This window comes from Anabrus simplex, chromosome 2 (assembly GCF_040414725.1).
Source record: "Anabrus simplex isolate iqAnaSimp1 chromosome 2, ASM4041472v1, whole genome shotgun sequence".
Taxonomy (NCBI): Eukaryota; Metazoa; Arthropoda; class Insecta; order Orthoptera; family Tettigoniidae; genus Anabrus; species Anabrus simplex.
Genome location: NC_090266.1, coordinates 164225674 through 164297762, shown reverse-complemented (window position 1 = coordinate 164297762; position 72089 = coordinate 164225674). Strand labels below are relative to the sequence as shown.

At 42.6% G+C, this 72089-nt stretch overlaps 1 pseudogene; it reads right to left on the bottom strand.

Moving 5' to 3' along the window:
- Window positions 1–47855: 47855 nt before the first annotated feature.
- On the bottom strand, window positions 47856–47903 carry LOC136865042 (U5 spliceosomal RNA; annotated as a pseudogene).
- Between the last annotated feature and the right edge of the window lie 24186 nt (window positions 47904–72089).

The window sequence follows — 72089 nt, the reverse complement described above, 5'->3', positions numbered from 1 at the left end:
GGCCCGTGCCTTTATTCTCAAAGATTATTATTAAACACGCCTTTACACATTACCAAATTTTAATGTGCTACTTCGACACTTGTACAGATTATTATTATTTTGTCCACTGGCGAACTTCGCGATATTTACAAACAAATCAATGGACTACATTCCGTCCCACAACAATTTAAATCACTTGGCAATCCTACCTCTGGATTATCTTAACAACATGCCTTAATATCTATAAAAGTTCCGATAACGGAAAAACACTTTGGAAGCACTTCTAAATGAATATTAACATTATCTTTACGTGAAACGTGCTCCATATCATATCAAACAACTCAAGCACTTGAATGAACAACCCAACCCTACTATACTCTATTTAATAATCAAAATTATGATGCGTGCTCGATCTAATCATGTACATATTAATTTGTCCCTTTATCTATCTTTGAATTTATACGAGCCGGAAACGGCTCGTTTCACAATCAAGTTAACATGATAAAATAATATGATTTCCTCCCCCTAACGATAGCAATCTACTAATATTTTAAAAGGTTACTCATCTCTGCCATTCTAGTCTGCTAAAACCGGACGAGAAGCATAGGCCCCGTCCAGTCTTTAGCCCTGCATTCCACTGGTATTCATGCCAGCTTGAAGAATTAATCCTTGACCCTTTTCAACTTTACACATTTTGAATAAAAACAAATAAAATAACTGTTGCACTCTGGAATAATTTCCACCCTAAATTCTACTCACAAATTTTACACTCTCGTCCTTGTATCTAGCCCACTTAATGTAGATATACATTCTTCATTCCTTTCCCGGACACTAGGAACATGGGATACCTCGGGATTCCCTTTACAACGTCCCGTGCGCGCACTTGAATTTCCCGTCTCACGTTCGTGTAGCTGACCAGGTATCAGTTTAGAATCGACTGTTTACTAGGTGACATAAACACTCGTGACCGTTCTCATGTAACGCACTTCCTAATCTGTTGGTAGAATCTCACACTCCGTAAGTTATGCTTTACTGAGTCCTGTCTATTTGAAACACTTCATACTAGTATACTGCTCAAGACTGTAATATGAGCTACATCACGTCATGAATCACTGTACTATGTAGCAATATAATACTTCGAACTCTACTCCACGAGTAAGTACACACTCGCACCTCTGGCGTAATCACGGCTCGCACAAAATATCAGAAGTTGTCACGCACCCCTGGCGTGGTGACCGCTCGAACGCTTTGTCAAAAGTAGTTACGCACCACTGGCGTGGTGACCGCCCGAACACTTTGTCAGAAGTAGTTGCCAGTCCTTGTCCACAACCTCATATTTATACTTGTATCCCCTCTCTTCCGAGTTCACCGGAGTTAATCTTGGGACGCGCAATCTCGATATCTTCATACGACACTTTGCGGTTTGGCCCGTGGCTTTAATATATGATCCAATGATGTAATTATGTTCTCAAAGGCTCTATACCAATTCTCAACTATTATCGTTCGCTGGTAATGTATATATTCGCGAATTTAGCTGCCGCATCCCGGCTCGGGATTTCGCGCCCTTTTATGGCTTCCTTTGCCTTCAGCCAATCAACGAATAGCGTCCATGAATTCTCAGAATTACACCATGCAATCTCCCGCAATTATTAACTTTTTATAAGATTTATGATATAGTAAGGCTCCTAAATTTCACCTTATTCTAAATTGATAATTCACTTCCTTCTATCAGTTTAATCCACGGAGTTAGCCTCGCTAGTGCTTCTTACAATACGAAGTTGTCGCCTTGCTTTGGTCAAGTGAATTGTTCCATTGGTCCACCTAAACCACGTGACCGGGAAGGCTCACATTTTTTTCTTCCAGTGCCAACCCCGCGTTCAACTCCCGCTAGTTACATGGAGATACCCCGCCATTATTTCCCAGAAATTTGCACCCGGCTCTCTGCGCTCTTTCCACTACCTAGACTGCCCGGGGCTATGAAAACCTTCCGCAAATAGTCAACAACTCGTGCCTTCCTCTTTCCCCCTCGTCACGATTTCCGAGAATTCTAATTCTGCTCTTCATTGTTTTTGTTAATCTCAATGGAGACAACAGTCTGTGGTATGGTGAAACCTGCCATCTCGGCCTGGCCTGTTCTTACTGTATGTACAGTAAGATACTATTTACTCTGAAAATGAAATATATATTCCTCAATAATTCATCATAATTATACTTGCATGACGCTTATCACACCCCCACCAGGGCGCAATAGAGAAGGCTCATTTCTTTATGTTTTAAGGAGATTCCAAATACCAATGTTCACGCCTGTTACCTTCAGTTCCGAGATATGAGTATCCCTATAAAAATAATTCCCATTTTTCATTTCCTTCCACATCCCCCCCCCGAAATGAATTTTCCGGAAAAAATACGTGTTTGTTTAATAGTAAAAATCTTCTAAATACCAATTATCACGACTCTAACATCTTCAGTTTTTGAGATATGTGACCTCATAAAAGGAATTCAACTCCTTTTCACCCTCGCCTCCCAAGATGATTTCCCCTCAAAACGCGTTTTTCTTTATTTTTAAAGGAGATTTAACCCCCGCCCCTTAAGTGCTTTTTCCGAAAATAAAAACACATGTTTCTTTATTTTTAAAGGAGATTCCAAATGCCAATTTTCACGTCTGTAATATCTTCAATTTTGGGGATACCAGTATCCTGACTAAAAATAATTCAACCCCCTTTCACTCATTTTATCCCCCCCCCCAGTGTTCCTTTCCGAAAACAAAAAATACGAGTTACTTTATTTTTAAAAGAGATTATAAATACCAGTTTTTACGTATGTAATATGTTAAGTTTTTGAGATATACTATAGATTGCTCATTTTAAATATTCACCCCCTTTAACACTTCCCCATAAGTGGATTTTCAGAAAACAAATTATGCGTGTTAATTTGCTTTTACATGAGATTCCACATACCAGTTTTCTTGTCTGTAACATGTAACGTTTTTAAAGAAGATTTCAAATACCTATTTTCATGTCGGTAACATCTTCAGTTTTTGAGATGTAAGTCTCCTCATTGTAGGTGTTCAACCCATTTGCCCCCTTTTTCAACCCTCCTTATGAGATTTTCCAAAAACAAAAAATACATCTTTCTTTATTTTTAAAGGAGATTCCAAATACCAATTTTTACGTCTGTAAACTTTTTTAAGTTTTTGAGATATAGATATCCTCATTTTAAAAATTCACCCACTTTTCACCCCCTTAGCGACGGTATACCCGAAAATTCTCCCTTAGCGAGCACCTACATGTTAATATGAAAGTATCCCCAAAATTTCATTTCTTTATGACAAGTAGTTTTGGCTCGGCGATGATGAATCAGTCAGTCAGTCAGTCAGTCAGTCAGTCAGTCAGGACAAGTTATTTTATATATATAGATATCGATTTTCTTAACGTTAAATTTGGAGCTCAATAGTGGAGCAGGTATATTTTGAGAAGTTACAACTGACGTCCAATAGTGGGACTAATAAATTTAAAGTGGAAATAAAAGAGTTGCATATTGAAGACTCATAATAATTTTCAAATGTTTGTCCTAATAATTTGTTGCCTTTCAATGATTATTTTCCATATGAGGTCATCTTTTTCTCAAACTGGTGAACAACGAAATGTTTTCATTTGTTGAACTTAGGGAAATATTTCTTTTCTGGAGCAGCTTCGTAAAATTCATAGAGGAGCGAACGATGCTATCTCTCTCTTTCATACTACGTCTTACACAATAAGTACACTGCACAATAGTCCGCAATAGCCACAGGCATTGTGTCACAGAGAATGGGAACGATACATATATACATTTTATGTCATGCCTAGAGGAAAAAAAGAATTGGAAGTCATGGATATAAAAGTGTTCATATCGGGCGAGTTGGCCGTGCGACTGTGAGCTTGCCTCCGGGAGATAGTGGGTTCGAATCTCACTGTCGGCAGCCCTACTACATATATTGTAACCGTAAAAGTTTGTTACGATGGCTAGCTGAACACAAGACTCGGCACAGGGGTGATCGATCCTTATCTGACTTGTTACAGAGGAGAGGGAAGAAAGATAAGTATAATGGAATGCTAATTTTTAAAATAAGTTTATTCCTAAAATAAAGTCCGAATTTAACATCACCTCAGCACACCAGTTACAATGAGAACTTCTCCTGGGGTTGAACTGGTCCTGATACATTGCTGGGTCGCAATGTTTGCTCACGGTGCCACCATCTTCCGAGCCGTTCTCGAATATCTGGAAGGTCTCGAATATCTCGGAGGTCTGGATGGTCCAGGAGCACTCGTGGTCTTGGTTGTAACGCAGCACTGGGATATGAAATGGATTCAAAGTAATTTGATCTGCACAAATGGGATTATGGTCAGTAGCGATCTTTAACGAGTCACAAGCTGCCCTTAATTGTCCTCACAGTGGGATTTCACTAATTAATTAGAAGAACACCGTCATTACTGATGGATTAAGTTGAACTCAAAATTAAACTTGTGATGTGTTAATCACGTAAAAAATAAAGTCACTTTGTTAAAGTTAAGTGTAAGAACATTGTCCGAATAACTATGTAGAAAACAAGGTATCCCATTTGACACACAACATCAAAGGAAAAAGAATAAGTTCCATGAATTTAGTCCCGTTCACTATCGAAAATGGCAAAAGAAAACACTGTCCTCCCTGGAACCGTCCTTGGTTCGAAACAAGTCTTATCGGGATAATTAAATAATGTTAAATGCACTAGATCGTTTAAATACTGTACTGAGTTTATGCTCACTTAAGAATCTGGACACTTGTAAAATAGAATCAAAGTTCGACAACACTGTTAAATATGATTAATTATATCAGTCGTTCGTAACATCGACGTACAGTTTGAAAAATGTTCCAACACCTTTGATAGAACAACTATGCACTATGATGCTTCATTACCGTAAATTCAATAACCTGAACAGTCTGAAAATATCAGATCATGTTCCACTACTAGTACAGTTTGTTCAAAATTAAACATAAAAATCATGGACAGTTTTAACGTTTCACTGATGATCACGTTTCAACACTTCCAGTATTCAATATAAAGTTAATCACTTTCCTTCAATTACGAACACCAAATTATATTAGCGTAACATCGTATTGGTGAGGAAATGTAAGTTTCTGTCACACTGTTCTCCTAAATGGTAGAACTCCTCAACTGTTCGTACTTCAACTAAGGCGCAGTTTCTAACACCACACACACGACACTGAAAATATTCTAAGTCTTGTAGTGCGTAATACGCGGACTTAAACTTTCGCAGAGGGTCGAACTGACGACTTCGTACATAATGACCGCAGAATACCCAACAGCCGGCCGTCCGATCTCGGCTGTGGTACAAGGTGAACTGGCTTGACAAGCGAGATTCCTGCCTTTTTATTCAATATCCCCAAGAAATTGTAATGGCTAATATCTTCCGTAATTTTAAACAGATCTCCTTGAAACTTGGGAGTCATGATTATAAAAAAAAGAAACTACACAGTGATGTAGTTCATTTCCTCATATCTTAATTCATTTAGAAGAAATTAATAATGGAAAGGAATCGAACATTCCGTCGTCTGACGTAATACAACCTTGATCAAGTTCTCCAGCTGTGACGTCGTACTTCCCCGCTGCTCGCAGGATAAGGGCTGGTTTACACGGGTAGAGTAGCGAGGCGATTAGAGTAGATAGTAGAGTAGCCACGTTACTCTACCACTGCCTGGTAGAGTTGACACTTGTATCGTTCATACGGGAGTAGAGTCATACAGTAGAGTAGAGTAGTAGCACCATGTCAAGACGCAAGCACATCGTAACGAAGAGATTAAAGATATTTGCAAACATATTAATGCAAGAGGTTAGTGAAGCATTAGAAGAAGCAAATGAGGGAAGAAGGGAATGGGTAAGAGACTGGCTTAGGAGAGATACACTCCGGGCATCAACATTAATTCAGAGAGAACTTGCGACAGAGTATAAAGAAGAATACAGAAAGTGTATGAGATCGAAGCCTGATAACTTTCAGACACTGTTAGATGCTATAACACCGCAAATTCAAAGACACAACACAGTGATGAGAAATGCAATAACACCGAGATTTAAGCCTGAGGTGACTCTGAAGTTCTTGGCCAATGATAATAGCCATCAGTACACTGTAAATCACGCTGGCGTAGGCCTAATTTGTAGTAGCTCCTTTGCCATAAATACCCCAATTACTGATCTATTTATATAATTCGTTTGTTCGTTGCTTGTACGGCCCAGGTGTAGAGATTAAGTTTCAAGACCTGACATTGTACTGTAAACAATAATTATTTTGGATATTCCAAACAAAATATGAAAATTATTCTACTTGTTGTGGACATTACTGTTACATTGCTTAAAATTAATGGCATTGTCAAGTGATACGAGGTAGAAGATCCCTATGTATGTTAATATGATTATAGTACACAGTCCTGCATAATTGTCTAACTTAAACACGTCGAGACACATGATGAACACGCTGTGTAACACTAAAACTTGAGAAACTGTCATCTAAAGGGACAATCCAGCTGACACTTGTTTATATTTGTTGTTGCATCTTCGAAACTATTATAGGTTTAGGTATTTTTAAAATCCTTCTTCCATCGAAATGAGGGAGGTCTGTTCTCCATTATAGGACAATACACCTGCATTTGTTTGACCTCCAAAGGTGCACCTCCCCTTAATATCACTGAGCTATAATGTTACGTTGTGGCTTTTAATATCCTTCTTTCTTTATTAATCTGCTCACCCTCCAGGGTTGATTTTCCGTCGGACTCAGTGAGAGACCCACCTCTACCGCCTCAAGGGCAGTGTCCTGGAGCATGAGACATTGGATCGGGGGATACAACTGGTGAGGATGACCAGTACCTCGCTCAGGCGGTGTCACCTGCTATGCTGAACAGGGGCCCTGGTGGGGGATGTGAAGATTGGAAGGGATAGACAAGGAAGAGGCCGTGGCCTTAAATTAGGTACCATCTCGGCATTTGCGTGGAGGAGAAGCGGGAAACCACGGAAAACCACTTCCAGGATGGCTGAGGTGGGAATCGAACCCACCTCTACTGAGTGGACCCCGTTCCAGCCCTCGTACTACTTTTCAAATTTCGTGGCAGTGTCGGGAATCGAACCCGGGCCTCCAGGCGTGTGAGCTAATCACACTAACCACACCACAGAGGCGGACGGCTTTCAGTATTACCTTGCAAATTATACTTTACTAAATCACTTAAGAGAGGGAGTGTAGATGTCGGCGGCACCACCTCCAGACTTCTTGGATTTACGAATTTTCGTCAGTTCTTGGTTGTAGGTACATCGTATTTAAAAAAAAATTCTGTTTAACTTCCACAAAACCAAAACCCTCTTTACCCATTTTCGTAATCAAGTCCTCTTCCGCCGCCCGTCTCATATTTTAGTTTCGGTAAATAATGCTGTTTATGTTCCATAAACATTCTTTTTTCAGTGTCAGTCCTACAAATTTGCATGTTTCTTCTTCCGTACACTTCATTTTGCCACCAAATAAACGCACAAAAATGATCAGTTTACTCAGCGGAATACCGTCAGTACACACATGGAATAGGCGAATGACGCGCCAACTGAAAAATCGAGCGTCCTCGGCCTTCTCCGCCAGCTCTCGGAGCTCGGTTCCGGTGGAGGGGGAAGGATAGTGGTAGAGTTACTTTACCACAGAGAATCTACTCTACTGCGTACTAGCTACTCTACTCCACTTGCTACTATCCCAGTCGTTTACACGATACTAGTAGCTCTACTATCCACTCGCCTCGCTACTCTACCCGTGTAAACCAGCCTTAAGCGTGCTCTTCGGGTAGCATAACTCCACACCCATTGGGGATTTTAATTTAGAACCGCGTTACGGGTATAATATGTAGTTCAGTTTTACATTACAGAAGTAGATGTTCAGCTCTTCTCCGATTCGTGGTGCTCCTTTAGCTAATCCATGGACATACCCGTTGTCCTACACTAGTTATAAGACGTTGATCTAGGTGAAAACGGAAATGGTCACATATTTACGTAAGTAATGTGATCGTATTTACACGTCAAGTCTGTTTCAACACTTGAAACAGAACCTGAGTTACTGAGAACAGGCGGCGTGTGTTCTGCGATAACACTAGGCCACACACTGAAGGGAATTTTGAAGATGGACGAGAGCAATTGCAATGAAACTTGGAATAATAATCAATTAATAGTAGCGGCGCTAAGAAGCAATCGTTGAAAATGGCCCTCTCGTTTCCTGATAAGGAATGTTACAAATTTATTTCGTAGTACAAGATTGTATATTATCACATTGAACAGCAACGAGGATAATAAAAACAATAATAAGGCGCGCGCACGAAAGAAATGCATGTTCCAGGCAGAGTAACCAAAATACGCTGACCGTCACAATATCACAATATTAAGAAATAATCTCGTTCCTAGGACCAAATAATTAACTACTAATTACAACTCAACCGTCCATCGTGGGCCTACCTAGCTACACTGACTGCCAAGAGTTATAAACAGCCTCGAAACTTCAGTATTTAGATAAGGAGGATGTCTTTGTTATCGCATCTTCGCTGACTATTGGGTTCTCAGAACTGGCTAATTATTTCAAAAGCCTTGTTCATTGTTGTGAGTGGCAGCAAGGGATGGTTATTATTGGAACAGGTTAGGAAACATGCACTCTTTCACAAATAACTACCGTACTCCTATTGACGTAATAAGCTCTGCACTACGACGGCCTAAGTGTGGAACAACCCTCTGTAATTCAAATAATACTATGTTATGTGCTGTAGCTTTATCAAAATGTAAATTCACTCTTCATCTACTGAATAAAGGAACAGTCATGGACCCCTCACAATACATGCCCCCGCCCCCCCCCCCCCCCCGCCGACGGCGGGGTATGCGGGGTCCTTATCGCCACCACTGTCAATTAAGGCACCATAAACATAATGCTGAATGTCATTCTGTAGTATTTCAATATTTACAGATTTTAAAGTAATAATCTCTTTCTTCAGTTTTAAATGAAACATGGTGTATCGAAGGCATCGATTGCAATGAGACTTCGTTGCACACTTGCTGTTGTTACGTAAGGTAAGTTGTCTACAACATGACAGAATGTGTGATTCAGAACAGGAATCCGGCAGTTTCCTCGTTTGTGCTATTATAAGATTACATAATTAGTACGCACGTTCTTACATCGATGACCAAAATTCCATAATCGGTAAACCCATTCTGTACCGGTGACCGCACAAGATTGTCGTTGAAGGAAATGAAAGGGAGTTAAAGTCAATTATTATCTGTTCTTCTGTACTGTGCAACCTTAATGTGAGGATAAATTTATCGCACGTAGTTGAAAGTATCAGACCTGTGCGATTGTTTATAATGTCAGAGAATATTTCCGTTTTTTATCTCATAGGATTGTGCTGCTCAGAACAGAAATTATAAAGCGGGGTTCTTTGGATCAATCCCTTATGAACAGAATTAAGTTAAACTAAAGCGTATTACCAGTGAAAAGAAAATGGATAGTTATTATTTCCTTGTACGTGTGATGTGTTACATAATGAAGCAATCTATGGTCCAAATGAATTGGCCTATTATCAGTTCGCGCAGATTTTCTGCGATCGCCTTAATGAAATGTATCAACTAATTCTTTGCCTTCTGATGAAAGGCGCAAGAGGATAAAGGTTTAAGGCAGTGAGCGGCTTGATCTGTGCTGTGATTGTGAACCGTCAGCGGCCACACGCTCTGGTCGGTGTCTGCGTACTGAGCGCGACGTAAAGAGTAAACACTAATAATAATTTCGTGTGGCTATTTCTAGTCTGCTGCAACCCTTGTAAGGCAGACCCTCCGATGAGTGTATGCAGCATCTGCCATGTGTAGGTAACTGCGTGTTATTGTGGTTGAAGGATAGTGTTATGTGTGTTGTAGGGATGTTGGAGACAGCACAACAACCCAGCCCCCGAGCCATTGGAACTAACCAATGAAGGTTAAAACCCCCGACCCGGCCGGGAATCGAACCCGGGACCCTCCGAACCGAAGGCCAGTACGCTGACCATTCAGCCAACGAGTCGGAAAGAATAAGCGCTGATAAGCTTCAACTGGACAGTGGTGACTGGTGGCACTGACAGAGTGCGTCAATTCTTCTGTGATAATGTACTGTCGGTATAAATTACTCTTAGCTGACTGCAAATTCGTATCCATCACAGTAAGAATGACCATACTTTTATATGAAAACATATCTGTACAATCGTGGCAAATCAATGGAACAGATTATTTTGCATTGTATTTATTTACATACGTATTTATTTTTATCAGATACAGATACGAAGTACTCCATTTTATGCTGACTGTATAACAATGTAAAATACATTGCCCAACAAAAGAATTGAAGGGGCCTCTCTTACGGGTAGAACGGCCACCAGAGTGCATTCGTTTTGTTCGTGTTTAGTGTTCATACCAGACCAGGTAGGGTATATCGTACAAGGGGCGTGGGCAGCGTAAGATGTTAAGTTATCACTAGGGCTCGCTACGGTTCCATGGCTAAATGGTTAGCGTGCTGGCCTTTGGGCACAGGGGTCCCGGGTTCGACTCCCGGCAGGGTCCGGAATTGTAACCATCATTGGTTAATTTCGCTGGCACGGGGGCTAGGTGTATGTGTCGTCTTCATCCATAATTCCATCCTCATCACGACGCGCAGGTTGTCTACGGGAGTCGAAACAAAAAGACCTGCACCTGGCGAGCCGAACATGTCCTCGGACACTCCCGACACTAAAAGCCATACGCCATTTCATTTCACTAGGGCTCGGAAGCTGAAGACCTATAAATTGCCTGAAAAAGACCTGTAAGAACACTTAAAATTACCCAAAACAGAAAGGGCCTAAATCTGGCAAAAAAAGGACATAAAGATGCAATCGAAATTCATTCAAAAAGTTAGTTAGTAATTACATATTTAATGAATATAATATTTTAAAATGGAAAATTCTGGTGGTAGAACGGTGCAAAAATATAAGAGTGAAATACTTTTTCTTTCAAACATTATATATTTTTAGATTAACATAATTTTAAAGAATTCCGTGCTTGTTAAGAAAAGCAATTGCAGAAAGCGGATTCCTGTCAGCGTGAACCACAACGATGCAACAGCAGATGGCGCCGATCGCAATGAACTGTTCAACAGGTATTTCTTCTCAAACTTCTCCCCTCCCTTACAAAACCAACCGCTCCCTCCCGTTGGTACAGCTTCAAACAGAACCCTATCAAGCATAACTACCACACCAAGTGAAGTTCATAACCTTCTTCAAAATCTTCGTACCAACAAACCTACCGGTGCCGACACTATAGGTCCTCTTTTCCTAAAAAATACTGCTAGCACTCTTTGCGTCCCTCTCTCTAAATTATTTAACAGATGTTTTGCAGCGGGCTATTTTCCTATTACCTGGAAACAGGCAAATATTGTTCCACTTCTCAAATCAGGCAACAAATTTAATGTTTCATCTTACCGACCAATCTCTATTCTCCCCACACTATACTTTATCTTTGAAAAAATTATACACCAGCGTCTCCTCGCATTCACTTTGCCGTATATCTCAACCAAGCAGCATGGTTTTCTACCAGGTGGCTCTTGTCTAACAAACCTGGCCACTCTGCATAGCTTTGCATCACACGCCATTGCAGCTAAATCACAGCTGGATATCTGCTACGTAGACATTTCGAAAGCTTTCGATTCTGTTGACCATACTCTGTTGCTCCATAAACTCTCCGAACGATTTAATATACATGGCAGTCTACTGACCCTTCTTGCTGGCTTCCTACATAACCGTTGGCAGAGAGTGGTAATATCAGGCACTTCATCCTCATGGTTACCAGTCACCTCCGGTGTTCCACAAGGCAGTACTCTTGGCCCCTTGCTGTTTTCTTTGTTTATGGACGATCTGCCGTTCGAACTCAACGAATCAGCGAATACCCTACTCTTTGCTGACGACTGCAAGATATTTAGGGAGATCAGGAATCCAGCAGATGCAGCTCTGCTACAGTAATCGCTTAATGCCCTCTCGAACTGGTGCCGTACTTGGAAACTTATCCTCAATCCACAAAAATGCAGCCACATGACCATAACACTGCGTAAATCTCCTCTACCGACATCATATTACCTACTCGACAAGCCAATCACCGTGGTTACGCAACAGCGTGACCTAGGTGTAATATTCGATACAAAATTACAATTTAAGACCCGTATAGAAACATATACAACCAAGGCTATGAAATTACTAGGCATACTCTATCGCTTCACAGAAATTTCTGACCCCGTTGCTCTTCGTCACTTCTTCCTTACGATCGTTCAACCTCTCTTAAACTACTGCTCTCCGATTTGGACAACAGCCGCCCCCTCCAATACCAAGCAGTTAGACAGAGCAGTGTCCTTCTTTGCTGCAATTGTAAGGAACAGAAACCCCAAGCTCAGAAATCTGTCTACGCCGCAGATATTAATGGCAATTAATGTGTCACCGCTGCACATCAGGCGACAGGTAGCTGACCTGAGTTTCCTCCACGAGATCTTAAATGGACATTAACGCTCGGAACATCTTGTTTCTCTCTTCTCTCTCCGCGTTCCTTCCCGCTCCACCAGAATCAAAGACCTTCTCCACATTCCCCACACTCAGCACTCAATACTTCAACGATCTTTCCTAATCCGCCTCCCAACACTCTTTAACAATATTAATAGGAGACAAGAGCTTCATATAGCATCAAATAAAAGTGTATTCGAGAGGTGTGTAAATAGTATCTTAAAGATAAGTTGATGTGAAGGGATTATACCGCCATCTTGACCCACGACGACTTGGCTATGAACATGGACATTCTCATGGTTTTCGATTTGGACAGTTATTTGTAGGATGTGTATCTGATCTTGTTATACACTGACTGACAGTGACACAGTGACAATGCAACACCAAGGAGGAGTGGTTCGAAAGGGATGAAAGTTGGGGAAAAAACACAGACGGCACGGACGAATAATTGATGTTTATTTCAAACCGATATGCAGGTTACACAATGCCCACGGCATCGACTCAGTAGGATGTAGGACCACCGCGAGCGGCGATGCACGCAGAAACACGTCGAGGTACAGAGTCAATAAGAGTGCGGATGGTGTCCTGAGGGATGGGTCTCCATTCTCTGTCAACCATTTGCCACAGTTGGTCGTCCGTACGAGGCTGGGGCAGAGTTTGCAAACGGCGTCCAATGAGATCCCACACGTGTTCGATTGGTGAGAGATCCGGAGAGTACGCTGGCCACGGAAGCATCTGTACACCTCGTAGAGCCTGTTGGGAGATGCGAGCAGTGTGTGGGCGGGCATTATCCTGCTGAAACAGAGCATTGGGCAGCCCCTGAAGATACGGGAGTGCCACCGGCTGCAGCACATGCTGCACGTAGCGGTGGGCATTTAACGTGCCTTGAATACGCACTAGAGGTGACGTGGAATCGTACGCAATAGCGCCCCAAACCATGATGCCGCGTTGTCTAGCGGTAGGGCGCTCCACAATTACTGCCGGATTTGACCTTTCTCCACGCCGACGCCACACTCGTCTGCGGTGACTATCACTGACAGAACAGAAGCGTGACTCATCGGAGAACACGACGTTCCGCCATTCCCTCATCCAAGTCGCTCTAGCCCGGCACCATGCCAGGCGTGCACGTCTATGCTGTGGAGTCAATGGTAGTCTTGTGAGCGGACGCCGGGAGTGCAGGCCTCCTTCAACCAATCGACGGGAAATTGTTCTGGTCGATATTGGAACAGCCAGGGTGTCTTGAACATGCTGAAGAATGGCGGTTGACGTGGCGTGCGGGGCTGCCACCGCTTGGCGGCGGAGGCGGATGCGCCGATCCTCGCGTGCTGACGTCACTCGGGCTGCGCCTGGACCCCTCGCATGTGCCACATGTCCCTGCGCCAACCATCTTCGCCACAGGCGCTGCACCGTGGACACATCCCTATGGGTATCGGCTGCGATTTGACGAAGCGACCAACCTGCCCTTCTCAGCCCGATCACCATACCCCTCGTAAAGTCGTCTGTCTGCTGGAAATGCCTCCGTTGACGGCGGCCTGGCATTCTTAGCTATACACGTGTCCAGTGGCATACGACAACACGTTCTACAATGACTGTCGGCTGAGAAATCACGGTACGAAGTGGGCCATTCGCCAACGCCGTGTCCCATTTATCGTTCGCTACGTGCGCAGCACAGCGGCGCATTTCACATCATGAGCATACCTCAGTGACGTCAGTCTACCCTGCAATTGGCATAAAGTTCTGACCACTCCTTCTTGGTGTTGCATTTGCTCAGTCAGTCAGTGTATTTTGTTATATTTTATTATGAAAGTTTACGTTTGTTAAATTGTCTGTTGACAGTGCAAGTGAAATTTGCTCAGTGTAGCTGTATCTTGTGCTTCGTGAATAAATAAATAAATAAAGAAATGCTATTTTCCACTTCGAGTGAATTAACCCGCAGTGGTCATCCTGGGGAAAGAAATTTTTTTTTTTTTTTTTTTTTTGCTAGTTGCTTTACGTCGCACCGACACAGATAGGTCTTATGGCGACGATGGGACAGGAAAGGGCTAGGAGTGGGAAGGAAGCGGCCGTGGCCTTAATTAAGGTACAGCCCCAGCATTTGCCTGGTGTGAAAATGGGAAACCACGGAAAACCATCTTCAGGGCTGCCGACAGTGGGGTTCGAACCTACTGTCTCCCGAATACTGGATACTGACCGCACTTAAGCGACTGCAGCTATCGAGCTCGGTGGGAAAGGAATTGAAATTAGTGTAACTGAAATCATATTTGTCTTAATTACACTTGGGTTACAGAAATTCGAATTCGGAAACATTACAACAGTTGGCTTTGCAGTATATCAGGTTCTAAGGTGTAAAGGATCGTCGGTTTTCAGACAGCAGGTTGCAAAACATCCAGAAACGTCTCTACACAGCAACGGATGTTAAAGGTTTATACTTGGAGAAGTGAGGTCCTCCACTTCAAAAACACACATCAAAATTTTCTCCTTTCAGTATTTCACTTATCTTGGACATAATTTGGTGCCCCTGAATTTTTCAAGCATTACTTTCAGTTTCATTTCATTTAATTTCATTTCATTTTCATTTCATTTTAACTCTTACTACAGAAAAGGATAGCCCCGTGGCTCAGGCGGCAATGCGCCTGCCTCTCACCGCTGGGTTCCGTGGTTTAAATCCCGGTCACTCCATGTGAAATTTGTGCTGGACAAAGCGGAGACGGGACAGGATTTTCTCCGGGTACTCCGATTTTCCCTGTCATAATTCATTCCAGCAACACTCTCAAATATCATTTCATTCCATCTGTCATTCATTAACCATTGCCCCAGAGAAGTGCGACAGGTTTCGGCAGCCGGCGCAAATGCTATCCTCGCCGTTAGATTGGGGGGTTCATTCTGTGGATTTTCATTTCATTGCAGAAAAAGTTTTTAAGCGGTGATGGATGAACTAATGATAATTCGAATTTAGAAGGGGTAGTACAAACTTAGTCGAAATAAGGTGATGTTGAAAAAAACGCCGTTAAAGACTAAAACACTAAAAAAGGACCTATAAGCAAAAAACGGACAAATAAAGCCCGCCATTTTCTGGCCTAAAATGACTCAGAATGATCATATTGAGCCTCATCTTCGGACACTTGAGAAATTTTTTTTTCTCAACTTCCGAGCCCTAGTGTTGAAAGACAAGGAGATGCCGCGTATTCGTTTGAGACAGCGTTATCTGCACTTGACGGAGTTAGAAAGGGACCTCATTGTGAGTCTCCATTTGGCCGGCTGGACGAATCGTGCAATATCCAGATTTGTGGGTCATTTTGATGTGACAGTGGCCCGATGTTGGACTGTATGGGAACGTGAGGGCAGCCGAACTCGTCGTCAAGGTTCCGGTCGATGACCACCACATCGCCGTATTGTGTACTAAGGACATCGTAACCCCCTTCACATCTGCGCTTACCATCCGAGTAATGCACTTCCTGCAACCTTCTGTGGCATCCTGTACCATTGGTTGGAGACTAGCAGGACAATGTTCGTCCATACAGGGTACGTATCACTGTGAACAGTCTGCGTGAAGTTGAGGTACTCCCGTGGCCAGCAAGATCCCCAGATCTGTCCCCGGTAGAACATGTGTGGCACCAGATAGGACGTCAACTTCGTCTCATCACCGTTATCCAGGATATCATGGACCTTTTACAACAGTTGTGGACTAACTTGCCGCAGGAGAAGATACAACGGCTTTATGACGCTCTTCCCAACACGAATCAGTGCACGCAACCAGGCCAGAATTGGTGCAACGTCGTACTGCCAAGTTCTTTGTAAATTTGACTCAATTTTGTAATGACTGCAATAACATCACATACCCTCTCAACATGTGAAGTTTTATTTCGTTTCCTTCTCCCCTTCTGGGTGTCTCAACTTTTCGTCAGGCAACGTATTAACAGTAAAAAAACAAACAATAACCTTTAAGAAAACTGCACTTAATAGTAACACATTCTTTAGAAATTAAATAACAGGAGTCCGGCTCTGTGGTGTAGTGGTTAGTGTGATTAGCTGCCACCCCCGGAGGCCCGGGTTCGATTCCCGGCTCTGCCACGAAATTTGAAACGTGGTATGAGGGCTGGAACGGGGTCCACTCAGCCTCGGAAGGTCAAGTGAGTAGAGGCGGGTTCGATTCTCACCTCAGCCATCCTGGAAATGGTTTTTAGCGCTTTCCCACTTCTCCTCCAGGCAAATGCTGGGACGGTACCTAACTTACGGCCACGGCCGCTTCCTTCCCTCTTCCTTGCCTGTCCTTTCCAATCTTCCCATCCCCCACCAAGGCCCCTGTTCAGCATAGCAGGCGAGGCCGCCTGGACGAGGTATTGGTCATTCTCCCCAGCTGTATCACTCGACCCAATGTCTCACGCTCCAGGACACTGCCCTTGAGGCGGTAGAGGTCGGATCCCTCGCTGAGTCCGAGGGGAAAACCAACCCTGGTGGGTAAGCAGATTAAGAAAGAAGAAATAACAGGAAAGAAACAAGGGAAAACTAAATATAATCATTTCTATGTCACCACAAATGTACTGGCCAAGTTGTCAATAGAGAATCGAGAGGATACTCCTTAAGTATACGTATTAATAATAATAGTGTTATTGTTTTTGCGTCTCGCTAACTATTTTCTCGCTTTTCGGAGACGCCGAGGCACAGGAAATTTGTCCCGCACGAGTTATTTTACGTGCCAATAAATCTACCGACACGATGCTGACGTATTTGAGCATCTTCAAATACCACAGGACTGTCGGGCTGAGTGGCTCAGACAGGTTCGATCCTGGCTGAGGCCGGTGGTATTTGAAGGTTCTCAAATACGTCACCATCGTGTCGGTAGATTCACTATCACGTAAAAGAACTCCTGCTAGAATAAATTTCAGTAGATCGGCGTTTCCGAAAACCGTACAAGTAGTTAGTGGGACGTAAAGCAAATAAAATTATTATTAATACCACAGGACTGAACCAGATCGAACCTGCAATGCTGGGTTCAGGAGGGCAACGCTCTACCGTCTGAGCTACTCAGACCGGCAGTAGCATACGTTTCATTTTGATTTTGAAGATATAACAGGGAATGACAGGTTTTTCTCCGGGTACTCCGGTTTTCCCTGTCATGTTTCATTCCAGCAACACTCTCCATTATCATTTCATAGCATTTATCAGTCATTAATAATCACCTTGGGAGTGTCCTACTCGTTGGCTGAATGGTCAGCGTACTGGCCTTCGGTTCAGAGGGTCCCAAGTTCGATTCCCGGCCAGGTCGGGGATTTTAACCTTAATTGATTAATTCCGTCCGCCTCTGTGGTGTAGTGGTTAGCGTGATTAGCTGCCACCCCCGGAGGTCCGGGTTCGATTCCCGGCTCTGCCACGAAATTTGAAAAGTGGTACGAGGGCTGGAACGGGGTCCACTCAGTCTCGGGAGGTCAACTGAGTAGAGGTGGGTTCGATTCCCACCTCAGCCATCCTGGAAGTAGTTTTCCGTGGTTTCCCACTTCTCCTCCAGGCAAATGCCGGGATGGTACCTAAGTTAAGGCCACGGCCGCTTCCTTCCCTCTTCCTTGTCTATCTCTTCCAATCTTCCCCATCCCCCGCAAGGCCCCTGTTCAGCATAGCAGGTGAGGCCGCCTGGGGGAGGTACTGGTCATCGTCCCCAGTTGTATCCCCCGACCAAGAGTCTGAAGCTCCAGGACACTGCCCTTGAGGCGGTAGAGGTGGTATCCCTCGCTGAGTCCGAGGGAAAAACCGAACGTGGAGGTTAAACAGATGATGATGATGATGATGATGATGATGATGATGATTAATTCCAAAGGCACGGGGGCTGGGTGTATGTGTCGTCTTCATCATCATTTCATTCTCATCACGACGCGTAGGTCGCCAACGGGAGTCAAATGGAAAGACCTGCACCTGGCGTGCCGAACCCGTCCTGGGATATCCCGGCACTAAAAGCCATACGACATTTCATTTTTACCTTGTTAGTGGCGACCCCATTGTACAAACAGCCTATATCTGTTTCATTCATTACATCCCTGACCCGGACAATGACTGGAAAACAGGCTGTAGGTTTTCATTTTCAACAGGGAATGAAGATGTTAGTTTCCTGCAGGACATTTGCTGTTGTGGGAAGGTCGATAGTGTTAGGCACACACGGATTTTAAGTGGATGAACATGTAACGGGAAGTGACGTAACAAATGTGTGCATTTAAGAGCACCACGAAAAATTCTGTGAAGGAAACTGGAGATCTGTGTACTGTAGGCGTTTAGTCAGGTCAAAAATTTTGAAATATGATAGACTTCGTTTGGTACGGGCTTTCACAATGTTCTCAAAGAATGAGAATGACGGGGGGGAGCTGAAATAAATGACAGGAGGAACATAAGTACAGAAGTACTATTTAACAGCGTTTAAAACTCAAATTTCAGTAAATCTTAACAAAAGCTCAAGAGACCTCGTGGCATGGGATTTTACTTGGTCTTTATGAAAACAGAAATTTAGTTTGTTATCATCAATTATACCAAAATTTTTGACCTTAGTAACAGCGTTACTGTAAGTGGCGTGCCGTTTATTTCATACCTGTGGGAATGCTTACGTTCGTTTAGGCTCATAGACATTTCATCACATTTTATACATTAATCTTCAGTCTCAATCTAGTCACCCAGCCGCGGCACAAGTCCGAATCCTGTTGACTTGTATCACTATCACTGGAATTCACTACGATTTTGAATTTTTTTGATTATCTGCGTGTAATAATATGGAACGTGGGGTACTCTTTATTTCATCCCTGAGAGAGAAAACAGCAGAGATGATAGAATTCCTCTTTGTGGGACGCCTGACGAGATATTCAGCCATGAAGAGACGGAGCTAGGAAGTGCAACTCACTTTTGACGATTTACCGTACTTACAGGAACAAGAGACCGCCTCTGTAGTGTAATGGTTAGTGTGATTAGCTGCCATCCCCGGAGGCCCGGGTACGATTTCCGACTCTGCCACGAAATTTGAAAAGTAGTACGAGGGCTGGAACGGGGTCCACTCAGCCTCAGGAGGTCAACCGAGTAGGGGTGGGTTCGATTACCACCTCAGCCATCCTGGAAGTGGTTTTCCGTGGTTTCCCACTTCTCCTCCAGGCAAATGCCGGGATAATACCTAACTTAAGGTCACGGCTGCTTCCTTCCCTCTTCCTTGTCTATCCCTTCCAATCTTCCCACCCCCCCCCCTCCGCAAGGCCCCTGTTCAGCTTAGCAGGTGAGGACGCCAGGGCGAGGTGCTGGTCATCCTCCCCAGTTGTATCTCCCGACCCAGAGTCTGAAGCTCCAGGATACTGCCCTTGAGGCGGTAGAGGTGGGTTCCCTCGCTGAGTCCGAGGAAAAACCCGACCCTGGAGGGTAAACAGAAGAAGAGAACAAGAGAAGAAGAAGAAGAACTACAGTATGTATGCTTCGGGACAAAACATTACGACCTCACCTCACAGCACTACTCTCCAGCGGCAGCAAGGAGTCTATTAGCGGCTTATAGGATTTGCTGTCCGGCTCCATGGCTAAATGGTTAGCGTGCTGGCCTTTGGTGACAGGGGGCCCGGGTTCGATTCCCGGCAGGGTCAGGAATTTTGACCATAATTGGTTAATTCCTCTGGCGCGGGGACTGGGTGTACGTGCCGTCTCGATCATCATTTCATTCTCATCACGACTCGCAGGTCGCCTAAGGGCATCAACTCAAAAGACCTGCACCAGGCCTCTCTGGAGGCCACACGCCATTATTAAAATTATAGGATTTACTATGTCTACTGTAGACGGAGTTGCCAAATCGTCTACTGCACTCGACACGAAGAAAGGTAAAGACTGAAGAGAGTGTGAGAAGAACTGGTTTGGCAACCCCACCACACGAAACAAGGATCACTTAGAACTCGTTAACTCGGTAGGGCGCACAGTGTGATTGACTACTAGCTTCCACCTCGCTTCCAGGAGATGTGGTCGTCATGTTTTGTCCCCAGGTATATCACTGTGTGTATATCACCATGTGTGTTTGCCGGTAATATTTTTAGAACTTGCTTTACGTCGCACAGACTTAGATAGGTCTTATGGTGACGATGGGATAGGAAAGGCCTAGGAAGTGGCTATGGCCTTAAATAATGCACAGCCCCGGAAAACACGGAAAACCATCTTCAGGGCTGCCGACAATGGGGTTCGAACCCGCTATCTCCCGGATGCAAGCTCACAGCTGCACGTTCCTAACCGCACGGCCAACTTGCCCGATTATGTTTGTCGAAATATGACCCCACTACTCATTCTACTGCGTTCATTCAGTCTGGCCGGCCGTTGCGTAATAACTGCAGCCTCTGCTGGTCGCTGGTTTACGGCAGTAGCTTGCAAACTTGTTCTTACTTCACTTGCGGGCTGGGTACTTGCTTCAACAGGCGGGCTTGACGCGCTTGCCTACAAGCTCGGTAGTGGGTGCAACCTGTCACATAATAAGATTGTTCATGCATATACAGCCGAGTGGAGTTGAAGTGGGGCTCCTCCCGAGGCTTTCCTTCCTGGACACCTTCCTAGGGTGAGTGGGCCTGTGTCAGCTTTTGTATCCCACGAACGCTGGTTCAGACCCAACGGAGGTAGTCGGATCATTGAAGAGTGGAATAAATCTATTCGGCACTCCGTGTCGTACAATTTCGGAGTGTAAAATTCTGTGGTGTCCGCCTCTGTGGTGTAGTGGTTAGCGTGATTAGCTGCCACCCCCCGGAGGCCCGGGTTCGTTTTCCGGCTTTGCCACAACATTTCTTGAGATGTGGTATGAGGGCTGGAACGGCGTCCACTCAGCCTCGTGAGGTCAACTGAGTAGAGGTGGGTTCGATTCCCACCTCATCTATCCTCGAAGTGTTTTTCCGTGGTTTCCCACTTCTCCTCCAGGCAAATGCCCCGATGGTACCTAACATAAGCCCACGACCGCTTCTTTCCCTCTTCTTTGCTTATCCCTTCCAATCTTTCCATCCCACACAAAGGCCCCTGTTCAGCATAGCAGGAGAGGCCGCCTGGACGAGGTACTGGCTCTCCTCCCCAGTTTAATCCCCGACTCAAAGTCTCTCGCTCCAGGACACTGCCCTTATGGCGGTAGAGGTGGAATACCTCGCTGAGTTCGAGGGAAAAACCAACCCTGGAGGTAAACAGATTAAGAAAGAAAGAAAGAAAGAAAGAAAGAAAGAAGGAAGGAAGGAAGGAAGGAAGGAAGGAAGGAAAGAAAGAAAATATATATGGTGACACATTCAGGATTTAGCCGTCAAGAATAATTAAAGCTCAGATCGCCCAATAGAGTTCTAGTTTCTCTGTCAAATGGTAAGAAGTGTGGTCTCCGGAGAGGCCTGGTGCATGTCTTTCAAGTTGACTTCATATTGGCGACCTGCGCGTTTTGATGATTGCGTCTTATCTAAGATGAAATCTAATGCTGAGGATGTCAAAAATACCCGGCCCCCGAGCAATAGGAATTAACTGTTGAAAGTTTAAATTCTCGACCCCACCGGCAATCGAACCCGGGGCTCACTGGACTGAATTCCAGCATGCTAACCATTTATCTATGGAGCCTGTCACGTAGTGGAGTAAAACGAAACGCCGAGCTTATCTGGGGGCGACGTGGTTGTTGAGGCCATCCACCGTAATAGTAGTAATAAGATATAGGTTTACTTTTATAGACTTCAGAGCCACCGAGGTGCCGGAATTTTGTCCTGCAGGATTTCCTTTACGTGCCGGCAAATCTACTGACGTATTTGAGACACTTCAAATACCATAGTACTGAGCAGGGTTCGAACCCAGAAGACCAGTGGTTTTAGAGTCTGAGCAATTCAGCCCAGCCAAGACAATTGAACTAAGTCTAGAAATCTACCCGGTAACTAGTAATTTCCATCCACAGTCAAATAGGGCAAAAGAACGTTATGTAATTTTGCCATCATCATTTATCAGATGAGTGTCTTTACGGTCGTTCTGGTTGATCTCAATTGGATTCGTTTCTTTTCGAATGACGATAGGATTGATGGATGTTTTGTATTCGTGCAATCATTTAACCTCAGACCTTTGGCGGATCATGGTGTTTCATGACTCCAGGAACCCGAAAAAGTCGTTTTCACAACGTAATTTTGATTTAGGACATCGTGTGGGTTCCCTTGGAGGCATTTCAAGGGATGTTTGGGCTCTTTAACTCGTATAAAATGACGTTTCGTTAGTTGTCTCCGTTGACTCTGAGCGAAAATTTCCAGTTGGAGACATTTCCCTATCCTCAATTTTATTTATTTTCTTGGTTCTTGTTGATACTTTTCGTATATTCTCTATATGGGATAAAAACGACCAATCAGACTGAGTCCCTTTTGTAAGTGAATATCTGACTTTATTTGTACATGTGCAACGCAGTGAACTGGGATCTATGATTGAGAAATTTCAATGTCAACTTGCAGTATTTAACTGGAGTGACTGTGAATATTAAGGAAGCTAAACCGAAAGAATCTAAGACTGTCACTGATTGTGAGATCCACATATGAGTAGTTCACGAGTTCTGACGTCTGGTTTCTCTGCTGGCATGTAACGTAACCCACACGGCTATGAAGGTCGTTCTACTCTCTGTTGTACAACACATAAACATGTTTATGAAGTTCTTTCTGTCCATTTGACAGGTTATATGCTGTCACTCCTTTCCCTCCCCTGGTGAGAGGATGACATTAATTGGTGGACGCGGATGTAATATAGCTTATTAAGGTTCATTAGAATATTCAAAAGCTGAGTAAATGAAGTTCACGGCTGAGAATTTATTGTCGTAGCAAGATGACGACAGAAGAACGCCTGCTATGTTATCATTACATCTTGTTATGCATGTTGTATCTGTTGTGAGGTAACACCACTGTTACGAGTCGTGTCACAACTAGGGTCCAAATCTTTATGACCTAAATGCTTCCAAATATTCTATAAAAATCCCTTCAAATTATCCGAAAACGGCCTAAAGCAGTACAGGAATGTTCTAATAAAAATTATTCTGATCCATGATATAGTCCGAAAACAAAACAATATTGACTTTAGGAGTATATCAGTAACGCATATCAGTATATTTTCTTACGAGGTAGTACTTGGTAAAAAATAATTTTAAAAAATCCAGGTAATGATCAATAAAAACCTTCTAAAATTCCTTGGAAATGTTATAAAACAGTAAAAGAATAAACTAATGGAAACTATCACTCTATTTCACATTGACCAAATTCCAAACTAAGTTTATACTTATTTTATGAATAACTGTAATGGAAATCAGTCAATTTTCTTTCTAGTAGAAGACTATTAGTAGGTCATTTAACATTTCAAAAGTGAAATAAATGAGTAACGAAGCCCACCTTAAGTAGCCTTGCAAAACCTCATCATAATCAACCCCGTAAAGTCTCAGCAGTTTTGAAGAAATACGGAGTACAGTAAGTGACTAACTGTTAAATCCTCTACAAAAATATCAGTCCCGAAGTGGTTTCTTTAGATAATTCTAGCGAATTTACAATCTTAGTCTTTTGAATCCCGTATTCAGAATATAATTTATTTTCCATCTCTGCTCCTTGGTATATTTTGCATACGATCTTCAGCATCTCTGACTTATTTAATGGACTTGTCCAACTTCATGCCCTTTTCTTCCTGGTAGGTTATGGCTTTAGTGGAAATTTTGAAATTAATTTAATGCAATTCAAATAACTATAGTCTACTTGCAGGATCAGAACGCCAAGAAGTCCAAATCTGCTGTAGAACAGATCAACATATGATTAGCAGAGATACATAGGGAAACATCTGTGGACAATATAGAGAACCAAACCACATGGAACAGCAGCTCTGATGGGCCTTGGCCTAACAAACGACCGTTGCTCAACCCGAAGAACCGCAAATCATGAGGTGACGCGTGGTCGACGTGAGGAATCCTCTCAGCCATTATGCTTGGCTTTCTTGACCGGGGCCGCCATCTCACTGTCAGATAGCTCTTCAACTGTAATCACATAGGCTGTGTTGGACCTCAAACCAGCCTTCAGATCTAGGTAAAAATCCCTGACCTGGCCGTGAATCGAAACACTTCTTGGCCGCGGAGCCTGCGGACAGTGTACGGAACTGAAATGAAACCTGCCGACAAACTTTTAGAGGTTTTTCAGGGACGTTGGCCTAATATTTGAGCATACGGAACCCATGGCCGCTGGTGACACGCTACTCAGTAACTTTATTTTAAACTTGACTACGCTTGTCTTTCTTTACATGGAATTTGTTTTGTTTTCCGAACGAATCTACCTTTGCATACGTTTACTCGCTGGGGGGAATCTAAACTCGTACGAAGGAAATCGATAATTAGAATGTAACATGTAAACTCGTCCGCGTTCGCAAATAGTGACGTTTAATGACGGTGTGTGCACGTCCGGATGCAAAGGTTTACCGTCCCATTTTATTCAGGCTTAGGTCAAGCACCTTATATATTAAAACTGGCTCGGTTTAAAATGTTTGCTCGTGTCACTTTGTCTTGTAAATTTACAGGCTTTAATAAATGCAAATAAAAAGTACGAGAAGCGATTTTAATAATATGTGCATACGTAACTCTTCATTATAAACTGTTACGACCGAGCTCGATAGCTGCAGTCGCTTAAGTGCGGCCAGTATCCAGTATTCGGGGGATAGTAGGTTCGAACCCCACTGTCGACAGCCCTGAAAATGGTTTTCCGTGGTTTCCCATTTTCACACCAGGCAAATGCTGGGGCTGTACCTTAATTAAAGCCACGGCCGCTTCCTTCCCACTCCTAGCCCTTTCCTGTCCCATCGTCGCCGTAAAACCTATCTGTGTCGGTGCGACGTAAAACAACTAGCAAAAAATATAAACTGTTACGCCGTCCAGCGTTCAGTCTGCAAGCCTCTGTGAACGTACTAACCGCGCCAAAACCCTCTATTTGTAACTAGGTTTGTGGCCTCGTTCAGTTCTATATCTCTTATCTTTAAATTATTACAAACTGAGTCTAACAATCGCCGTCTTGGTCTCCCTCTGCTTCTCTTACCCTCCATAACGTATTCCATTATTCTCCTAGGTAACCTATCCTCCTGCATTCTCCTCACATGACCCCACCACCGGAACCGATTTATGCGAACAGCTTCAACCGTCTAGTTAATTCCTAACTTATCCTTTTTCTCCTCGTAACGAGCACCCTCCCGTCATTATTCCCACCTGTTTGTACAAGAAATCATTCTTGCTATCTTCATGCCTGTTACTTGAGACTTATGAACAAACAGAAAGCAAATGTACATCCGTTGAGAATTATGCCTGATATATCTTGTTTTCGTGAATCGCAGTTTTTTACAAGCTGCATATCCTCCGCCGATACAGCCCGAGAATATTCCTGGTGCGAAAATGTAAAACCACGGAAAACCATCTTCAGAGTGCCGACAGTGGGGTCCGAACCCACTATCTACCGAATACTGGATACTGGCCGCACTTTAGCGACTGCAGCCATCGAGCTCAGCTTTTCACAAATCATCTAAAATGTACGTTTACATACAAAACATAAATTTTTCAGGTTAAGTAATTTTTAGCAATTGGACGTAGATTTAGATTATTTGCGTATGAATAAATTAAGTTTAGCATGGATATATTCACAGTTTTATAATCCATAAGGTCTTTGGATTTGCAGAGTTGCTTCGTCCTGGTAGTTCGTTCTATGTGTACGTGTCCTGGAGTACTTTCAAGCTGGATGCATGTTTCTGTCTGGTAATGATTTAACACATTGATGAAGTCGTAGATGTTAGGATGAGTAGAATTAACATTCATGTTAAAATTCGAATTAAAAGATTCAAATGCATTAGCTGTGTGACGAATGCTGTTCGAGTTAGCCCGAATGCAAGGAGGAAGTCTAGCATCCTTTTATACTTCCGTAGTTCGTTCGTAATCTGTTTACCCTCCAGGGTCGGATTTTCCCTCGGACTCAGCGAGGTATCCCACCTCTACCACCTCAAGGGCAGTGTCCTGGAGCTGCAGACTCTGGGTCTGGGAATACAACTGGGAAGGATGAGCAGTACCTCGCCCAGGGGGCCTCACCTGCTATGCTGAACAGGGGCCTTGTGGGGGATGGGGAGTTTGGAAGGGATAGACAAGGAAGAGGGAAGGAAGCGGCCGTGGCCTTAAGTTAGGTACCATCCCGGCATTTGCCTGTAGGAGAAGTATGAAACCACGGAAAACCACTTCCAGAATGGCTAAGGAGGGAATCGAACCCCCCTCTACTCAGTTGACCTCCCTAGGCTGAGTGGACCCCGTTCCAGCCCTCGTACCACTTTTCAAACTTCGTGTCAGAGCCGGGAATCGAACCCGGGCTTCTGGGGGTGGCAGCTCATCACACTAACCACTACACCGCAGAGGCGGCTGCTTCCGTAGTTATCCAATATAATTCTCTCTTTACAATTGGTTTTACGCCGCACCGACACAGATAGGTCTTATGGCGACGAAGGGATAGGAAAGGGCTAGGAGTGGGAAGGAAGCGGCCATGGCTTTAAATAAGGTACAACCCAGGCATTTGCTTTGCCTGGTGTGAAAATGGTAAACCACGGAAAACCACATTCAGGGCTGCCGACAGTGGGGTTCGGACCCACTATCTCCCGGGTGCAAGCTCACAGCTGCGCGGCCCTAACTGCACGACCAACTCGCCCGGTATCCAATATATAGTCTGAAAATTTTACTACGTTTTTCTACTACTGTTATTACTCATGTGGCCATCAGGAAGGTAGGTTAATGAATTGCATTCGCTTGGCGGACGAGTTTACATGCCCCCGTTTACTCGACGCAGTATCGTTTGATTAATTGCCTCGGTACTCACTGTTGTCAGTAGTCGAGATTGTGAGCTGCAAGGTAATGTAAATATTAAATTTACAGCATGGCGTAACTCATTCCACTATACAGGGTAGGAGAAAAACTCTACGGGCAACCTTCCAGAAGTTGTTCTGGGATGTTGGTCGAAAATTGTGATATATTAAACACAGGGTCAGAGCCGACTCGTTAACCACGGTCAATAAAATAAGACATAAAGAATATATAAATGACCTAAATCTGCGCCCAATTGTTAGAAGTTACTTAATCTGAAAAATGTTTGCTTTGCATGTAAAGATACATTTTGATGTTTCATGGAAACCACACATATCTGGCGTAATTCTCAAGGGATGTATTTGATTTGTTTTCTGTGAAGACCCAGACTGCATAGGATAGAAAAAATGATATTTCATAGACACCCGTGCCATGGTCTTATTAAAAAATGATACGTATATTAGAAAATGCTTTGATTGTTTTCAGTGATTTAATTTTTAGGTTTGATTAGATTAACATACAGCTACGTTAAATGCATCAAAAGTTTCGTCATTTCTCAGTACACATATGTAGTAGATACTGAGTCCGACTTCTTGGCTGAATGGTCAGCGATGAGGCCTTCGGTTTAGAGGGTCCGGGATTTGATTCCCGGCCGGGTTGGGGATTTTAACTACGTCTGGATAATTCCTTCAGTTCTAATTCAGCTCACACTATAAACCACCGCCCGTGACTGGAAAAGAGGAGTGTTTCTTCATTCATGCCCGCATGAATACATTTCAACCATTCAGTCATTAATTCATAATGTCTGTTACAATTTGAGGATAATTCTGTGCAGACTTGTGACATAAATAAATACATGCACTAATTCGAATTATATAGAGTAACCCAAAAGTCCGTTAACATTTGACGAGGCAGTACTTTACGAAATATTGGAGTAGAGAAGTAATAATTGACACACAAGGTTGGCATGACATGGAGTTTTATTGACAACAGCAACGAGTGCACAAACTGGTCAACAGATGGCGCTGGATAGCAACTCGTCAGCGATGCCGCATGAGACCCGTGTGCGTGAGAAGTGGCATGGCCGGTAGATACAGATTGGGTTTCGGCCCAAAAGTGTTCACGGCTAGTCCGTGGTCCAACAGCTCTGCACTCTGACCGGCCAACCGTGCAGAGGAGAGGTGGCCACGGCTTTACCGTGGCTCTACGCCTCTGCATTCGTGAGACGGGACAGGGCTGGACCTCATGGCTGGCCCCGACCGTCCGCTGTCCTAAGGATGGTTTTCCGTGGTCTTCCATTCTCCTCCACTAGGACGAATGCCGGGAAAGTTCCCAGTATAGGCAACGGCCGTCAACAGACTCACCTTCTCCGAACATCTCCTTCACCGAACAAATCTCTCGGCCTGAAAGACGGCGTCACCGTCTAAGAGGCTCGCCTCCCGCTTAATGTGTGTCAGTTACTACCTATCTACCTGCAATATCTCGTGAAGTGTTGCCTGGTCAAATGTGAACGAACATTTGGGTCACCCTGTACATGTTGTCGTCGAGACCTATTAACCTGTATAATACTGTTAACATCTGGCACACAAATAAACGAACTTTTAAAAAGTACAATTTAGATATCAGATATAAATAGGGATTAGGACTTACTGTAGTGTTTAATGTAGTAACAGACAGGCTTGAACTAATTGTAACAAGGAAAATCATGCATGAATCGAAGAACAATTATGATTACAATGAATGTTCGGCTCCACGGCTGGCACGGGGACTGGGTGTATTTGTCGTCTTCATCATCATTTCATCCTCATCACAACGCGCAGGTCGCCTACGGGTGTCAAAACAAAAGACCTGCATCTGGCGAGCCGAACATGTCCTCGGACACTCCCGGCACTAAAAGCCATACGCCATTTCATTTTTTCATTACAATAAATTATTACCCTCGCCCCAGTTCCTGAAGATACGGAAGTAAGTGATAGGAGTATTCTATTCTATAAACCACCACAGAAACACGCAATAGTGAATACACCCCTCCACAATGGGTTCGACCCTACCATCTCCCGAATGCGAGCACATGGAAACACTATTCACACCACGTTACTCACTCCTTATATTATTATATTTTCGACTACGTAGCGCAGATATGAAGCTTAACATTCATCTATTGAGTTGTAGATATAACCTGGCATTTAGAAACACACCTATGGCAGTAGATAAATATGGGTCGCTCTTAGAGCGACAGTTTGCACCACCATCGCCACCACCACTACTCCCACGTCTCTAAAGATCGACTACAGTTAAAGGGCTATTTTTTAAACTTAAACTACCCAGTTCCAGTAAAAATAAAATGGCGTATGGCGTTTAGTGCCGAGTGTTCGAGGACAAGTTCGGCTCGCAAGACGCAGCTCTTTTGATTTGACCCCCGAAGGCGACCTGCGCATCGTGATGAGTATGAAATGATGAAGAAGACGACACATACACCCAGTCCCTGTGCCACCGAAATTAAACAATTATGGTTAAAATTCCCGACAGTAACAGGAATCGAACTCATTATCACTGTGAGCAAAGGCCAGCATGCTAACCATTTAGACATGGAGGCGGATACCCCGTTCCGATCAAACGATATTATTATCGATGTCAGTTTAAAATAATCCACACCTTGTTTCCAGTCATTCGACCAGGTCAGGAATGGAATGAGTGAAGCCCCTATCAAGCGGCGAGGACAGGATTTGTGCCGGCTGCCGAAGCCTGTCGCACTCCTCTGGGGCAATGGTTAATGAATGACAGATGAAATGAAATGATATTGGTGAGTGTTACTGGAATAAACGATGACAGGGTAAACCGGAGTACCCGGAGAAAAACCTGTCCCGCCTCCGCTTTGTCCAGCACAAATCTCACATGGAGTGACCGGGATTTGAACCACGGAACCCAGCTGTGAGAGGCCGGTGCGCTGTCACCTGAGCAACGGAGGCTACTGCTGGTGACAGTTAATACGTTGCAATCCATTCAACGTCTCCATTCGTAAATTGTCCGCCTCCGTAGTGTAGTGCTATTAGCCGCCGCTCTCGGACACCTGAGTGCGATTCCCGATCTGGCAGAGATTTAAAAAGGGCTGGAGGGCTGGTGTGTGATTAAAATGGCACATGAAGCTCACTTCCATTGGGGATGTGCCTGAAAATTGCCTGCATTATCTCGGCTCCATGTCTAAATTGTTAGCGTGCTGGCCTTTGGTCCAAAGGGTCGCGGATTCGATTCCCGGTCGGGTCGGGGATTTTAACCTTCATTGGTTACTTCCGATGACACGGGGACTGAGCGTGTATGCCGTCTTCACATTAGAATTAATCATAGGTAGAGCCTCATCCTCATGGACGCACAGGTCGCCTATACGGCGTCAACTCGAAAGACCTGTACTAGGTCTCCTCGGAGTCCACGCACCATAAAAAGAAAATATTCGTCAATTACTTTTTATACCTTTATTGTGAATCTCTCTTTAAATTATTCCGCTACCTGATTGGTTTAGCATTCATTATCTACGCAGCAGTCGTTAGCCTGTATTCGGGAAATAGCGGGTTGGAATCCCACGCGGGGCTGAGTAGTCCAGACTAGAACGCTGGCGGTCCGATCTGAAATTGGCGGGTTCGATCCTGGCTCAGCCCGGTGGTATTTGAAGCAGTGGCGGTTTCTGGTATAGCGCAATGGAGCAATGAACCTCCAGTTTATATCAAATTTTATTCAACTACTTAATATTCATAACTCCCTTGTCAATCCCGAAGCTCTTGCTTAGCCCATCTATCCGTAATATACTCGTACTGGCTTTCAGTTCATGTGAACTGCGCACGTTCCGTGGCTGGATACTTGTCTGGAATGAACCCCCTTGGAAGGAAATCTCTCCTTCCGTATCTGGGCGAATGGAGAGGTGAGGTGCGGGGGGACATCGGCCGGTACGTAGACAAGACCAGGATATCGCAGAAACAGATATCCATGGTTTACGCATGCGCAATATGCCACTCTCTCTAGTGTTGTCGGGGAGTGTTGGAGCGAGGTCTGTCTAGACTGACCTGCTGTTGGGGTAAGTATGTGCCTGCCATCTGTTGCCCTTACAGGAATTCAACTACGTAGCAGAAAATAGTGTACATAATTAGCGCTAGTGTTGAAGAGCATCATTGCTGCCAACAGTCATTAAACTGCCAAATTCCAATTGATGTCTTTTCCCAAATACATCAATATTTACTAAACATCTGTTCATTTGCCTTCTTTGTAATAATTACTTTTTTGAGAGAAAATTAACTTAAAAATCACCGAGGCAAAGAGTAGCGGGAATATAATACCAAAGAAAACGCTAATTGCCTACCCACAGGAGTTCTTAAAAGTAAGTTACCAACATTGCGAACATACATCCCTAAAGCAAGACCAACTCCAATCCTCAGACCTCAAGGCAGGTTTCGATTAATGGCAAGATGGCGGTGAGCGCGGGCCATAAGTGAAATAAGTGTGATCGTGAATGACAGTTTAAAGTAATCGTTCCGACAGAAGTATTTCGGGTCTACATTTGTGGCTGCATTTAATACCTTTCAATAGTGTCAAGGAAGTATAGGAGTCGTCGGATTCTTTTTTTTTCTGGAAGTTTAATATACTAAGTATAGGTTATTTCTTATTTACACGTGGTCGCGTATAGGTTATGTGTTTGTTTATCTTTGTGTTCGTGTGTAATTGTTAATATTATTAGTGTCGTTTTAGAATGCAATGTACATATTTTAGATTAACATGGATCGATCGTGTTGTGTACCTCTCTGTAAGTCTAATTATGGCAATTCTTCGGGAATTTCTGCCTTCACATTTCGGAAGGATAAAGTCTTAAGATTGTGTTGAGATGCTACAGTCCGAAGAAGAAATGGTGATACACTGTGATGTTGACCAAATGCTCTCATATTTTAGGCAGTTAAACAGAGGTGGCTTGAAGTCCCCATCACCGATCATGGTTTCTATGTGTTGTAAAATATTCATGCTCTTTCAGGTCCTCATAGGTAGTGTTTATGAAGCATAATTTTCAAAATTAGAAAACCAAAGGGATGCAATATTTGCTTTAGGAGTTGGAGCCTTTGAAAGTAGTATTGATGTATGCAAGTGTGGTGTTCCTTTGATCAGAATTATGAAGAAATGTGTGAAAATTCTGGCCAATATCTTTATTAACAATTACACGAAGGTCTTAAATGAAAAGAATATCTTGAAAAGCAGGGTACCGAGAGAAAGACTGATGAAACAACTCTCAGGTAGAAACAGCACATTAGGAAAGAATTGAAACTCAGCAGCAGGTAACTTTAAGGTAATAAATTAATTAATTTTGAGTCATTAAATAATGTTTATTTTTTGGTGTAGAAACTTTCTTTAATTTTTTTTTTATATGCACAGTGTTAGTTTTGTTCGAATGCAATATTTTGGTGAAGGGTGTATAATGATCTAATGGGTATGTTGTGTTAGTGTTATTAAGTTAGGAGGAAAACTGATATTTTTCTGTGCTTGGTGTTATGTTGTTTAGTCTGTAGACCTAATTTGTATGTTGGATGTGTACACTGCTAGTTTGGTTCGACTGCAAAATGTTGGTGAAAGGTGAATAACGAGCTAATGTGTATGTCGTGTTAGTGTTAATAAGTTAGGAGGAAAACATATTTTTTTCTGTGCTTTGTGTTATGTCACTTAGTCCGTAATTTGTTGGTTGCAAGTGTGCACTACTAGTTTTGTTCGACTGCAATATTTTGGTGAAGGGTGAATAATGACCTAATAGGTATGTTGTGTTAGTGTTAAGGGAAGGAAAACTTTTTTTTGGTTGGTGTTATGTTACTTAGCCTAGTCTGTAATTTTCTTGAATATGTGTTTACATTTAAATGAAGTCGTACTTATAACTTACTGTTTGTTGTAAAGCTTTCGAAGTCCGCTCTACGTGACATACTCTCATAGAAAAAACGCAATTTAAATTACCACTGCTATTTTATGTTTCAAATATTGCGTTTTTGATAACCATCGATAAACATTTTCGTACTACAAATTTCTTACGACTCTTATTAGGTTATTCGTCGCCATGTCAGCTTTGGCCTGGTACGGCAGCCATGTTTTTCTTGCATTGTGGTCTGAGTATTGGAGTTGGTCTTGCCTAAAGTTTACTCTGTTTTTCAAGTGTGATGATAGTGTTTACAACAGTTTGCAATAGTTATCATAATTCGTAATATTATTGTACGCTGTGCAAGCGTGTGCGTGTTTTTCTGCACTGTTGTGCCGTTCAGAAACTTAATTTTTAGGACATAAAGAAGTTACAATATTTTCTCCGTGTGTGTATTTTTGTGCACTGTAGTTGCATCCATAATTTTTCTTCCCGGGAAAGGTAAGGAGCTACATAATGAGTTTGAACAGTGATATGATACTTCAGAAGACAAACTTTTCTTCTCTCTCTCTCTCTTGACCGTAAACTTAAGATTAAGATTAAGGATGCCGGACGCCCAATGCCTGATCTTGATATAACGAGGCATCCTAAAAGTAAAAGTAATGAAATCATGCGTAAATTCAGAATGGATTTATACCGTATCAAATAATCGAGTGGATCTGTGGGTGCGAAATTACTAACATGTTGATTTGTTTTCCGTTTTTATGATGAAAGCGAAGGGACTTGGACCAAAGTCGGAGTGGTAGATATAGGATATTTGTCCAAAAATATAATAAAGAAACACAGAAGTTCTAAAACTCATATGCTTGCCCAGTTACAATTCGATCTCCTGGGAAGACACGATAACCGTCAGTAATTTGACTGTGCTTACAGGCAGTCTGTGGAAAGAGACAACGACCAAGTACGGAAAATTCGTTATGTGCTGTGTAAAGTTCTGTGGCGCGTTTGAAATGGCATTGCGTGGGCATGACGAAACAAGTGAATCATCGAATCCTGGCATATTTCGAGGCCTCGTCAATTTTAGTTTTGAAATTGACGTTGCATTAAGAGACCATCTGTCCAAAGCTACTGTTTTCAAAGGCACCTCGAAAGGAAATTCAGAATGATTTGCTTTCGTGCATGTATGAAATCTGTCGTGAGAGAAAAAAGAAATCACCACAGCGCACTTCATTTCGGTAATCGCAGATGAGATCACCGATATATCAACTACAGCACAATTTGTTATCATTCTTCCCAACGGTAAGCCAGTTGAAACATTCTAGGGTTTCCTCTGCCTTCCAGTCATGATGCTAAAACAATAGCAGAGTGTTTAAAATTTTCTTTGAGCGAAGTTGTGGATAATAGAGATAAGTTGATTTCACAAGGTTACGATGGAGCAAATGTAATGAGTGGTCACCACTCAGGGTGCAAGTTCTCATCAGGGAAGATTTTAGGCATGCACATTATGTGCACCGTTATGCCCATTCTCTGAACTTAGTCGTGGCACAGGTGACAGAGGGAGGGGAGCTATTGAGGGGGGATTTTTCCTTCCGTTGAACCCCCAGTGACGAAAGTCACGCGCCGCCACTGATTTGAAGGTACTCGGGTACGACAACCTCGTGTCGGTAGGTTTATCGGCACGTTAAAGAACTCCTAGGAGACCTATCTGTGTCGGTGTGACGTAAAGCCAATTGTAAATAAGAAACTTCTACGAGAAAACAATTCACCTTGGCGACTGCAAACCGTAAAAGTACACTCGTTTACGCTTGTGTCAGTAAGCGGTTACAACATTAGAACAAAAGGATAATTTATTGCGGAAATCTGAACAGTTGAAAACAGTTGAAGAGAGACTCTAGTGCTCTGAGGATCCACCTCTATCTTGCAAACAAGATGTGATTCGAACGGGAAACGAGCGATGCAGATTTCGTGTGGTATCCTGCGACATGAGTGTCCAATTTGCTGCAACTGCTTCTCTAAATCGTTTAAATTCTAAGGCTGCTGAAGTTGGCCCCCGGGAATTCCAGACGTGTTTCATGGGCGATAAATCTGGCGTTCGGGCGGGCCATGGACGTGTGGCAATATCCGTGTGATACCCTTGCTCTATGCGGGCGAGCATTATCCTCCTGAAGTAAACTCCTCTACTCATCCTGAAGTGGTGCATCTCTTTTCAGGAACACTCCGAATGGAGGCGAACTGCATGTAACATTTCAACCACATACCAGCCAGCTTGCTATTTTTAAATCTCTCGCAGTATCGGAAATGGAACCCGAGCTGCCAAGGACAGTAGTTAAAAATGTTAACAGTTACGGTACGGAGGCGGACATAATCCCGCTGAAAAATTCCTCTTGGAAGCCCTGTCATGAAAGGCAACATACGCGCCTGCAGTATGTTCTACACATATCGCTGTGCTGTCACTGCTAGGGCTGTTCGGCTCCACGGCTAAATGGTTAGCGTGCTTGCCTTTGGTCACAGGGGTCCCGGGTTCGATTCCCGGCAGGGTCGGGGATTTTAACCATAATTGGTTAATTTCGCTGGCATCGGGGCAGGGTGTATATGTCGTCTTCATCATCATTTCATCCTCATCACGACGCGCAGGTCGCCTACGGATGTCAGTTCAAAAGACCTGCACCTGGTGAGCCGAACTTGTCCTCGGACACTCCTGACACTAAAAGCCATACGCCATTTTTTTTATTTACTAGGGCTGACAGACTGTCGTGTTGGATGGCTCCCCAGAAACGCACACATCAGTGAGGCGGTGTGTCGTATTATACAGCAAAGGCTAGATTGAGGCGCTCAGCACGCGGCCTTCAGGCACAAACAGTACCGTCGTCGTCCACGAAGAGAACTTACTTCGTCACTAAAGACAACCCTTTTCAGGCCGTACCAGTGCACGACACCACTGTAAATGGAGACTACGCGGGCTTGGTGTCTCTGGCAGACACGTAATGCGAGTCATGAGACTAAATTTCCTACAATCAAGTTCCTGGAAATGGTTTGTGCAGATACAGCAACCTGTAATACTGGTGCCACGTGTGCCTGGATGATGGATATCGTAACAGTTAATTTGCTCGTACTTGTCGGAGGATCTGATGTTTTACCCTGGTGGTCAGTCGAGGGTCTCTGGAGCCCTCGTGCTCACACGCATCCACTTTTCTCAACACACCCTAACAGTCTGATCAGAACGACCTAGGTGATGGGCACTTCGACGATACAAACATCCAATAATGCGTTCCCCTCCACCGACATATAGTCCGAGCGTACAGTAGCTCGGGTCAACACTCCCGAAGGGCCATGGCCTACAGTCCGGCTCCATGACTAAACGGTTAGCGTGCTGGCCTTTGGTCACAGGGGTCCCGGGTTCGATTCCCGGCAGGGTTGTCTTCATCATCATTTCATCCTCATCACGAAGAAAGACCTGCACTTGGCGAGCCGAACATGTCTTCGGACACTCCCGGCACTAAAAGCCATACGCCATTTCATTTCATGGCCTACCAAGTGACCGCCGCTCAGCCAGAAGGATTGCAGATTACGACGTGTCGTGTGGTTGGCACGACGAATCCTCTCGGCCGATATTCTTGGCTTTCTAGACCGCCATATAGTTATTCAATTGTAATCACGTAACAGTCTGATCAGAACGGCCTAGGTGATGGGCACTTCGACTATACGAACATCCAGCCTCGTGCATTCCAATTGTTACCGTGTTTTGGTGGATCAGCAGAGGTGAAAAAAGGTGCGGACTGGAATGGGTGTAACTACAAGTCCGAAAGATGAATTTAAAATTTAAATAAAGGTTATATTTTCAACAGATAACAAGATTTAACATTTTTTCTCTAGGTGATATAACAATGAATATTCAGGTACAATAATAATTATACAAGCGAAAACACAAGTTAAGGGGTCTTAAGAAATCCTAGGCTTCGAGCCCCAATTTGACAATCCTTGAGCTCTCGGCTCACAACCACAAATTACCAAAGGGCAGAAAGCCCCTAATTCCATGGAGCACTTGCTCCCACCTAGTAATGTGAAGCCTCATAGAGGCACCTTTCAAAACACCGAAAAGAGCTGACCCGCTCTCAATCTTTCAAGCCTATTAAAGGCAATACCAGACTTTACGCTTAACTGCCATCAAGGCACAACTTATAATGGAACAGGGGTATCTCTTACCCAATCTACTGGGCCTTCGCAGGAAGGAAAACAAAACGGGTTAAGTTAATGGCCCAAAATACAAAGTTGAATGGAGGCGAGTACTTGCACTCCTACATGAAAACTTGTTAAAACCTATGTGGCGCTAGGCCGATTCCACAGGGGCTATTCCCACACTAGGGAGGTGACTCCTATAAGAAAAATAATTTAACACATTAATGAAGAGAAGAAAATCGGTTATGAAAACGTAGTCACCTCAAATCCAAATTGAAGGGGAGCTCGAGAGGGTAAAGCACTCTCTATGCCCGATTTACAGTTAAAGTAATAAGAAAATGTTTACATAAGCCGGCACTAAGTTACATTTTAGAACAGGTAGGATACTTTGAAAAGGTTTCGAGCCTTCCCCGGGGGTTAAACTGCTGAGCAAGAAAGAAATAAAGATGTTAAAAGGCCATTACCTCTGCTGAAGAGCTGCTACTCGAAGGAAGAGGCGCAACCCGCCCCCTGCTATACTTCCATACACTAAGCTAGATGTTGTTGAAGTGGCGACGAGCCATGAAAATCAGCAGTTTTTAAACCCTCATGGAAGATTCGAGACCTTTCATGAATAATTAAGACACACCCACAGGCGTTTATTGGTTGCCCAATATTTACACATTAAAATTGGAGAAGAAGGACACTATTGGCCCAAAATTAATTAAAGAAATTCGGGATTGGCTAAGTTCAAAACTGGCGGAAAGAAAGATTAATATTGCCAACCCATAGATGAAAGAACAAAATTTAGTAAAGACCAAAACTTCTGAATACAAAATTTCTTCAAGAAAAGTTCCTTCACTTCGCACCAGGGTGCATGATCATAGTTTGTGGTAGAGATATCTGTGAGAGAATGTCCAGACTTTTTGATCAATGAAAAACAAAACAATTCAAAATACACACAGTGACATCTTCTGAGAAACAGTTGAGTTGATTCGGTTTTTAAAGTTCAGAGTTTCTCCAGTAGAGGAGTATTTTAAGGCGGAACATTCAAATGTGCGGCGTATAGGTGTAGCAACCGGTACACCAATAATGCGCTCCCCTCCACCAACATATAGTCCGAGCGTACAGTAGCTCCCCCACCACTCCCCCATTTGGTCAACAGTCCCGAAGGGCCATGGCCTACCAGTCCGGCTCCATGGCTTCTGGCGGTCTAGAAAGCCAAGAATAGCTCCATTTGCTGAGTGGACCTCGAACCAGCCCTCAGATCGAGGTAAAAATCCCTGACCTGGCCGGGAATCGAACCCGGGACCTCCGGGTTACAGTCAGCCGCGCAATCGCTACACCGCTGGGCCGGCTACAACTAGCCTGTGCGAGCACTTATATAGACCACGGGTGACAGTAACTTCATTGCCTCTGGTGACAAGGTCGTTCAATCAATCGAGTCATTACGCTAACCACTTGACTATTTGCTTGATATGCAACGTCATGCCGAGTTTTGCAGGAGAATATCAACTCCTTCACGGTGCACGATATTTTTTTCGCAAGTGTGTGTGGGATGAAAAGCCAATAACATTATTCGAATCCCACTGTCGGTAGATTTCAATACGGTTTTCTGTGATTTTGCATTTACTCATCAGTCACCGGAAACCCATATGCGTTGGTGCGATGCTGAACTCAGAAAATAACTACTACTGTTACTACTACTACTAATTCTTTCGCGTATTGTGAGTTTTAAGTGAGCTCAGAGGGCGTAATTTTCTCCTAGAAGGAGTCTCCTTAGGATGCCAGAGAATCTGACATTCAAGCGCTTTTAAATGTCAAGCAATGTGATACCTAACTGATAAGTTTCGATTTCACAGCCTTGAGAACAGTAGACGAGGGTCCAATGAAATGGGCTGCTCAGTTGGTACTAGCGAATCGGTTATTAAACAAGTACGATATTGACACACACTAGAGGTTCGTGGAGCTGATGGGATCTAACGTGAGGTTCTGACCCTAATAATAATAATAATAATAATAATAATAATAAATGACCGATGACCTACAGCGCTGTCCTTCTGACCCGAACTTGGCAGGTTCGATCCTGGTTCAGTCCTGTGGTATTTGAAGGTGCTCAAAAACGCCAGTCTCGTGTCGATAGATTTACTGGCACATAAAATAAATCCTGCGGGACACATTTCTGGCACCTCGGCGTCTCCCAAAACCGTCAAAAGTAGTTAGTGGGAGGTGAAAGCATTATTATTATTATTATTATTATTATTATTATTATTATTATTATTATTATTATTACCGAGCTCGATAGCTGCAGTCGCTTAATTGCGGCCAGTATCCAGTATTCGGGAGATCGTGGGTTCGAACCCCACTGTCGGCAGCCCTGAAAATGGTTTTCCGTGGTTTCCTATTTTCACACCAGGTAAATGCTGGGGCTGAACCTTAATTAAGGCCACGGCCGCTTCCTTTCCACTCCTAGCCCCTTCCTGCCTCATCGTCGCCATAAGACCTATCTGTGTCGGTGCGACGTAAAGCAAGTAACAAAAAATTATTATTATTATTATTATTATTATTATTATTATTATTATTATTATTATTATTATTATTAATTAGCTCTCAGAGACTTAGAGGCGGATTGTTTTAACGAGGAATATTCTCACAGCTGTAAGCAAATTGAACTCCGTGACACGTTTTATTTCCGATTGCGACAAGCATTCACGCCATTGCACAGGAACTAATCTGAATGTAACATGTAAATATTCACATCGCTGGTGTGAGAGTCCCTTTTCACTCACATATGCAAATCCTCGTCTCCATATCGTCAGTAATAGGGTAATAGCGGCGGTTCATTCCAATCCTACTGCTTTCATTTTGCTGTTTTCCAGCCAACTCAGCTCTACAATACCTCGGAATCATATTTATTCTAAGCGCTTCTGAAGGCATTCAGCTTTGTAGGGAGAAGAAACCGGTTGTCTGAGCGACCACTGGGTCTCCCGTCTCAGCGTCTCTCTTTCTCCCTCTCCATTCTCCTTTCCATCTCTCTCTTGCCACCCGCCGATAGCAAGCATCACCACGTACTAACCTAGAATACCTAATGCAGAGGTCGAGATTCCTGCAGTTGAAACACAGCTATCACTCTTAATGACCAATAATTACTCATTCCAGTATCAAATAACCTGTACTGGACACAAGCCAGTAGTCTGAGAGCGGGTCTTGTCAAAAATGTCTACCTGCCAGATATTTAATACGTCATCTATCTCCCACAGTGCGGACCAGTCTCTGTCTCCGTCTTACCTCATTGTTCCCCAGCAACATTACCTCCTTCAGATCAAAATCATCTTCAGGTAATCTCTCGATCACCATATTATAGATCTTATTTCGTTTTACTATACTTGTTTTTATATCGTTCTTCCTCACAAGGATGTGCTTCACGATAGCAATGGAACGGAAGGTCAACAGTTCAGTCCTGGAATACAACTTTTAGACTTCCATAATTTAAACATTTTATTTAATAATAATAATAATAATAATAATAATAATAATAATAATAATAATAATAATAATAATAATAATAATAATAATAATAATAATAATAATAATAATAATAATAATAATTGCCACTGTGGCATAATGATAAGTGTAATTAGTTGCCATCCGCGGAGGCCCGGGTTCGATTCCAGGCTCTGCCACGACGTTTGAAAACTGGTACGAAGGTGGAACAAGGTGCACTCAGCCTCGAGAGGTCAACTCAGTATAGCTCGCGGGGAGGGGGGGGGGGTTGATTTCCTCCCCACCCTTCCTCGAAGTGGTTTTCCGTAGTTTTCCACTTCTCCTCCAGGCAATTGCCGGAATGCTACCTAACTTAAGACCACGGCCGCTTCCTTCCATCTTCCTTGTCTATCCCATCCATTCTTCCCATACCCCCAAAAGGCCCCTGTTCAGCATAGCAGGTGAGGTCACCTGGGCGAGGTACTAGTCCTCCTTCCCAGTTTCATCACTCGACCCAAAGTCACACGCTCCAGGACACTGCCCTTGAGGCAGTAGAAGTGGCATCCCTCGCTGGCTCCGAGGGAAAAACGAATTATGGAGGGTAAACGGATTAAGAAATAAAGAAAGAAAGAATAAAAATAGTAAATGGCTTTACGTCCCACTAACTACATTTGCGGTTTTCGGAGACGCCGAGGTGCCGGAATTTAGTCCCGCAGGATTTCTTTTACGTGCCAAGTAAATCTACCGACACGAGGCTGACGCATTTGAGCAACTTCAAATACCACCGGACTGAGCCACGATCGAACACATAAATATGCATTATTATTATTATTATTATTATTATTATTATTATTATTATTATTATTATTATTATTAGTGGTAGTAGTAGTAGTAGTAGTAGTAGCAGCAGCAGGAGTGGTAGTATTATGTTAGTTCGATAGGTTATACAAAATAAGTCGTGTTCAGGTTTCTTAAATAAAATAGGCCTATATTTATCACGAAAGAAAGATGAGCATAAGGGGTGGAGAGAGGGATTGGATGGGAAAGATAGTGTCCATGGCATTTGATTATAGAACGGGCCTGTTACTTGATGGTGTTAAAATGTGAAACCTCGGAAACAGATTTTCAAGAGTGATGACATTGGGGTTCGACAGTACTTCGTACTGCTACATGACCAGTACCAAGCTCGGTACTACTGGCATTCTCAAGAATTTGTACCAAGTTGTTTAAAATCTTTCTATTGCTATAAGTGAGATTGGCCTCAAAGAGCACAAAGCTCGCTAATATATTCCCTCATAACAGTACAATAGGAATAATATTACACTTTTTTTTGCTAGTGGCTTTTACGTCGCACCCGCACAGATAGGTCTTATGGCGATGATGGGATAGGTAAGGCCTAGGAGTCGGATGGAAGCGGTCGTGGCCTTAATTAAGGTACAACCCCATCATTTGCCTGGTGTGAAAATGGGAAACAACGGAAAACCAGCTTCAGGGCTGCCGACAGTGGGGTTCGAACCCACTCTCTCCCGGATGCAAGCTCAAAGCCGCGGGTCCCTAACCGCACGGCCAACTCGCCCGGGAACAATATTACTTAGGCTAAGGCTATTGTAAACGTTACGGTACTCCACATTATCTATCTCCTTCGTATATTAATACACATCAGAAGTGGGAATCTTTTACTTCTCATCGATAGTTACTGCTATAGGATACATAGAAGCAATAGGAATGTTGTAAGATAGACTAGCTGATGTTATTGCACTTCTGTTGACATTTACTGAACATTGTATAAAGAGCTGGGACTTCGAAATTTCCGGATATTTGTTGATTTGTCAACACTCTGGCAAAATTCTATAAGCAACGATGCTCAGTAACGCAAAACTAAAACTTATCGGAGGCTTGTGCGGCTGCAACGCAACGAACTCGAACTTCGGATTGACTGAGGTCGGGCCAATAGGAAAGCACGTCTTCGAACCCCGCTCCCCCTCTCATTTCTACTACGTCTCACCCAGCGCTAAGGTATGTTGTATTATTATTTATTGGAAGACAAAATGCAAAGGAGAAAGATAATGTGAAGTAATGTTTAGAGTAGCCTAAGTAATATTATTTCTATTGCACTGTAATTAGGGAACATATTAGCGAGCTTTGTTCACTTTGTGGCCAGACCTCCCCCTTAACTCCACTTCCCTTTAATACGAATCACAAACTGAGAATCTAGGATCATAATCACCATCACACTTAACTAAAATGCGAAATTTTATGAGCTGCCACTCAGTTGTTATGGCGTGATGCTGCAATACATAAACAGGAAAAAAATGAAGTGAGCATGGCATTGGTCATTGCTTCACTTGACCAATATGAAAACCAAGTATCAAGTTAATATTCAAGACCTGTACAGACATAAATACGAATATGTACATAATATAATATTTATAATATACATCATCTCACCTTTCGATGCTACAGCCTTTGAAGAACCTTGATCTCCTTGATTTTATATATGTACTAGCTGTTGCAAATGGCTTCGGTACACACACCTCCATGTTGACCTATCCACATTATGACGATATTAAGTTGGAATACATGATCTAAATGACCCTCTCCCCATAAGACTGATTATCTCCGGTAGCAGCTTGTCTGATTCCTTTCTTTTTTTTTTTTTGCTCTACGTCGCACCGACACAGATAGGTCTTATGGCGACGATGGGACGGGAAAGGCCTAGGAATGGGAACGAAGCGGCCGTGGCCTTAATTAAGGTACAGCCCCAACATTTGCCTGGTGTAAACCACGGAAAACTATCTTCAGGGCTGCTGACAGTGGGGTTCTTACCCACTGTCTCCCGGATGCGAGGTCACAGCTGCGCGCTCCTAACCGCACAGCCAACTCGCCCGGTCTTTCTTTCTTTCTTTCTTTCTTTATCTGTTCACCCTCCAGGGTTGGTTTTTCCTTCGGACTCAGTGAGGGATCTCACCTCTACCAACTCAAGGGCAGTGTCCTGGAGCTTCAGACTCTGGGTTGGGGGATACAACTGGGAAGGATGACCAGTACTTCGTCCAGGCGGCCTCACCTGCTATGCTGAACAGGGGCCTTGCGGGGGGGATGGGAGGATTGGTAGGGATAGACAATGATGAGGGAAGGAAGCGGCCGTGGCCTTAAATTAGGTACTATCCGATATTTGCCTGGAGGAGAAGTGGGAAACCACGGAAAACAACTTCCAGGATGGATGAGGTTGTAATCGAACCCACCTCTACTCAGTTGACCTCCCGAGGCTGAGTGGACCCCGTTCCAGCCCTCGTACCACTTTTCGAATTTCGTGTCAGAGCCGGGAATTGAACCCGGGCCTCCGGGGGTGGCAGCTAATCACACTAACCACTATACCACAGAGGCGGACTGTCTGATTTCTCGGCCACTAAATTGAGATCCCCTCTTTAACTTGCTTTTAATTTGCCACGCAATTCGAGCAATCTATATCTTAGCTAGGCTATAGTATAGCTCAAGTTTGATCTTTTCCTAAGCAGGGTTATGAACCACGACTATGACAATATAGTTTAAAGAGCGTGATGCTGATAAGAAGTAAACAGAAGTGAAAAGATGCGGGGCGCCCAGGTTGCTGACAGACCATGCAATAAGAACTGCACGCCAGTAACGAACATAAAACGCAACGCATCTCCGTACGTGCAATGAAGGCCATTAGAGTGGTGGACGGTAAGGGTTTCTACTGTCCGTAACCTCGGGACTTGTTGCGGAGTAGTTAGCTGTAAGCCCAGCCACCATTGCCCTCAGGAATTAAGCTGGCACTTACGTTTGCTGTAGTTTGAGTGAACTTCAGGGCCATGTGCTCCCCCTAAAGTGGAAATGTCGTTCCTTTAATTTTCGACTTCCTGACGGGAATCGAACCCACGTCTTTTCGGGTGCCTCGGCCAGGCAGCCCCTAACAGGAAGTGCAGCCCAAAAAGTCCGTTGACACAAATTTGCACCTTTGTAGCCTAGTAACAGAGAATAACGCGATGAAAGCTACAATTGAAATAATCCTCGTTAACAGCAGTACGAATACGTGGTCAAAAAGTGAATCAAAGCGTCCGAATGAGCTCAAGATGTGCGGTTTGGCCTCGAACATGGTCATCTCTTCTGTCAAATGAACACGCCTCCAATGGACCGCCTGATCGTTGTTGGAAAATTTCTTTAGTGTTTTCGTGCTGCTATCTTTTAAAACATTCATTCAAAATACCTTCCATGAACAGCCTTTTCATCGTAATTATAATTACTTGCCTAACGAGTGACTTACATTCATAAAGTGTTTCAGGTCTTCGCAATGATCACGTGAACATTTTCTGTTCTACTGTATAAATGATACATAAGAAAACCATTAAAATACTTATTGTGAGATATCTGTTGGAGAAAGACATACGTTACTGTAGATCGTTTTAAGATAAAAAAAGTATTTCCTTAGAGGTCTTCCTCTATCTGCTATTAACTGGGAATGCCAGAACTTTTAAGGGTCTAGGTCAAGTGTCCCTTCCGTTATTGCTCAAATGCATGCGCCTCGTTTGAATTTCCTGTACAGTATATAGTCGTGCATTTAAGACAAGAATGAAACTAACCTTTCTCCGAATTTCATTAAGATTTTCTCCATCAATATCCTAATTACGAAGGAACAAATCCATGGACAGACATCACTCCCACTTACTGTTTTATACAGGGTGAAGCGTAATTCGCGCACTCGGGCGTCGCAGCGCGACTCCTCACATGCCAGCAATAAAAAAATGTCTCTTACAAAGTATCGTCTTGCGAGTAAATCCGGTAGAAAATGGACGTTGAAGAGTAGCAATCTGGCAACACTGTAACCATATGTAGGGTAACTAACGCTGTCAGCACGTTCTCGTCGTGCCGTACGGTTGGTGCAGTGGGTAGAGTTTTTGGTTGGCATGCAGGAGGTCGATGGTTCGATCCTGGGTTGAGGAGCATTTTTTATTTGCTAATTTCCATCTGACATTACCCACTGTAATACAGTAACACACCGTTTCTGAGGTCACATATATCCTACATTTACAACATTTTGTAACGCTGAAACAACAAATACCTGGTTGGACTAATAAGCAATAGACAGCTGAAACAAACAGGTTACACATCTAGTAGATGAAGTGGTGCGAATAAATTCACGCCCTCTACGTGGACAGGGCGCCTTTCAAAGCTGACCAATGAAAACGATTGTTCTTCCATTTCTAGGATCGTAGTATGTAAGTGCAAATGGTTTCTAGAGGACCCACTGCAATCGCTGTTGACGATTAAGATGCCAGATACCACACCGCCTGGACTACATTTCATCATCATCATCATCATCATCATCTGTTTACCCCCCAGCTTCGGTTTTTCCCTCGGACTTAGCGAGGGATCCCACCTCTACCGCCTCAAGGGCAGTGTCCTGGAGCTTCAGACTCTTGGTCGGGGGATACAACTGGGGAGTATGACCAGTACTTCGCCCAGGCGGCCTCACCTGCTATGCTGAACAGGGGCCTGGTGGAGGGATGGGAAGATTGGAAGGGATAGGCAAGGAAGAGGGAAGGAAGCGGCCGTGGCCTTAAGTTAGGTACCATCCCGGCATTCGCCTGGAGGAGAACTGGGAAACCACGGAAAACCACTTCCAGGATGGCTGAGGTGGGAATCGAACCCACCTCTACTCAGTTGACCTCCCGAGGCTGAGTGGACCCCGTTCCAGCCCTCGTACCACTTTTCAAATTTCGTGGCAGAGCCGGGAATCGAACCCGGGCCTCCGGGGGTGGCAGCTAATCACGCTAACCACTACACCACAGAGGCGGACCTGGACTACATTTACGAAATAAAAAACATACGCCTCAGCCCAGGATCGACCACTCGACCTCCTGCATGCTAATCCAAAAAGCTATCCAATGCACCAACTGAACAGTACGACTGCCTCCTGCTGACAGAGGTAGTTACCCTACATGTGGTTACAGTGTTGCCAGATTGTTACTCTTCAACGTCGTTTTTCTGCCGGATATACGCGCAAGACGAAATTTTGTAAGAGACATTTTTTATTGCTGGCATGTGAGGAGTCGCGGTGCGACGCCCTAGTGCGCGAATTACGCTTCACTCTGTATATAGGCCTATAAATATATATTTACATCGAAGAGTTCCGATTCCATGGTCGGGTGAAAGCACAGTCGAAAAGAGTATTAATTGCCCAACTTTCGTTTTAGACATGGTGGATACGGATGTGCGTAGGAAATTAGAAGCTTGCATTGTTGTGTTTCACACTTGAGGATTTACGAGAGTAAGACGATATAATTTCTTACCTCCGCACCCAAACTACGACTATTAAGAAATCACTGTGCCTTAGAATGAATCAATCGTTGAGAACTGGGCAGAACGCCAAGGGTACTTCCGACAATGATTTCTCTAAAGATGTTAAAACTAAGAGATGAAACCAGAGACAACAAAAATAAGCTGAGAAAGAATATTAGTGTATGACGGAGAAGGTGCTGAAACTACTTGCGACAAGGATTTTTTAATTTCTTTTCGCTGATGGTACATTCTACTCCTGTGCCAAATAGCTCGCTCAGTCAGACATAATCCGCATAGGTTTCTGAAAGTGCAAATAAATAAATAAACGTGCACCCGATATTGTACCAAATGCTTCAGATATATACTCCGCAGTAAGCTGGGTTGCCGCTCTTTGCAGGAGCATTCGTATAGCAAGGAAAAAAGAAGAGAAAATAACAGTATGTATGAATATTAATGCACAATTCGTGGCAAAAATTTTTCAATATAGAACTGTTTCTGTCCGACGCACAACGCTAATCTTCTCATTATGCTTTCTTGTACACTTTTAACTTTGCTGGTGTGATAGTTGCTGCTGCTGTAGGAAGTTTATGCAAAAGGTCAAGCCGCTTTGCATACAATTTCTATGGCAGTATCGGGTAATCCAAAGCAACTCGTATTACATCAAGTGTCCCCCTCCACAGAAATCTTTAGTAAAAGGCGAAAGATTTATGCAATTTGAAGCATTTATGTAACAAAGTAATTTATGCTCAGGTGCGCTTTACTCACTAGTTCAGCGTTCCAAACCCTCGCGATGAGCACGGTTATACGGTTGCTAGAAAAGGTGCCAGTGTATACATACCATGTCTAATAATTCTATGAACATTATCATTATTATTAAGTTATGTTCCACAGCTCCGGTATTCTTATGAGGTTCTGCGGAAACAGCTTCACTCACTACATTTACTTCCTCGGAGCCCATTACCGTGTCCTGGTACAGGAAGTGTACCACGCTAGCGTAGTGTCTTCCATGCATTCGATAACATATTGCTATCTGAATGCCACCTGTACAGTTTACGCTCTGAAGCTCTTTGCACCCCGAGTAATGCGCGGGGCTCTCCGTAAATTGAGTTTCTTATTAGTCTGCAGCCCCTGCAATAGTGGACATTTTCTCCGACATTTTTGTTATTGTGAGTTACCATTTCGTCAATCAAAATAAAGCTCCTACAGCTAAGCGGCTAAAATAAACATTCTACTGCGGAGCAAGTATCTGATGCATCCTGTACGCTCACTCGAATAACAGTTTCTATCGGTTGTAAATTTTACATCCCGCTCACACACACTAAATTAATATATCTTAGTTAATGTCAGGTATAAATGTTAACATTCAAATGGACGAGGACTGGGGCAAAAGTCATGGCAACTATTCTTTTTCTTGTAGATATGTGAACGGATCACAAACGTATGTGTGTCGTGTGGAAGTTCTGCAGGCATAGTGTGTATGCAGAACAACAGATGGCCTGAGATAGCTGGTAGTACCGCAGCGAGAGCTGTGAAATCAGTCAGTTGGTGAGTCTCGTGTGAGGTGGAAGTAACCCGCGTTTAGCAGCGCGCTTACATCAAAATAGCCGTTCTCCGATAGAGAAATGCGATGGAATGTCACAGTGAATTAGTGGAAGTCCTTGGGAATAATGCCCTACCATATCGTACGGTAGCACGGTGGGTAGGAAAGTTTCGGCAAGGACGCGTGTCAACCAGTGATGAGCAACGTTCGGGACGACCTGTCAGTGTGCGGACCGACGTGGCACGTGCCGTCATCGAGCAGCTCCTGGATGAAGACAGACTATGGACGCTACTGGAGTTAGAGAGGGTATGTGGTATCGAGGAACGCACCGTCCACAGGATATTGCGTAATGAGCTGCAACTGCGCAAAATCGCATCACGGTGGGTATCGCATGCACTGACGGAAGTTCAAAGGTGGGTGCGCTATGCAATATTCTACGACCACCTTGCACGCTGGCAACAGGACGGCGATCAATTCTTGTCACGAATAATCGCCATCGATGAATTTCGGGCCAGGGCACACGAACCAGAACTGAAACCTCAGTCCGCGGAGTGGCGACATGCTAGATCACCAAGGAGGCAGACGGTCCGTCAGAATCCTTCCCCAGTCAAATTGATGGTGATCCTCGCGTATGACGTCAGGGGTGTCATTGTTTGCCACGTTGTTCCACATGGCAGAACAGTAACCACACAATACTACAGGGACTTCCTGGTGCGACAGGTATGACGTGGCGTTCGGAAGAAACGTCCGGATCTTGTGGACAGTGCAATAATACTGCACGACAATGCAAAACCACATAATGCAGAGTGTGTAGGGCAGCTAATGCAACGTTGAGGATGGGAAGAATTGGAGCACCCACCGTACTCTCCCGACATTTCGCCCTATGACTTTGATCGCATTCGAAAGATTAAAGAACCACTACGTTTTATGCGGTTTGCAGCACGAGAGGACATTGCTAATGCTGTGCGCCAACAGGTGACCCGATTCACACATGGTGCGGCAAATGCTGAGGCAGATGGTATTCAGCGCCTCCCACATGGTTGGCAGCGTGTGGTGTCAGTAGCAGGGGTCTACTTTGAGGGTCTTTAGGCCGAGGTTTGTCATGTCAACTTTATGTGTACTGTGTTGTCATTCTTTTGCACCGGGAAGGCCATATTGCCCTGTATACCACCGTAATAAATTAGTGCGTTACGATATTTCAGTGCTATTCATGGTCCACACATGTAGTTAACACCTTGTCCTTTCGTCTGTATATGTCACATTTTCCAACCGGACTGGTATCTTCAAGAAAAAAAATAGTTGCCATGACTTTTCCCCCAAACCTCGTATCTTAGTCTGGATTTCAAGAGTGCCGTATGTGTCCTCATCTAGAATTATTACTATTATTATTATTATTATTATTATTATTATTATTATTATTATTATTATTATTATTATTATTATTATTATTATTAACGAACACATTGGATTTAGGAAATATCCTTGTAGCAGTGCCTGCTTACAACAGTATACTAACTAAATTATGTAAACATATAAATTACTAACAACATAATGAAAATTAAAATGGGAAGCCTCCGTGGCTCAGGCGGCAGCGCGCCGGTCTCTCGCCGCTGAATACCGTGGTTCAAATCCCGGTCACTCCATGTGAGATTTGTGATGGACAAAGCGGAGGCAGGACAGGTTTTTCTCCGGGTACTTCGGTTTAGTCTGTCGTCTTTCATTCCAGCAACACTCTACATTACCATTTCATCTCATCTGTCAGTCATTTATCATTGCCCCAGAGAAGTGCGACAGGCTTCGGCAGCCGGCACATTTCCTGTCCTCGCCGTTAGATGGGGCTTAATTCATTCCATTCCTGACCCGGTCAGATGACTGTTTCCAGTCATAATATTTACGATGAACATAAATGAAAAATAATTATTACTATAAACTGTATCAAAACAAGAAATGTGATGATAAAAAAGAAGAATAATAAAAATAAATGGATGTAAACAAGAAATAAAAGATATAAAAATTAAGAATTACTCACAAGTATTGTGATTGCTCACTAATTAGAATGAAGCAGAATTAAAATATTCGTGAATTAAAATACTCGATCGTCCGACTATGTGGTCGCACTTTGTACTTACCTGATTAGTGATTATTTACACATATAATTGTTAATGGGCGCCAGCTACAAATAAATGTAACGATAATATAATGAGAATCTTGAATACCTCTAGGGTGTAGGGTAATAAGGTACTTTGACAGCATAACATATGGGTACTGGTAAAAGTACATTGACGTTCGGTTTCCCAACTAAAATTTGAGGTTATCTGATCTACCATCGAAATAAAACAATTAATTTTATTTGATACTAAACAAAATGTATTTTTTAAAATTTGAATTTAAATGGTGACACTTGCTGTGATAATTTGAATAATAATATAAAACTCTGAAATAACGACAGAAGGAAACTCTAGGCATTGTATTTGAAATCCTTTTGACCGGACATTTAAAAGCTGTACAAGAAATTTCTCCCTCAGTGTTTCACTTAACAGTACCTTGAACACTCTGAGTGTTCCTTTGAATTCCTTTGAATTGATATCAGGTGTAGGTATCTCAAACCTAATTTGGTGAAGTATCCTTTTATTTTCACAAACGAGATATAGCATGGCTTAAAAATATAACCACACTTCACAATCAAATTTGCAAGTAATTCACTGATAACTGTTAGTCTGCATTACGACGACTCAATATTCGGCTGTCACCGAACTGACACAAGAACTCGACCGAACACATACACGAAACACACTCCGAACATTTAATCCATTTGGTCACTGACGACTACGTATCCATATCACTGACTGTGATAAGGCTCTACCTCCCAATGACTCACTGACCAACTGTGGCCTCACTCTCCACATGACTGACTATCTCTTTGTTCACCATCCATCTGACTGACCGCTATAGGATACTCCTCCTTATATATAAACTACATGTCACATGGTATAACACCCAATTCATGGTTAAAGCAGTACGTGGCATCACTCACACCCAGCTCCGAAGTGTTACAGATTGCGTTGAAAAAGCCTCAGGCAAACTAGGAACTCCCTAAATTATCTCATGCTCCTAAATGCATACAATGACAGAGCGATGACTCGACAGTTACTGTAACATTATTTCACCATATGCTGCAACGTCTTAAAAATTGTTTCACAAAATAAATACATACCCCATATAAAGCAGCAAATCTCACTCTACATTTTCTTACTGCTAACAAACACACACACACACACATATATATGTATATATATATATATATACATAATAAATTAAATACAATGAAGCAAGCGATACTTAATTAATACATAGTGAAATCTGATCATAGAATTGAATCAACAATAATAATAGTAATAATAATATTACAAATATAATAATAATAATAATAATAATAATAATAATAATAATAATAATACAGAGGAATGTTTGTAACGGGATTTGAACCGTTACAGTAGTAGGCTAGAACATTATAAGTACAGCCAAACACATATGAATTCATATGAAATTCACAGAAAATACTTTCAAATATCCCCTTACATTATTTAGCGTCATATAATTACAACGCATTAACTTTAAGTTTCACTCATAATGTACAAAATGTACATATCATTAAAGTGTACATTACAAGTGGTTAACATAATACACTGACTGACAGAGCAAATGCAACACCAAGAAGGAGTGGTCAGAACTTTATGCCAATTGCAGGGTAGACTGACGTCACTGAGGTATGCTCATGATGTGAAATGCGCCGCTGTGCTGCGCACGTAGCGAACGATAAATGGGACACGGCGTTGGCGAATGGCCCACTTCGTACCGTGATTTCTCAGCCGACAGTCATTGTAGAACGTGTTGTCGTGTGCCACAGGACACGTGTATAGCTAAGAATGCCAGGCCGCGTCAACGGAGGCATTTCCAGCAGACAGACGACTTTACGAGGGGTATGGTGATCGGGCTGAGAAGGGCAGGTTGGTCGCTTCGTCAAATCGCAGCAGATACCCATAGGGATGTGTCCACGGTGCAGCGCCTGTGGCGAAGATGGTTGGCGCAGGGACATGTGGTACGTGCGAGGGGTCCAGGCGCAGCCCGAGTGACGTCAGCACGCGAGGATCGGCGCATCCGCCGCCAAGCGGTGGCAGCCCCGCACGCCACGTCAACCGCCATTCTTCAGCATGTGCAAGACACCCTGGCTGTTCCAATATCGACCAGAACAATTTCCCGTCGATTGGTTGAAGGAGGCCTGCACTCCCGGCGACCGCTGAGAAGTCTACCGTTGACTCCACAGCATAGACGTGCACGCCTGGCATGGTGCCGGGCTAGAGCGACTTGGATGAGGGAATGGCGGAACGTCGTGTTCTCCGATGAGTCACGCTTCTGTTCTGTCAGTGATAGTCACCGCAGACGAGTGTGGCGTCGGCGTGGAGAAAGGTCAAATCCGGCAGTAACTGTGGAGCGCCCTACCGCTAGACAACGCGGCATCATGGTTTGGGGCGCTATTGCGTATGATTCCACGTCACCTCTAGTGCGTATTCAAGGCACGTTAAATGCCCACCGCTACGTGCAGCATGTGCTGCGGCCGGTGGCACTCCCGTACCTTCAGGGGCTGCCCAATGCTCTGTTTCAGCAGAATAATGCCCACCCACACACTGCTCGCATCTCCCAACAGGCTCTACGAGGTGTACAGATGCTTCCGTGGCCAGCGTACACTCCGGATCTCTCACCAATCGAACACGTGTGGGATCTCATTGGACGCCGTTTGCAAACTCTGTCCCAGCCTCGTACGGACGACCAACTGTGGCAAATGGTTGACAGAGAATGGAGAACCATCCCTCAGGACACCATCCGCACTCTTATTGACTCTGTACCTCGACGTGTTTCTGCGTGCATCGCCGCTCGCGGTGGTCCTACATCCTACTGAGTCGATGCCGTGCGCATTGTGTAACCTGCATATCCGTTTGAAATAAACATCAATTATTCGCCCGTGCCGTCTCTGTTTTTCCCCAAACTTTCATCCCTTTCGAACCACTCCTTCTTGGTGTTGCATTTGCTCTGTCAGTCAGTGTAATTACAACGCAATCTCATAGAAATTTACGGAAAGCTTAAATATTTCTAATACCTTAACACTACGATTCATGATTCTCTATTGAGTTCCTGCGTGTGAAAATTCCATCACTTCGGGTCTCCGAAAACCGTGAACAGCAGTTAGTGGGGCTAAGACAATATTCTTATTACTTTTATTTTTATTATTATTCTCTACTTAGTCGAAAATCAAGTTAATTTAATTCTCATTACATAAAAATCACGGAGCGAAATCAAAGAAATAGCTACGTTTGTAGGGGATTGCATATTGAATTTCCTCATAGTAAAGTTCCACAATTAGCTTCGCAACTGTGTTGAACAGTGCACAGTTATAACCAGCCAGCCGCAGGCGTGTGCATATAGAACTACGCCATGTACTGCAGCGCGCTTTAATATTTTAACTGGTAGGTGTTTAAATGATACATGGATTTTGCTCTTGTGTTGTATGAATGTATTGTAGCAATAAAACCAGCAACGCATATAAATCTCCTTTTACTGGGAAGGCTTTTGCGACTTTAATGATGACAATAACTCATTAACAAGACTCATTTAACTGAAGCTACACCTTAGAAGAAATATGTATACGCTATCATTCCAGAGCATCATTTCCTGAACTGTAGTTCGCGTACTCACTGAAGATTTGCGAATTTTTGTAAGGGTTTGGCAAAATTTGTTCCTATTGGTAGACTTAGAGGTAATAATAATAATAATAATAATAATAATAATAATAATAATAATAATAATAATAATAATTTCATGTGGCTACTGCCAGCCTTGTAAGGCAGACTTTCCGACGAGGGTGGATGGGGTCTGCCGTGTATGGGAAATTGCGTATTCTTGTAGTGGAGAATAGTGTTTAAATGGTGTGTGAGTTGCAGGCATGTTGCGGACAGTATAAGAACCCAGTCCCAGAGCCAGCGGAAATAACCTCATAAGTTTAAAATCTCCGGCCTGCTCGCTAATCGAACCCGTGGTCCTCTGAATTGAAGGCGACTATGCTGACCATTCAGCCAAGAAGCCAGACAGGTTTTGAGGTTATTGTATTGTTATTACAATTTATTCCAGGAATAGCAAACTGTAGCTGCAATGACTCCATTTGATTAGACTTTTTTTTTTCAGTTCTTTGTGTTACCGTGTTTTGGTGGTAGTTATGCATGAAAGAAGGTGCTGGGTGGTGAATAGGTCTCAAGCTACTAAAGTGAAATTAATTTTAAAATTTAACAAGGTTATATTTTCTTTGCAAAATTAGGTAACAACAAATAGAACAGGTACTTAGTAGCCGAAACACGATTGAAAAAATAAATTTACATAGGTACCCCATTTGGGGCTTCAAAAGTCAGAACCATAATTCTTGGGCAATCAGCTCAGTTTTACCCCAAACACAATTTTAACAGAGGGGCAGAAAACCCCATTCATACCTAGGAGCCCTTGCTCCAAATTACACTGAAAAGCCTCCTCGAGGCATACAATATACAATTTTCAAAAGAGCCACTCGCTCTCAAATTTAAGCCTCTCCCAGGCCACACCAAACTCCACCTTTAAGCTGTCCTCAAAGGACATATACACAGGGGTAAAATACCCAACCTACTGAGGTCTATTAAATGACAAGAAGGTTAATACATGACCTCTAAAATACAATTTGAGGGGAGGCGAACTTGCACTCCTAATACACTTTGTTTAAGACCTACTTGGCCTTAGGCCGTTAGTGCAAGGGCTAATCCCATACTACAGAGGTGACTTAAGAAAATAACAATTTACATTACATTACGGAAGAATTGGTTGAGAAAATAAGTTCACCTCAAGACAATGTGAGTGGGAGCTCGAGAGGGTTAGCACTCTCTATCCCAGTATGTAGCTTTACTAGAGAATAGAAGAAAAGAGAAGTTACATTTTAGGAAAAGGTTACATAGTGGAACGCTTAGAACCCGCCCCGAAAGTTAAACTGCTGAGCTAGCAAAGAAAGAATTTATTAATCGGCCATTACCTTGTTGTTGACCGCTGCCGAAGAAAGAGGCGCTTCCCGCCCCCTGCTATGTACTTAACACACTGAAAGATGGAACAGAAGTGGCCGAGAGACCCAAAAATCAGCAGTTTAAATACTCTCGCGGAAGTTTCTAGGCGTTAGGGGAATGAAAACACCCTCCCACAAACACTTTATTGGGTAGGACACAGCAACATATTCAAGTTGGGGGAAGATACATCTGATTGGATAGAAATTAATTTAAGAAATTCGGGATTGGTTAGGTTCAACACAAGGGGAAAGAAGGGGTGAATATTGCCAACTTAAACAATGACTGAAAGAAATTTAACAAAGAACAAACTCTTGAAATTAAATTTTCTCCAAAAAACAGTTCTTTCACTTCGCACTAGAGTGCACCGTTGTTGATCTTCAGTAGTGTCCTCTAGAAGAGAAAGTTCACACTTCTAACTACAAGTGAAACAAAAACACATCAAAAATGACACAGTTCAAAAACTCAAACTTTTCCACGTGGTGACATCTTCTGAGAAAGTAGAAAATTAATACCGTCAATAAAGTTCAGACTTCCTCCAGCAGAGGAGTTTCAATTGGCGCACATTTTAAATTAATTGCGTGGAGGTGTACCGCCTGGTACAGACCTCCCCCCCCCCCAAAAGTTCCACCAGGGGTGATATATGAAACCAGGTCCCAGGTTTGATGTAGATATGGAGATTGATTGCCAACAAAAAAAAAATATAAGATTTTCTTAATTTGGTTTGTATCGGTTTCAAAATTTTCTTGTTGCAGGAGAAGTATAGTCTTTAAGTTGTAGAAGTTGAATTCTGAAGATAAACTTTTAATACTTAAAAGTGATGAAGAATTTTGCAATGTCCACCAAATATTGCTTGTTGGTTTCCCAAGTGTAGTCATTGCTTATAGTAACTGTTCATGTAGTTGAGGTTAATGAATTTGGATGGCCAAACCGGCCGTTGCAGCTTGCGTCCAAATGAGGCCGCTCGGACCCCTCAAGTACCCTGAGATACCGCTCGCCCGCACTATGAGGGGAGCAAGGGTGTTGAAGCACGCCGCGCCCGCGGTGAACATATACAGGCTGCGGGCAAGTAGCAGGTTGTGCGCCGCACATCAGCCTTGGCCGGGAGGAGAGCTCCGGCTCGCCGTGCACATGCCGTCCTCGCTGGGGCCGAGGGGGCCCGTCCTCGAACCCAGCCGCGGCACAGCGCCGCGCGGCTGCGGGGGCACTGAAACATAAAACTAGGCGGCAGAATTGTGTTGGACCATCATCATTTTTGAGGGCACAGGCATTATGGAGAGGTTGAGGGGCCAGCGGCGTGCAAATATCCATGGCATTTAATATTATGAAGCCACAGTGTGTGTTGGAGCAGGAAACGGGAGCGTGGTAATGGCCGTGGCAAGGACAGGATGGCAGTTTAACAATCGGGGAGGTTTACAAGAAATGCTTACATATAAAATAAAATATAATAGAAGGAGCAGAATGCCTTAAGAGTGGAATTCAAAAAAAAAAAAAAAAATATAACCATCATATTCCTATCAAATTATATGAAGCAAGTTGACACAAATTTACACCGGTTTCACCTGGGACAGGTGAACCCTAAATATCCTCTCGGTGGCTGGATTGCTTACTAACAATGTAACCGGTGTGAGAAAATCGAGAATGATGCATGGCCCATGAAATCTGGGGGCAAGCTTGCCCGCGGGAACAAAATTTTTGACCATAACCTGGTCACCTACCTTCAAAGGGGTGGGTCTCCGTCCACGATCATACCTTTCCCTAACCTTTTCATGAGACACTTTAAGATTGGCTTTAGCCTTCTTCCAAAGAACTTTAATGTTATCCGGATCTATTGTCTCGGGTAGAATGTCATTCAGAGACCAGAGGTTAGAGAGCGGCGAGTTGGGAACAAACTTGAACATCAAAGAAGCTGGAGTAAACTTGTGAGATTCATGAACCGCCGAATTCAAAGCAAAAGCTATCCAATGCAGGGACGTGTCCCACCTGGAATGATCTTCATGATGATAGGCAATAAGTGCGGACCTGAGATTACGGTTATCCCGTTCAGCCAGAGATGGTTGAGGGTAATAAGCAGAAGTAGTTACATGAGAGATTGATAAGTCAAAACAGAATTTACGAAATAAATTAGATGTAAAAGCCTTAGCATTATCAGATACAATATATTGACACGGACCAAAAGAAGCAAAAATAGAATTTAAGCAGGTAATGGTAGACTGAGCGGTAGCCAGCTTAGTCGGAAATAACCAAGAAAATCTGGTAAAACCATCTACGCACACAAAGATGAACTTGTTAGAATTACCCTTTGACTGGGGGAAGGGTCCTACATAATCGATATACAGGCGTTCCATGGGGCGCGACGCTTGATGCGAAGACAAAAGGCCTACCTTGGTGGACATGGTGGGTTTACTGAGCAAACAAGATTTACAAGCTTTTACAAGTTCACGGATTTCACCGTCCATACCTTTCCAGATGAACATTTCACGAATCTTTTCACGAGTTTTAAAGATACCCAGATGCCCTCCTAGTGGGGTCTCATGATAATACTTGAAGATCATAGGTACCAGAACAGCTGGAACGACAACTTTCATCATCTTGTCATGCCTCGAAGGGCAACATAAAACACCATTCCTCAGAACATAAGGGACAACATGTTCCCCAGAAGAAAGGGTTTCCATTATCGGAGCCAGCGTCGGATCTTCACGTTGGTATTTCTCGATATCCCTAAAAAGCATGGGAGCATCTGTTAGGATGGCATTAACCTCAGATAGCGTGGACTCGGGAGGTGATGAACTGTCGACCTGTTCATGGTTCTCAACGTCGTCTGAAAACATACGGCTGAGTCCATCAGCGACAACATTTTCGGTACCTCGGATATGCCTGACATTGAATTGGAAGGCAGAAATACGGATGGCCCAACGGGCTATACGACCAGTACGACGCGGCCTACCTAAGACCCAGCTTAATGCTTGATTATCAGTCTCCAGGTCGAATTTGACGTGTTCCAGATAGAGACGGAACTTTTCTAAGGCGAATAAGACTGCCAAACCTTCGAGCTCATAGATGGAATACTTGGCTTCTTGAGCCGACAATGTCCTAGACGCATAGGCGATGGGTCGCCTCCCTAGTTCAGTCTCTTGAAGAAGGACTGCAGCTACTGCTGACGACGATGCGTCGGTTTGGACAATGAATTTCTTCGAGAAATCAGGCATAGAAAGGACAGGGGCATTACAAAGCGCTAATTTAAGATCTTCAAAAGCGGCTTGTTGAGAAGGTCCCCACTCGAATTTGATGCCTTTCCTACGAAGGAGGTTTAAGGGCGCCGCTCTATTAGCAAAGTTAGGAATGAACTTTCTGAAGAAATTCACCATACCAATAAACCTGGCGATGCCTTTAATGTCCTTGGGAGGTTTAAAATCACGGATGGCCTGTGTTCTAGAATGATCGACTGCTACCCCATCGGGTGACACAATATGCCCTAGGAATGACATAGAGGGCTTAGCAAAGGCAACCTTGGACAACTTAACAGTTAACCCAGCCTTACGAAGGCGATCGAGAACTTCTCGCAGATGATCTAGATGTTCTTCAAAAGTCTCTGAAAATACGACGACATCATCTAAGTAGTGATATAAGTACTCGAATTTGATGTCGGAGAAGACCCTATCTAGTAGCCTAGTGAGCACAGCTGCCCCCATGGGGAGCCCGAAAGGCACGCGTTTGTATTCGTATAAATTCCAGTCCGTGGCAAACGCTGTAAGGTGTTTAGACTCTTCGGCAAGGGGAATTTGATTATAGGCCTGATTCAAGTCCAAGATAGTGAAGAACTTGGCCTTACGAAACCATGAAAAGCAAGAATGAAGGTCAGGAAGGGGCACAGATTGCAACACCACCTTCCGATTGAGAGCCCTGTAATCAATGACAGGCCTGAAGCCTCCTTGGGGTTTCGGGACTAGAAAAATAGGCGATGAATACGCCGACTTAGAGGGCCTAATAATACCATCCTTCAACATCTGATCGATAATTTCTTTCAGAGCCTTCATTTTAGGTGGAGATAGCCTATAAGGTGGAAAACGGACAGGAATCGAATCCGTGACCTCAATTTTGTATTCAATAAGGTCAGTAACACCAAGAGTATCAGAGAACACCTCTGGAAATGACTGACATAATTTACGAATACTATCAGCCTGCTCCTCAGGTAGATGTCTAAGGTCTAACAACATCTCATCCTGGGTAGGCGAAATAGATGAACATGACACAGAATTACACTTTAACAAGGGAATTTTACAATTGGACGCAAATTTGAATGTGCACGACTTACTCTGAAGATCGAGCACAAGACCAGTGTGAGAAATAAAGTCCGCTCCCAGTATGATGGGGCAAGACAGGTGCTTAGCCACAAACAATTTAATTTTCCATGTAAGTTTAAAAATACGAATTTTGACCAGTACGGAACCTAGAATTTCTAATGGAGATGAATTAGCCGAAACATATTGAACAGGAGAAGAGACATAGTCAGGAAGTTTACAAACCGATTTCAATTTAGAATACCATTCAGCCGAAATAATCGAACAAACACTGCCTGAATCTAAGAGAGCTGTTATAGGCTCGTTATTTAACTCAATCTTAAGAAAAGGAACAGGTGCGGGGGTATCCGCCGCAATCCTAAGACACTCTTTGGGGCATTCAAAAGATGTATTCGAAGACTTATCGTTCCCTGAATTCTCGACCTTTTTGCCAGGGGCTGAGCCTTGGGAAGCAGAATTAGTTGACTCAGCCGCAGCCACTAGTCACTTTTGATTGTTGTTGGAAGTTACACCAGAAGTTGAGCAGGAGGGGGTGCTATTCGAATTGGGACAATTCTTTGCGATATGTGAGAAAGCCCCACATTTAAAACAGCCTTGTGATGAACCCGCTCCATTATTTGCCCTACTAGACTTGATCAGAGGACACTTATTGCGCAGATGGTCAGGCGACCCGCAAGCATAACATTTACGAGGGGTGACTGATCGGCGAGGTGGAGGCCGAGTATTACTAATGGAAGGCGGGGGTTCTTTCGCGACACGCAAAGAATCGGCGTATCTAACTCCTTCCGCTGAGACGGCCAATGCTTCAAGTTCCGAGAAAGTTTGCGGGCACGCCGCGAAACACAAATATGACCTATAGGGAGGTGAAATTCCCTCTACAATAGCCTGTACAATCTGATCTTCAGGAAAATGAAGGGCAAACACCCTAGTATAAAACTTAATGTCCTGTATGAAATCAGCCAAGTTTTCATCCAAGCGCTGTACACGATAATAGTACTTCTGAATAAGGGAGGACCTGGCCCTAGCAGGGATGAAGTTAGCTAGCAAATGGGCATGGAAATCCTCAATAGATGATTGCTCGGCAATGGCTCTTACGATTTTATCAGAGAGAATACCAATAGCATACGGATAGATAATTTGCAAGATTTGACATGGAGAAAGAGAAAAAACAAGGGCATGATCCTGAAATTCCACTAGAAATCTTAAAAATGAAATTACATCACTGGTGGTATTAACGGAAAACTTAGAGATACCTCTGAGCAACATTGCCAATGGATGAGGCAAGCTGCTAAACCCGGGTGACATAGTAGGTAAAGGTTTCAATGGTGAGGAAGTTAATTCAGAACGGATGTTACTCAATGATGCACGACGTTCGGATTCGTTGTCCAATGGGGCAGGGATAGTTTGAGCAGCAACGGTTATTCTATTAACTTCTCCCTTGGGAGGCGCTTCCTCACTACCTGCATTTACTATGGTGGGTTGATCAGATTTGGGAGGAACTTCCCCAGTTAACAATTGAATGACCTTACTAGATAATTCGGAAATATTTTCCAGGAGCGTACTAGCTTCCTTCCTCTGAACATCATTCAGTTTTAGAGACAACAGATCGTTAACCCTATTCGAAAAATGATATAGCCTGCCTTGCACACGCTTAATTTGATTAGGAGACGGATCATTTTCATCAAAAAAACTAACTACAGAAGCTAGCCCAGTAATATTCTCCGTGATCGTGGAAAGAGAGTCGTCAATTTCTTTCTCTCCCAAATTGGGGATGGAAATGGGCAAATCAAGGGACTCTCTAAGCTTGTTAGTGTCTATTGCAACCGTGCCTCCAGATTGCACATTTCTGATATTTAATTCATAGATCAACTCCTCTTTGCGCAAATAGTTAAGAAGGAGAACATCGCGAGGGCCGGCCATGATGACAGACCAATTTTGAAAAGGTCAAAAATTCCAGCAACTGAGAAAATGGTTAGAGTTCGGATCAAAACAATGTGTAGCCGTCAAAAGGGGCTAAATTGAGACCCATTCAACCACGCTCTGCTACCACTTGTTACCGTGTTTTGGTGGTAGTTATGCATGAAAGAAGGTGCTGGGTGGTGAATAGGTCTCAAGCTACTAAAGTGAAATTAATTTTAAAATTTAACAAGGTTATATTTTCTTTGCAAAATTAGGTAACAACAAATAGAACAGGTACTTAGTAGCCGAAACACGATTGAAAAAATAAATTTACATAGGTCCCCCATTTGGGGCTTCAAAAGTCAGAACCATAATTCTTGGGCAATCAGCTCAGTTTTACCCCAAACACAATTTTAACAGAGGGGCAGAAAACCCCATTCATACCTAGGAGCCCTTGCTCCAAATTACACTGAAAAGCCTCCTCGAGGCATACAATATACAATTTTCAAAAGAGCCACTCGCTCTCAAATTTAAGCCTCTCCCAGGCCACACCAAACTCCACCTTTAAGCTGTCCTCAAAGGACATATACACAGGGGTAAAATACCCAACCTACTGAGGTCTATTAAATGACAAGAAGGTTAATACATGACCTCTAAAATACAATTTGAGGGGAGGCGAACTTGCACTCCTAATACACTTTGTTTAAGACCTACTTGGCCTTAGGCCGTTAGTGTAAGGGCTAATCCCATACTACAGAGGTGACTTAAGAAAATAACAATTTACATTACATTACGGAAGAATTGGTTGAGAAAATAAGTTCACCTCAAGACAATGTGAGTGGGAGCTCGAGAGGGTTAGCACTCTCTATCCCAGTATGTAGCTTTACAAGAGAATAGAAGAAAAGAGAAGTTACATTTTAGGAAAAGGTTACATAGTGGAACGCTTAGAACCCGCCCCGAAAGTTAAACTGCTGAGCTAGCAAAGAAAGAATTTATTAATCGGCCATTACCTTGTTGTTGACCGCTGCCGAAGAAAGAGGCGCTTCCCGCCCCCTGCTATGTACTTAACACACTGAAAGATGGAACAGAAGTGGCCGAGAGACCCAAAAATCAGCAGTTTAAATACTCTCGCGGAAGTTTCTAGGCGTTAGGGGAATGAAAACACCCTCCCACAAACACTTTATTGGGTAGGACACAGCAACATATTCAAGTTGGGGGAAGATACATCTGATTGGATAGAAATTAATTTAAGAAATTCGGGATTGGTTAGGTTCAACACAAGGGGAAAGAAGGGGTGAATATTGCCAACGTAAACAATGACTGAAAGAAATTTAACAAAGAACAAACTCTTGAAATTAAATTTTCTCCAAAAAACAGTTCTTTCACTTCGCACTAGAGTGCACCGTTGTTGATCTTCAGTAGTGTCCTCTAGAAGAGAAAGTTCACACTTCTAACTACAAGTGAAACAAAAACACATCAAAAATGACACAGTTCAAAAACTCAAACTTTTCCACGTGGTGACATCTTCTGAGAAAGTAGAAAATTAATACCGTCAATAAAGTTCAGACTTCCTCCAGCAGAGGAGTTTCAATTGGCGCACATTTTAAATTAATTGCGTGGAGGTGTACCGCCTGGTACACTTTGTATTCAAGCATATATTTAGATATTAAGTGACAGGGATGTCCGCCTCTGTGGTGTAGTGGTTTGTGCGATTAACTGCTACCCCCGAGGGACTGGGTTCAATCCTTGGCTCTGCCACGAAATTTGAAAAGTTGTACGAGGGCTGGAACGAGGTCTACTCAGCCTCAGCTTCGGGACGTCAAATGAGTAGAGGTGATTCGATTCTCACCTTAGCCATCCTCGATGTTGTTGTCCGTGGTTTCCCAACTCCCCTCTAGGTAAATGCCGGGATGGTACCTAACTTAAGGCCACGGCCGCTTCATTCCCTTTACTTTGTCTATCCCTTCCAACCTTCCCATCCCCCCACAAGTCCTGTTCAGCATAGCAGGTGAGGCTGCCTGGGTGAGGTACTGAAACCATAATTCTACGATGAAAAGTAATCTATACATATAAAACTAGCAAGATACCCGTGCTTCGCTACGGTATTATACTGAAATTTATAATTGAATGCTTATTGTTTTAGATATATAATCCGCCGAAATTCGCGATCTGACTCGTTTTCTGCGAGAATCCGCCAAAATTCGCGATCTGACTCGTTTTCTAATAGATTACGGCAAGTTTCCTCCCAATTTTCAATCTTTCATTCCAGCAATCGATTTCGTACTTCCCGGGCTAGGTCCAGGTATTCCACCCAGTTAGTTGGGTCCCTAAACCTTTGCCATCTTTTCCTATAAGCATTTTAAATATGGATCAAATCCTTCAGGGGATCTGTCGTGGTGTCGTCTTGGGTGCCTTGGCGGTAGCCTACTGAACCCGCGGCCGGACTGCATTCTTAGTCATTAGCCGTCCAGGACCCGTTTCCAGCGTGGTCCGCACATGTGACGACGGTCCAGAATATTATTATTATTATTATTATTATTATTATTATTATTATTAATATTATTATTATTATTATATGTTCTGGACCCCACAGCAATATGCAAGACCGTTACTTGGCGGTAAATTACATCTGCTGCCATTGTCATTGTTGACAATGTGACCAGCACCATTGTCGCGCGTAGGCAAGTGTGCGGGATTTCTGGCGATACGAATGACATACCTCCGTGTATTATTGACCTTATTATAGAGGTGAACAATTTGACGGCCAATCTCATTTCTATCGTTTATTTCAAATGTGTTTAAAATTTTTATTTATATGCCAGGAGAATCTACTGTAATCTAAGAACGTTCTCCGAAGGAAAAGATGGCTGTTGAAAAAGAACCCAGGAAAGATTAAAAATGATCGGTTTATGATCAGAATAAGTACATCGAAAGTCTACAGCCTGTTTCCTGTCATTCGACAGGATCAGGGATGGAATGAATAAAGCCCCATTTGGCGGCGACAATAGGAATTGTGCCGGCTGCCGAAGCTCCCCTCTGGGGCAATGATCGATGAGTGACAAATGAAATGAAATATTGGACAGTGTTGCTGGAATGAATGATGACAGGGAAAGCCGGAGTATCCGGAGAAAAACCTGTCCCGCCTCCATTTTGTCTAGCACGAATGTCACATGGAGTGACCGGGATTTGAAACACGGAACCCAGCTGTGAGAGGCCGGCGCGCTGCCGCCTGAGCAACGGAGGCTCGTTATAAGTACATTATGAACAGTAAAATCAATTGGTCTCACCTCCTTTTACACCCCACCGCCGTTAAGCTTATTTAACCCCAACCCCAGAAAATTAAAAGAAGGCGTGTTTCTTTATGTTTAAAGGAGATTCCAAATACCAACGTTCACGTTTATTACCTTCAGTTCTAAGATATAAGTATCCCCTTAAAAATAATTCACTTTTTTAACTTCCTTTCACACCCCCCCCCCCCGTCACAAAGTGATATTAAGGCAAAACATACTTGTTCCTTTAATAGTAAAGGATCTTCTAAATACCAATTATCACCATTCTAACCTCTTCAGTTTTTGATTTATGTGTCCTCATGAAAGGAATTCAAATTCCTTTTCACTCCCGCCCCCCCCCAAGATTGTTTCCCCCCCAAAACGCGCTTTTCTTTGTTTTTAAAGGAGATCAAAATACAAATTTTCACGTCTGTAACAACTTTAGTTTTTATTAGATGTATGTATTCTCATACAATTAAGTCAATTAATTTTTTCAATCCTTTAACCCCCCAAACCCCCTTCATTGGATTTTCCGAGAATGCGTGTTTGTTTACTTTTAAAGCATATTCCAAAAATCAAATTTCACATGTGTAACATCTTCATTTTTGAGATATCAGTAGCCTAATTAAAAGAATTCAACACCATTTTCTGTCACCATTACTCACCCCCCACTACCCAAGTGGTATTTCCGAAAACTAAAAAAACACGTTTCTTTATTTTTAATAGAATTAAAAAATTACTATTTTTCACTTCTGTAACATGTTAAGTTTTTGAGATATACTGTAGAAATTCTCATTTTAAATTTTCACCCCTTTTTAGTTCCCCTTAAGTGGAGTTTCCAAAGACAAATCACCTATGTTTCTTTACACTTACAGGAGATTCCAAATATCCACTTTTTACGTCTGTAACATTTTACGCTTCTCAGATATTCTGTAGATTTAGTCCTTCAAAAAATTCACCCCAATTTGCCACTCCTGTTTAACCGCCATTAATTGAATTTTCCAAAAGCAAAAATATACGTGTTTCTTTATTTTTAAAGGAGATCCCATTTACAAATCTTCAGTTCTGTAATATCTTCAGTTTCTGAGATATATGTATCCTCATTAAAGGCATTCAACCCATTATTCACCCTTTTACACCCCTCCTATTGGGATTTAGAGAAAACAAAGAAATACGTGTTCCTTTATTTTTAAGGGAGATTCTAAACACCAATTTTTACATCTCTAAACGTTTAAAGTTTTAAGATATAGACACACTCATTTTAAAAATTCAACCCCTCCTTTTCACCCCCCATTATTTGGATTTTCCAAAAACGAAAAAATACCTGTTTCTTTATTTTTAAAGTAGATCCCAAATACCAATTTTCAGGTCTGTAATATATTCAGTTTCTAAGATATAAGTATTCTCTTTAAAGGCATTCAACCCATTTTTCACCCCTTTTCACCCCTCCTATTGGGATTTTCCGAAAACAAAAAATACGCGTTCCTTTATTTTTAAAGTAGATTCTAAATACCAAATTTTACATCTATAAACTTTAAAAGTTTTGAGATATAGATACACTCATTTTGAAAATTTCATCCCCCTTTTTACCCCCCATTATTTGGATTTTCCTAAAACGAAAAAATACCTGTTTCTTTATTTTTAAAGTAGATCCCAAATACCAATTTTCAGGTCTATAATATATTCAGTTTCTAAGATATAAGTATTCTCTTTAAAGGCATTCAACCAATTTTTCACCCCTTTTCACCCCTCCTGTTGGTATTTTCCGAAAACAAAAAAATACGTGTTCCTTTATTTTTAATGAAGATTCTAAATACCAATTTTTACATCTCTAAACTTTAAATCTTTTGAGATATAGATGCACTCATTTTAAAAGTTACCCCCCGCACCTATTCAGGCTCGCATTAATTGGATTTTCCAAAAACAAAAAAATTAGTGTTTCTTTATTTTCGAAAGCGATCAAAAGTACCAATTTTGAGGTCTGTAATATCTTCAGTTTCTGAGATATTAGTATTCTCTTTACAGGCATTCAACCCATTTTTCACCCCTTTTCACCCCTTCTATTGGGATTTTCCGAAAACAAAAAATACGTTTTTCTTTATTTTTAATGAAGATTCTAAATATCAATTTTTACATCTCTAAACTTTAAAACTTTTGAGATATGGATGCACTCATTTTAAAAATTCACCCCCCCCCTTTCACCCTCGCATTAATTGGATTTTCCAAAAACAAAAAATACGTGTTTCTTTATTTTTGACAGCGATCAAAAGTACCAATTTTGAGGTCTGTAATATCTTCAGTTTCTGAGATATAAGTAGCGGTATCCTGATTAAAGGCATTCAACCCCTTTTTCACCCCTCCTATTGGGATTGTCTGAAAACAAAAAAATACGTGTTTCCTTATTTTTAAAGAAGATTCTAAATACCAATTTTCACATCTGTAAACTTTTAAAGTTTTGAGACATAGACACACTCATTTTAAAATTTCACCCCCCCTTTTCACCCCCTTAGCGAAGGAATATCCAAAAATCCTCTCTTAGCGAGCACCTACATTTTAATATGAATATATCCCCAAAATTTCATTTCTTTATGTCCAGTAGTTTTGGCTCGGCGATGATGAATCAGTCAGTCAGTCAGTCAGTCAGTCAGTCAGTCAGTCAGTCAGTCAGTCAGTCAGTCAGTCAGTCAGTCAGTCAGTCAGGACAAGCTACTTTATATATATAGATAGCTTGTCCTCACTGACTGACTGCCTGATTCATCATCGCCGAGCCAAAACTACTGGACATAACGAAATAAAATTTTGGGGATACATCCACATTAAGATGTAGGTGCTCGCTAAGAGAGGATTTTTGGATATTCCGTTGCTAAGGGGGTGAAAAGGGGGGTGACATTTTAAAATGAGTGTATCTATATCTCAAAACTTTAAAAGTTTACAAATGTACAAATTGGTATTTAGAATCTTCTTCGAAAATAAGGAAACACGTATTTTTTTTTTTCACAAAATCCCAATAGGATACCGGTACTTATATCTCAGAAACTGAAGATATTACAGACCTGAAAATTGGTACTTTTGATCTCTTTTAAAAATTAAAGAAACACGTATTTTTTGTTTTTGGAACATCCAATTAATGGGAGGGGGAATATGGGGGTGAATTTTTAAAATGAGTGTATCTATATCTCAAAACTTTGAAAGTTCACAGATGTGAAAACTGGTATTTAGAATCTTCATTAAAAATAAAGAAACACGTATTTTTTGTTTTCAGAATATCCCAATAGGAGGGGTGGAAAGGGGTGAAAAAGTGTTTGAATGCATTTAGTGAGGATACTTATATCTCAGAAAACTGAAGATATTACAGACCTGAAAATTGGTGTTTTCGATCTCCTTTAAAAATAAAGAAACACGTATTATTTTGTTTTTGGAAAATCCAATTAATCGGGGGGTGCAAAAGGGGGTGAATTTTTAAAATGAATGTATCTATATCTCAAAACATTGAAACTTTACAGATGTAAAAATTGGTATTTAGAATCATCATTAAAAATAAAGAAAAACGTATTTTTTTGTTTTCAGAAAATCCCAATAGGACGGTTGAAAAAGGGTGAAAAAGGGGATGAATGCCTTTAATCAGGGTACATATATCTCAGAAACTGAAGACATTACAGAACTGAAAATTTGTATATGGGATCTCCTTTAAAAATAAAGAAACACGTATTTTTTGTTTTTGGAAATTAAAATTAATGGCGTTTAAACAAGAGTGACATATTGGGGTGAATTTTTTGAAAGACTATATCTACAGAATATCTGAGAAACGTAGAATGATACAGACGTAAAAAGTGGTATTTGGAATCTCCTGTAAATGTAAAGAAACATAGGTGATTTGTTTTTGGAAACTCCTCTTAAGGGGAACTAAAAAGGGGGTGAAATTTTAAAATGAGAATTTATACAGTATATCTCAAAAACTGAACATGTTACAGAAGTGAAAAATGGTATTGTTTATCTCTATTAAAAATTAAGAAACGTGTATTTTTAGTTTTCGGAAATACCACTTGGGAGGAAGGGGGGAGGGGTAAAACAGACTGAAAATGGTGTTTAATTCTTTTAATTAGGCTACTGTTATCTCAAAAATTGAGATGTTACAGACGTGAAATCTGATATATGGAATCTGCTTTAAAAGTAATGAAACACCTATTCTCGGAAAATCCAATAAAGGGGGGGGGGGGAGTTGAAAGAATTGAAAAATTAATTGACTTACTTGTATGAGAATAGTTACATCTATTAAAAACTAAAGTTGATAGGGCTTACAGACGTGAAAATTGATATTTGATCTCCAGTAAAAACAAAGAAGAACGCGTTTTGGGGGGCAAATCATCTTGGGGGGCGGGAGTGAAAAGGAGTTGAATTCCTTTCATGAGGGCACATAAATAAAAAACTGAAGAAGTTAGAGTCGTGATAATTGGTATTTAGAAGATCCTTTACTATTAAAGGAATAAGGAGCCTCCGTTGCTCAGGTGGCAGCACGCCGGCCTCTCACAGCTGGGTTCCGTGGTTCAAATCCCGGTCTCTCCATGTGACATTCGTTCTGGACAAAACGGAGGCGGGACAGGTTTTTCTCCGGATCCTCCGGTTTTCCCCGTCATCATTCATTCCAGCAACACTGTCCAATAGAATTTCATTTCATTTGTCATCCATTAATCATTGCCCCAGATGAGTGCGACAGGTTTCGGCTGCCGGCACAATTCCTATTGTCGCCGCTAGATGGGGGCTTTATTCATTTCATTCCTGACCCTGTCGAATGACTGGAAAAGGCTGTAGATTTTCGATGTACTTATTCTGATCATAAACCGATCATTTTTAATCTTTCTTGGGTTCGTTTTCAAGAGCCATCTTTTCCTCCGCAGAACGTTCTTAGATTGCAGTAGATTCTCCTGGCATATAAATGAAAATTTAAACACATTGAAATAAACGATAAGAATGAGATTTACCGTCCAATTTTTCACCTCCATAATAAGGTCAATAATGCACGGATATAATAATAATAATAATAATAATAATAATAATAATAATAATAATAATAATAATAATAATAATAATAATAATAATAATAATGTTCTGGACCGTCGTCAAATGTGCGGACCGCGCTGGAAACGGGGTCCTGGATGGGTAATGACTAAGAATGCAGTCCGGCCGCGGGTTCAGTATCGCCAAGGCACCCAAGTCTTCACCACGCTGGATCTCCTGAAGGATTTGATCCATATTTAAAATGCTTATAGGAAAAGATGGCAAAGATTTAGGGACTCAACTGACCGGGTGGAATACCTGGACTTAGCTCGGGAAGTACGAAATCGATTGCTGGAAAGAAAGATTGAAAAATGGGAGGAAACTTGCCATAATCTATTAGAAAACGAGTCAGATCACGAGTTTTGGCGCATTCTCTCAGAAAACGAGTCAGATCGTGAATTTGGGCGGATTATATATAAAACAATAAGCATTCAATTCTAAATTTCAGTATAATACCGTGGCGAAGCACGAGTATCGTGCTAGTTGCAGATATTTATTTCAGCTACAAATAACTTTTTTGAGAGTAGCCATGTTTCATTTCAAGAGTCTGGCTCACCCGTGTGAACAGAACTCACAGTGACAAGCGAGCCACCATATCGTGAAATGCAGGGACACTTCGGCTGATATCGAGTACTGACTAAATTAGCAATTTTGGAAAATCCTTCATAACGAAAGATTTTGGCGACATGGTTAATCCAGGAATAAAGGATCGAAATTATTAATAAACATTACATAAAGATATAATCCCCAGGATGAATTTAAATGCAATTAAGCCTGGAGAAATGTTGGCGTCCTACTCGCGGATTTGCGACACGTGTCGATGTCTTCTCTGAAGAAAGACAGCAAAGTTTCATATCAGAAATAAATTTATTATGCCCGTTGCAAGTATGGGAACAACATAAAATTAACACCATAATGAATTATAATTCTGTCTGTATTTTTGGAATAAATTACAAGAAAGTTGGTCCAGTGGATGAGGAATTAGGAGATTGCACCACCAAGCTTCATGGTGAGGGTAGTGTCCTCTCAGAGGGTATAAAACAAATCCCCTCTACCTACATTTACACATTCTATCTGAAGGTCTGGACGGTGGAACCCACGTCGCTCGTCTACAAGAAAGTGCGGGTTTTTTCTCAAAATAACTTAAGTTATATATTCGTGTCGATGGTTCAAGTAGAGTATTAAATAGTGATTTTCCTGAGCTTCCACCAACGAAAACTGTGAAGGCACAGATATCTGTTTAAAATACGTAGCTGACTTCCTCTCTGTATTACATTGTGTGTGTTTGTTATTGTCAAAGGGAGTCTGGAGACTAGTCAGAGAGAGGTCGATTTTTGTTATCTATTGAAAAACCTGGCCGGTTATTAGGGTGAACTAAAGCAGATTCCTGGGAAACAGTCGCAGTCGCCAGTAGAGAGGGAGGTTCGTCGCATATTAAAAAGCGAAGGAAGGGCGTCATTTGCGGTGTTAATCGATAACGAGTGTAAAATCTGTGTATTTTTAAGATATATAAGAGAAGACTAGCAAGATACCCGTGCTTCGCTACGGTATTATACTGAAATTTATAATTGAATGCTTATCGTTTTATATATAACCCACCAATATTCGCGATCTGACTCGTTTTCTGAGATTTTCCGCCAAAATTCGCTATCTGACTCGTTTACTGAGAGATTACGGCAACGTTCCTCCCATTTTTCAATCTTTTCTCCAGCAAT